This window comes from Brachyistius frenatus, unplaced genomic scaffold (assembly GCF_029030835.1).
Source record: "Brachyistius frenatus isolate BFR_SWC_R1_liver_20210118 unplaced genomic scaffold, ASM2903083v1 Contig_94, whole genome shotgun sequence".
Lineage (NCBI taxonomy): Eukaryota > Metazoa > Chordata > Actinopteri > Embiotocidae > Brachyistius > Brachyistius frenatus.
Genome location: NW_027210693.1, coordinates 985,454 through 1,057,542, shown reverse-complemented (window position 1 = coordinate 1,057,542; position 72,089 = coordinate 985,454). Strand labels below are relative to the sequence as shown.

Below are 72,089 nucleotides of genomic sequence, written 5' to 3'. Positions count from 1 at the left end.
TTTATATTTCCCCACAGAAAAAGGGAATCAGATTCAGATTCCAGTTTAACTTTTAAGGTGTAAATGCAGAGATCACAAAAAATGCATGTTTGAACAACGCCAGAGCGAAACAGTGTCCACAAACAAAGACATACACAGACGTGTGCACACAAACACACTCACGCAGGGGAACTGTCAGCCCATGTGAAAACCCTCTACGAGTTATCATGTTCTTCAGCCAAAGGGACATCCTCTCTGAAAAACCCTGCTCACAGACAGACCATTTTATTTGTCCACATAATTTTGGCTTAGCGCAGCTGACAAGTGTGATGTCCTCTTACACACAGGCTGAGGGGGGAGAAAGTGCTGACATGGACACTTGTCCCATGAATTTTGTGCAAGCGACGGGAATCTGCTGACACCGCCGAGTGTCTCAGGAAGAAATCTCAACAAAGAAGTGGAATTAAATGTCGACAACTTCTTCTGTGCTTCCAGGAGTTACACCCCGACTTAATATTTCATACCTGCTTTCATATCTTCCATATCCTTTTATTGATGCCAGACCTTACGAGAACCACGCTTCACAAAATCAAGGAACGAGTAAATCAAAGTATTCTTTCGTGGCTTCTGACCACTGGTTCCTCCTCGTTTTAAGATTGTAATGAAACCTTTAATTATTCCGAAGCAATACCGAGAAAATTTTATGATTTCAATATCCATTTGGAAGAAAAATGAACTTGTTTCTGGAACACTCAGTCAACTGAAGTTCATTTCTATTTGCTGCAGTGTTTACAAATTAGGTGAAACATCATCAATTTCTGAAGAATAATGCTTCCTTCCTTTTTCGTTTATCAAGGAAATTAAACAAAAACTGGGGGGCAAAACAATCAACTGACACCAAATTATATTTCTGGCTTCCTCAATGTCTGAGGACTTTAGAACAATTATTCTGTATTATAAAGAGCTTGTCTTCTAATATTCATTTAGTCTTTCTGCCATTATATTATTGGAATATTTGATACTAAATTGAACCGTAGGAACCTGGAAGTCGGTGTGGGACACAGTGAGGATGGCAGCATGGCAGCGCTGCATTTTAGGGGATTTTTGCAGTTACACTGACATGTTGGAGCGATGAGCAATGCTAGCTACATTAGCCAAGTTTAAATTGACCACTGACTCACCAAAGATTTGATGTTGTACTTCTTCAAAGTCAATAAAAATGATAATTTCCCAAAACTATCCTTAAAATTAGCAAAACAACCTAAAGATGTATATGTCTGTTTCTCTTTATAGGCTCTATATTTTTTTTTTAGTTTTCATAACAAAAGCCTTTTCTTAGAGGTTTCTTCGAAGTTGCTAGGTCGAATCTTGGCATTGCTGTAGCAACTCCCAGCTACCGCCGCTGAGTGAAACAACCAAGTCAAATAAAGGAACTGGCCACACAACAAAATGTGGGTCACTACGGTGCCTGGAGTCTTGGATTTGAGATTTGACCTGAAGGGAAAATTCCCCCCAATAATAAATTCGCAAATATCGGGGCTGTCATCTCAAACAGCCACAAACATTTCCAATCATCCCTGGCAGTTTTCTGTCCTCAAGTAGAAATAAAAATGATACATAACAAATAACCTTAAAAATATTTTGAATTATGAAACCTAATGGAGAGTGTTTTTTTCCCTCAAAATCCCCATACGGAGGATTTCAGAAGACCCCAGCACCGTGTTTATTGTGGTTTCCCCCTCAGGATGCTGCATGCTTTTCATTTATTTCTTGTGATTGCCTGCCATCTTCGGTGGAGAGATGTGACCTTGGAGAGATTGTGGCATCTTGTAGTACCGTGGGTGCATCACGGATATCCTCTTTATGCTCTGCATCTCCTCATGTGATGATACAACGTTACAAACATCTGATTTTAAATGGAAATATACGATATGTGATTCTCGGACTAGTTTTCTTTGTGTTCACTGACAGCTTACAATGGCGTAATAAAACAGAACTGGAGGGAAGAACTCATCTAACATGGGACTAAGACGAAGCCCTTCGAGGCTTGTTGAGAACAGGGTGTTCAGACAGTAAATCAGTCTGTCAGTCTGCTCAGTATACGTCAGTCTCTATGGTCTATGTGGAGACATATATAAACTGGGGGCTATCTGACTTTGTGACCGTTGAGCATGCTCTTATAGCACAGAATGTGTTTCGAAGGATGTCAGACTGATAAAACATTTGCTTTTGCTATGCATTGAACCTAGTAGATGAATCCTGATGTTTGTAATGAGATATAGCGCCACCAGCAGATCGAACCTTTCATTTATCCAGTGGAATATCTCAACATCAATAGTACCTGACAGGCACCGCTTTTATTTTTTTCCCACAGACAATCATGGTTCAAAGCTGATGATTTCTTCAACTGGGTTTGGTTACTCCCTCATTTTTCCTGTCGCACCGCTGTGATTTTGAGCTTTGTGGTTGTGAAAAACCTCCACAACTAATCTTTTGTCACATCCAACTCTTATCCAAGAACAGCTGCAAAAGCTCGTGACATTTCCATCAGCCTCATGTGTTTGGTGCTAATTAGAGAATATTAGCACGTCAACTGAGATGATGAGTATGTTAAAAAAATACCTGATAAACATCAGCACATTAGCTTTGTCATTATAACTATGGGAGCGGTGTTGTGTTGGTCAGAGTGACAGTAGCCCAGCATGCGGCCCAATCATTCATTTGAATATGGATAGGAGGCGTCAACGCAGGAGACGCCAGCAAACAATGACTTAGCAAAACAGTGTATGTCAATCTGCAGCTTTGATCAATGACCAAACACATTTAAGAGCACAGTACTCGTCACACGAACACCATATTTCTGCTGAGTAGCTATGGACCATGGCAAAATAACTGTAACATGAAAATGGTGCCGTGTAAATTACCATCTGTAGCGCAGTGTTTGGGCATCTGATAAGACTTTAAAGGCTTCAATCTGTGCGGCTGTAGATCTTTATTCCAATTTTTATTTCACAATGAGCCGACTCGTGTTGCAAATGTGTCACACTGACGTACAAGTATTTATGGCACCCGTCGAAGTCGTACGTGTTCTGTAGGTTAGACCTCTTGTAAGAGCAAGATGTAATCATGCTTAATACGACGTGTCTTCGGAGCTGCGTATGTAAAGGTGCGCTGGTTGGAACGCTGATAAATTTATACGGGAGAGACTGGCTGGGAATAGTACAGCCTGGATCTTTTGGGACGTCTTTACCAGGAAAGATAAATGACTAGTGACCGCACAACCAGTCAACACAGTAACGTACAATTGAGAAAATACAGCAGTGGAATGTATGTACGGGTCCAAATTAGCAACAAAGCCAAGAAGAAGGAAAATGAGAAGCTGAAGGAATAACAGGCTCTGAGACAGGAAGGAGGGAGGATGTTTTAAGGTTTCCTTGATGGTGTAAGGGCTCGAGGCTTAGGCCCTTCAAAAGGTGATCAAAAGAGATTTAAGGAATGACTTTTGATCTCTTTGGGAGATGCTCGGATATAGAAACAGCTACACAGATTCACTCACAATTTACAATATAAATATAGATATCTATATTTTTCATTATACGGATATATTTGTATTCAGAGGAGTCTGTTTCACCACATGTTCATTAAGTGAACAACAGAGGGCAGATCACCTTCTTCTAGTATGTTCCCAAAGTGGACCACATCAATTAGAAAACCTGCTCTTTGGTGCGCAAAACATTCTAGTCAAAATTTTACCTGTGTGCCATTAGTCAGTGTTGGACGCTCGGATGCTCTCAGGAAAGTCGGCCCTTCATGCACCAGCTTGAATCTCTGACAGACAAAGACAGACGATGTGAAGAGAATAGGTCGGGAGGAGCAAAGTGAAAAGCATGAAGATGAACATATCAAATGTTTCTCAGTGATTTGGGTGAGATTGTTAGCAATGCATGTTGGCTGCTTGTTTGTCTCCCTCCTGCACTCTCAACTCTCCCTGTAGTTGAGATGCTTTTAAAAAGGGGGAGGGGGCGGGGGGCTGACAGCAAAATGGATTAAATGGGGTTTGCTGACGGAATACATATCAAATATGAGGGCATGCAATTGTGGGCTGCAGCATTTGCAAGGCTTATGACTTCTGCTGAGGCTGTGGATCCATCATGCCTTGCCTGCTCTCCTCTTCTCCTTGCTATTCAGATGTGTGGAGGAAGAGAGGAGGAGAAGAGCGAGAGGCAAAAAGGAAAGAGCTCTTGATCACCTGCTTTGTCTGAAGTGAGTCACCTTGCAAATATATGAATAGCAAATGTAGGAAAAGTAATCTGGTGGCACACTGGTACATCCGCATATTTGCATACCTGCCAGCCCATGTAGTTAGCTCCTGCATTTTCAAGACTTGGCACCTCAAATACGCAAAGGTATGCATATATTTTCGACCCTTTTTCCCCACAACTGCATCTCTTTCTTTTCCTATCTCGCCCTCCTTTGTCTCCTTCTCAACCCTGTCCATCTTTTCCCCCCTCTACTATTAGCTTTTTTTTTTTCCCTCTCTCCCTTTCTCCACCCCCTCCCACCACTACCTCACTCATCCCTTTTCCCTCTGTCTCCCTCAGACATCAGGGTGTATTTCCCCCCCGGCAGGATGCATGACAGGGGAGCAGGTGGAACGGAGAGCAAATGACAAATCTCTCTCTCCCCGTCGCCTCCCTGCATCTCTCTCTCACCATCTCTCCCACTGTCCTGCCAGAGGCCCTCCTCAGCCTTCCTTCCTCCCTCCTTCCAGCACCTTCCCATCCTATCTGACCACATTGATATTCAAATATGCCCAGGCTGCATTCCACCTTCCCTCGCCGTGAAGGTCTCGCCGAACAACCAAAGGAGAGAGAAGTTGGCCGCTGGTGTTCCCACCCTGATCCTTAATCCACAGTTATAAAAAAATGACAGAGAACATGCGATTAATTGCACTATCGCAGACTCATATCCAAGACGGTAACCGTCAATCTGTGATTAGAGGAGCTTAAACAGGTCACTAAAAGGTTGTGAGACTGCTTAACTAAGAAAATATAGGAGAGAGATGTCATTTCCCTCCCTATGTCCCAAACTTCTGCTTATTATTTGCTCTCATGTCTGTCTGCATGCAGCTTCTTCTGCAGACACAATCCCCAAAGAGAAACGGCACAAGAAAGTGGAAAAAGAAATTGTCTGTCTGTTGTTGTTGTTATTGACATGGTCCCACATGACATGCGAGTGGAGCCAGCATCTCACATCTGGCCATGAGCTATCATTATCTTTGCCTTCTTCTCTCTGATGAATCTGCCCCGGCTCCTCGCTGAGGAGCTGGGCTTTATTTAATGGGCTCTTTCAGCCGTGGTTTGCTTGGCGGAAGCCTCTTACAAACCCATTTAAAGAAGGGTCTATGGATTTCATGGCTCCCCGGGCGTCTCTCCTTCTTTCAATAAGGTGAAGTCCAAGGCTTTATCCATCCGTCAATGGGCCAGGGGAACAGTGGATGCAGCAGTTTTTAATCCCAGAGATGCCACTGTCCACTGTATGCTTGGCTGTTCTCTGATAGGAGCGCCTCCGTGCGCAGCTCTCACCTGGGGACTTTTAAGTTCCTGTGGCAGAGCAGATTTATTGTTGCATAGATGGGGGATAAAGACTGGACTCTGCCCGCAGTCAGAAATATAGATAAAAAGATGGAGGGAGAGACAGAGAAAGAGGATGCGAGCAGATTCGGGTGGTTCTGGAGTCCAATAGGTTTAACATGCAAGCAAACACATGGTCTCCATGAGTATCTGTTTACTTGACTTTTTTGGATTTGAATCATCTGTCTGAAAGCATCAATTTCCTGCCAATGGTTGAACATGAAACTTGAAAAGAAAGACTTTGATTCATATAAAACTAAATAAACATACGTAAAAGACGGAACAGTGCTTTAAGCTAAATGCTAACATCAGTATGCCAACATGGTAACAATGACAATGCTGTTTCACTGGTATATTTACTAGATATGATCTGTGTTTGTTTGTCAGATAATATTCACTAAAAGCACAGAACACAAAGTGCAGCGGAGGCTGACGTGTCATTAGTTTTGAAAGTATTTTCCAAAAACTAAATTGTCCCAAATCAAATGTTACTGTGATAATCACATTAAATGAAAATGAAGTACAGTGAACCCTCGTTTTTCGCGGGGGTTACGTTCCAAATAGAAACCGTGATAGGTGAAATCCGTGAAGTAGTAACCTTTATTTTACAATTGAAATAGATAGAACTGGACATTAAATATATCTACGTAAATCCGTGAAGCAGCGAGACCGTGAAAGGTGAACCGCGTTATAGCGAGGGTTCACTGTATTATATTTCGTTCTTGGAGGGGAATTAATATCTGCACCAAATTATGTGGCAATCCATCCGAGAGTGTTTGAGATACTAAAGTGGTGGACTGATGGCTCCTCATCTTTGTTTTCCATAGAGCCACACAGCCAGCATTACTAAAAACTCTTTACAACATTAAAAGTTTGCAGACAAACTATTGCTGTGTGATTAAAGCTTGAAAAGTATTATACATTCTTTCTCTTAAACTAAAGTAGCAACAGCTGTTTTTCTGGCACTTTATAATGTTCATATTTAATTATATTTCTGTAGTTTTCCTTTGTAATGAAACCCAATGCTCATTATTACACTCTAATCTACTTCTGCTCTCAGCAACAAACATAAAAAAGCCCTTTTGTAAGGTTTGAGTGTTATTTGTTATGACCACCACATTCAACTCTCTTTCTTTCCATTAGCCACTGGCATACAAATGAAAGGCTTTGAGGCTGAGGACCGATCAATGTGTGATTCAGTTACTTAGAAGCAAATGAAATGTGGTCATTTTTTTTGCTCTTTGATAAATCACTAGCGAGAAACATACACACCTCTTTCAGAAATAAAAGTATTTTCTATTGCCAGTCTCTTGATTGTGCCCCAGAGAATTGCAGGGCAGTGGTTAATGACATTATCAGAGACAATCACTTCGCTGAGGTCAGATGATGAGGACTTGAAAGCAATAAAATACTCCACCATGAGAAACTGTCCGTCAGCCCACACACACCACAATGGCATGTCTTTTGTTCCAAAAATATATGGTAACCCACTTATTAATCTATTAAACAATATTCTGCAGAGAACAACACCTTCATATGTTGAACCGTATACGTTTTAATCAGTGGAAAACATAACAACAGAGATTACCAGTGAGATTTCTTGGTGATTTGCATATTTTTCCAAAGTTAAGTGCATATGTATATGGGCAGATGGTGGTGATGATGCTTTATTTAAAGGGCTATTTAGATGGTCAATTAAGAAACATAAAGCCCCTGACACATAAATTTTGTTAACAGTTTTAATAAAAATTATTTTCTCAAAGTTTAATTTGCTGGCATGAAATTAACCCCGAAGATACAAGATGTGTGTAAATTTGAATATGTGACAGGCGGTCTGTATCAAAGGTTGAAAGTGTTAAAGTTGGATTTTACTGTGTATGTGAATGAATGGCTTCACATTCATTACGTGCTGATTGAAGTAAGTGAAAATGCATATTTTGTCTGTTCACCGTCATCAATTGAAAAAAAGCTGTTATGCCATAAAATCTTTTTTTGTTGTTGTCTTCCAATAAAAAAATATGTAACAGTGCGTTGCTTTCCAATTTACTCTTAATAACTAAAAATGTTCTATAAATATGATTATTAGGCACATTTTGGAAGTTCATATTTTCGGGAAAACAGATGCGCTTTTCAATCCTGAAAGCAGAAATGAAATGTTCGCTCTCAGTCCCTTTTTTTTTGTTTTGTCTGTCATCACAAATTGTCATGCAGCACAAAATGTATAAAGTGCTCTCATCCAGAAGTGCAGTTTAAGTTTAGACTGCGGAAAATTGAACACAGCAGGTATATCTATTGTTCATTGTGCTCTTTTGAAGCATACTGTAAGTGCAGCGTAATCACGGCACCGCCTGTTCTCTTTTAATCCGCAGGAAAATTTTATCTTAAAAATGAATGAGGTGAAAAAAAAAATCCAAATAAAACTGCTCAGAGACACCAGAAAGACTGAAAAGTCTTTAAACCCCTTCAGACACTTCTCGTAAGACTTGTTATTACTTTTAAAGAACATCTTTCCATGTTCTCATTCTTTTCCTCCACTTCATCCTCCTGCTGACTGTCGTGTGGAGATGGACAAACACACATCCACCTTCGCTCAACTCAGGGCCTCAAATTCACCTCATTTGGATCCTTAAACTGTTGGAAGACAGTCGAACACTCGAAGGAAAGTCACGTGAGCGCAAGCAGCGCAACAAATTCTGGTAATCCTGAAATGATTGAACTTTTTGGACAAGTTAAAGGGCTTAACTAAATGAAATAGTAATTGAAACATTAATAATTCATGATCATTTCTCCATTTTAGGCACATGCCACGGCAATTTACTGGATGTACCGTCTGGGTGGAGAAGTCCTTGCAGGCAGCAGCCGAAGAGTTGATTTCCATTTTACACACTTGTTAAACTTGTGTTTTGTAATTCAAGTGAACGATCAAAGCTGCATTGTAATTTTTGAAGAAGTTATTCCTGGAAGATTGCGTAAATGCAGACAAAAAAACCCCAGATGTATAGCTATTATTATTACTATTAGACTGAGGAACAGCTTCGCCCATGAGGCTGTCAGGATGCTGAACTCTCTCCCTTTTCTCCCCCGTTGACCCATAGACTCTGAACTTTTGCACTATGGACCTGTATTTGCACCAAATTGTACTTATATATACTGCAGTTAAGCGTCACTGTGGTCGTTGTCAGTTTGATTGTTTTTATTGTTACATATTTATACTTTTCTTGTTTTATCTTTGTATTTTTCGCACTGTGGGACTTTGAGAAACAATATTTCGATGTCTCTATGTCTTGTACGTATGGTGGATTGACATTAACATTAACGTTGACTTTGACTATTTCTTTCACATAATCTCATATAAAAGTCCATTTCATTGAAGGGCCTGTCAAAATCCAGTCAAGAAGAGTTGTATTAACAACTTATTGATTATAAAAACTCAGTCAGAACTGAACGGAAACAAACAGATCATACATATGTTGTGTGTTCATTGTGTGTGTCTGTGGTTTGAGAGGCAAATGAGAGACATTCAATTTTTTTTTTAAATAAACCAACAGCATGATTATAGTTTTAGTTGAAGGTAGTTGTCGGTGCAAAGTCAAACTATCACAGCTGCAATTATTTTACCTCCTCATATTTACTCTGTCTGCTCTCCACAGACACACAGGTCAGACATTTAGTAATGTTTGCTGACCCATACAGGACTCCACTGGGTCTCACCACCAGTCTTGGGAACTTTTTCAACAGGGTGCCTTTGAGTTCTTGTACTCACATATGGGAGAGTAAGCTGTACTATATAAAAAGTCAGAATTTAAATAGCACCCCTCAAATCCCTTTCACTTCTTCATTATTATTTGCAGACAGCTACAGATTTATAATTTGCACCTACAAGAGCAAAGAGCGTACACTTCCACCAGGCCAATATTCCACTCTGCTTTGATATGCAACTCTGCAATGACACCCACTATATACTGTGTGTGTGGACATATCTGCTGTGGCAAAGCTGCAATCCTACAGGTTCCAGTTCTCCCCTATGAAACAGTCCCTGAGCGCTCCGTACAGGTGGATCCCAGAGGATTACTAACGGTCGGGAATTTTGATCTCGATCGAGCGACGACCAACAGTGACATCACCCATTGGTTCACCGTTAACTTCCCTTATGAAGCCGCAAGTTCAGATGCCTGACCGGACCACAGACCTGTCAATCAAACAGACACGCACCTAAAAACAGCTTTTTGAGGCCTATTTTGGAATAATGACGGGATTATTTTCAGATGAACCGCCAGAAAACTCATAAAAAAAGAAGGACTTCAGCTAACGACACCATCGTAACATGTGGAAACCAGCCCCTACTGGCACTCGGTCGTACTGCAGTTCATTGCACTTCCGCATTGGTCTCATTTTTCAATGATCGTGTCACGGAGTCATCATATTTTTAGAATGGCCGAGGTTTTCTCACTACTGAGCTTCATTGCCATCTACTGGACGTTGAGATGTGTAGCATTTAGTTGGCCGAATAATAATTTGTGGCTTCGCCCGTGATTTGGATCCACTCCAAATAATGATCTGTTCTTCCTTGACCCCTTGCAACACCCTTCCACTAAGTTTCATGAAAATCAGGTCGGTAGTTTTTACGTAATCCCGCAATCTGGAACCATAAACCTCCTCGGTGGCGCTAATACAATTTTTTCCAATAAAATGCCGGTACATTGATATCAATGTATCCAAAAAAAAAAGTCCGTGGTTACCTTCTAAATCTGTACAGCACACCCTCCTCTCCCGCTCTCCCACCGCGTCGACCATCTGAATCCGTGACGACAGGTCTGTTTTTAGCCGTGCCGGGCGGAGGCCTGGCACGGTGTGAGGGGGAGGCCGGACCAGTGGGGATGTCCTGCTGCAGTCTGTCCTGCACTGAACGCTGGACTCCTGGCCGTCCCATATTAATCAGATTTGCCGCAGCAGCCATATGTCCAAGCAGCGTGATAAACCCCGGCTGCTACCTGTGTGTGTGTGTGTGTGTGTGTGTGTGTGTGTGTGTGTGTGTGTGTGTGTGTGTGTGTGTGTGTGATTACATGGGTGTGTGCATTTCACACATCGTTCCTCCAGAGACATTCCTTCAAAGATTTGTTGAGACATCAAAAATATTTGGCATGATTATCTTTGGTATTTTTTTGGTGATTGAATTTTTTTTCTTTAAGATGCTCCGAGTATAAAAAAATACATTTAAAAAAAATAAACCAGGGCATCTGAGGTAATCCTGAAGGAGGAGGAAGTCCTGTTTGGGCCAAGTCATTATTTGTCACAGTGTTTGGGGAAATACATGGGGTTATGTACGTCACTGCAAAAAGAGAACTGGCACTATGGAAGTGCATTAACTAATGCTCATTCCTGTTTTCCATCTGTCACCTTATGCATAACAGCACATTATATATTTCATATTATGATTCAGCTCCCAGGATGTCCTATTTCAGACACTCTATCTCCCCGTTTCACAGCGTACAGGAGTATCAGCACCGGTGGCGCGGAGAGCATTTTGGTAATACAGTACAAAGAGTGACTGAACATCATTTCAGATCTAAAGCTTTCTATTAAATTCCACAAAAAATATGCATTCCACAATCCATAATTCATGGCTGAACCCCGCAAGAGGCAACATCAACACGTGTCAAACATGATTAACTGCGTCTGTATCGCACACAAATTTAATTCCTCTCTGTGTCTCTGCCTGTAAATCAGACAATTATTAGCGAGCCCGCTCACAAGATTCATGGCGGAGGTTTTTCATGAGTTTGAATGTCACTACTGTTATTTTAAAAAAGTTAAAAAAAAAAAAAAAAACAATGTTTCTCCAAACTTTGTTCCCCCCATGAATGGATAAAAAGTTAAAGCCCACAGAACAGTTCATGTGTTTGTTTGAATAAACAAGGCAGATGTTGGTATTGCCCTCTGCTGTCTGCGAAAGACAAGAAACAACAATGCGTCTCATTCACAACATTTAGCAGCTGCTAGGAAAGAGTTCAGAAAATGTTTCGTCTGCAAAAATTGTGGTAAAATTCTGTGAAATGAAGATTTATTTTGAACTTTATGTTGTTCCTGATTCATGTGCAAAATTGTAGGATACATATTTCAATTCACACCGGATCATCAGGGAGGCGCCTGATCGTCCCAGCAAATCCCCCACACACGTTCAGAGTCATAAGGAACTATCTTCAGCAACAAGAAGAAGAAGGAGTCCGGCAGCAGATGGCATCGCCCCCTCCCACCTCCAGCCCCCCTTTTGCTCCCTCCTCCCAGGGCCTTGATATCAACAACATGGAATCAGTCTGGGATTACATGAAAAAAACAGAAGCAATTGAGACGGCCTAAATCCACAGAAGAACCGTGACAGGTTCTCCAGGACGTTCGGAGCCACCGTACCGTAAAGAAATGAACGGATGGAGAGCTGCTGCGCCACGAGATTATTCTCAGTTTACTGGAGAATAAAAACTATTTATGGCATCACTGTAAAACATTTCTTTCACAACTGCATTATAGCTGCTAAAATTAAAGACCAACTATGGTCATTTATAGAAACGGGGTGACATCGGGCAGATGTCGGATGAAGATACATTTCATTTACAAAGGAACAACACAAGACAAAAGATTGTGTAAAAATAAATCTTAATGTATTTCGGTGCACCGTGAGCATAACTAAATAATTAAATGATAAATTCTTCTCATTAAAAGCCATCAAAGGGAGATAAACGTTCTCATATGATATCATAGTCACGCCATCATACTAGGTGGGCCCTTCTCCTCGCTACCCACCCACCCACCCACCAACCCCACGTGTGCCCCCTTCATGCCGTTCAACCCCCACCCGCACTTCACCCACCCATCCTTTACACTGACATACATCTGAGCAGGACCCTGCACCTTTTGTCTTGGGCTCCCTCTTTGTTAGCAGCTGGTGGACAGAGCAGCAGCCTGCAGCACGTCTACGCTGCAATGACAGCAAGCTGAAACACATCAGTCCTGTTTTTTTTTTTTTTTTTTTTTGTAAATTTTTCTTTTACTGAATGTAAAGAAAGCTAATGAAAGTAGAAAATAAATAAACACTATGCATTTTTGTGAATTAATTGTTTTGCTTTTATTTGAATAAAACATTTAAATGTCTGGGGGAGGGAGGGGAATCAGTGGATGGGGGAATTTTTTTTATTTGTACTTTTATTATAAATATATTTTATTATAGTAATTATATTAGAATACTGGGATCTATCTATCTATCTATCTATCTATCTATCTATCTATCTATCTATCTATCTATCTATCTATCTATCTATCTATCTATCTATCTATCTATCTATCTATCTATCTATCTATCTATCTATCTATCCATCTATGTTGTTGTCTGTGTCTGCTTGAGGTGTGAAGCAGCATCACCACCAAAGTGAACTGCAGATAACCTCATGACGTGGCAGACATAGTATGCAAGCCTATATAAAAATTGACGGTGGCTGCATGTATCTGGTGGTGGTCTGAGCCGCTGATAAAGCTTTGCAGACTATCTGAGTTCAGTCTTAGATGAAGGATGAGCTTCTCAGGCATAGACGTTGTCCATCCTGCTGATGCTCCCTCGTCTCATCGTAAACTCTTGTGCACCCTCTGGTGCTTGCTAGTCTCTCAAACTTCTTTGTGTAGCCTGCTTTGCAGATTGTCTTCCTTGTCTGTGTGGTTGCTCATTATTCAGAGACAGACGGATCTCAGGTCATCTGCAGCTGCAGCAAAGGAGAAGCAGGAAAGATGGCGATCATCCATTAGACCGACCGGGCGCACGCATGAAATACGAGGACAACTTTTGGGAGGATCGCTTGAGGAGAAGATTGTACCAGTGAGTTTTTCCCTCTTGCACTATATTTCCAGTTTCGTCAAGATTTCGGCTGGGCTTTCAAGGTCTGCGAGAACGTCGGTATGGTAGATCATGGGATATAATTTGGAGAGCGCCTCGTGAATGACCTGGAAAGAGCTGATCTCCCCCGTTTCTCCTTTTAGTCCAGGTCCAGACGACTCGGCAGAGGAAGTCGGGGCGAGATTTTTGTCGGGTGGGCTCTCTGGCTGGAACCCATGCAGCCAAAGTCAAGTGGGTCTTCTCGCTTCCCAGTTAATATCCTAACCAACCTACCGCTTCCTCGCTATGTCGCCTTTCGGTTTGTTGTCAAAGTGACACAAGGAAATGGACGCGGCGGTGTAACGAGGCTCGCCTGCGTGTTTCAAGCAGCACCGGAGCGGAGTGTTTTGTTATTCTGACATGTCTGGTCAGGGGAATTATTGGCCCCGGCTGTGCGTCCCCTCTCCGGCCGTGCGTGTTGTTGCGCGTTAGCTTCATGGAGAAGCCATTGCACGGATTGCTCTCCTCTCCCAACCAGCCTCCATTAGCGACACAGAGGAGCTGGCATAGCCGCAGGTCCAGTCACACACACACACACACACACACACACACACACACACACACACACACACACACACACACACACACACACACACACACACACACACACACACACACACACACACTCACCATGAAAGCCATGTCCAGCGTGAGGAGGCTATATGTGCTCCCCCTCCCCTGCTCCTCTCTAATTTAAAAAAGAAACCTTATCTGGTGGCTGATTTTGAGTCGCTTCTCCACAGTGTTGGAGCTTCATATCTAGATGGTCGTGAAACGAATGTAAAAGCACAGTGTGGCTTTACAGAATTATTATTTTTTTTAAATTATTCTAACGCTTTGCTTTTGTTCCTGGTGCTTATGGCGACATTGTTAGCCGCTTGTCCCCCTGCACTGTTCGGATGTTTATTCGCTGTCACTGGTCTCAAGTCAGGTATGTCATGCAAGGAGAGCTTCACCATAAAATGGAGGAAAGCAGATGAGTCTCCAAGGAGAGCCCTGGAGTCAGACAGGCAGGATCCCTCACGCCAGAACAAAGGTTGTGTTTGTAAAAAAAAAAAAAAAAAAAAAAACTGATCGGCCACCTCCTCTTCTTCCTCTTCTTCCTCTTCTGCTGCTGCTTTTTCAGCTCGGAAGTTAAAGTCAGCCAGAGGAAGCAGAAGAACTCTGAAAAGTGATCTTAGATCCTTTAATGGGGCTTTCAAGGTTAACTTATGCGTTTCAACTCTGGGAACTTACAGCTTTAATGTTCATGATTAGAAACAACCTGTCCTGTTAATATGTATTATTATTATTATTATTATTTAAAAGAAATTCATTTACAGCTGACACTTTTGTAAAATGTTACTGTGATGTCTGAGGGACACATGGATGGGATAGGAATTTTAATGCTGAATAATGCAGTGTTTTGACCATGCAGGTGGTTAATGTTCAACAGTGTCAACACACACACACACACACACACACGCACGCACACACACACTCTCTCTCTCTTCTGGTTGAGCGTGCATGTGTGTGAGGGTGAAGTAATGGCTGTTGCAGACTGCTTCTTTAAGGAAGTTCTCAAGATGTTCCTTGGTTTTTTTGTTTTTGGACGAGTTTCTGGTCCATTTGCTGTTTTCTGAGCACTTTAGTGGCTTTAAATGCAAAATAAAAGTGTTTGGTTGTTTATAATTTGTAGACTAATGGTTTACTAAGGGCGGCAGTGGAGTCTTCTGTGTACTGGGCAGCACACATGCATGTTATTGAAAGGTTATTTGGTGCTTGAAGTACTTTAAAAGTTTTTATTTTGGGGGGGGATTAGGTTGTCAGTCCTTTATTAACGGGCTCTGTGTTGTCGTGGACCTCGTGTCCACCGTCCAGCCTCAGGTGACTTTTCACACATTATATCCTAAAGGTGTCTGTTGACCGGCCTGTCAGAGAAGTGAAGGAGGTGTGTTTGCAAGCTGTAGTGTGTTTCTGTGTGTTTCATAGCTGCTGTGTGTGTGTGTGTGTGACAGAGAGGCAGTGTGTGTGTGTGTGTGTGTGTGTGTGTGAGACAGAGAGAGGCAGTGTGTGTGTGTGTGATTGTGCTACGCTCTGCAGTTCCCCTGGTCACTGTGTGAAATCTTGCTGACAAGGAGACTGTGAGCTTGACACACTGTGCTGCGACAACGCTGGGGCTGAGAAGAGCAATCAAAATGGTGGCGATGCTCCTTCTCCCTGGTGTGGCAGGGCAAACAGGTTCTCAAGGAGGAGCCGATAGAGGACGGGCGGAGAGGAATCTGCTGCGGTCGACACATTTGTCTCACAGACGGCTGCAGTGGATATTAGTCTGCTGGATGCTGGATGTTCTGCAAATGAGCTCGCTGATTTAAAACCTGCAGGTGATTGGGATGTTGTTTTTGATGAAAGCTCTTGACTCCACACAGCTCGTCTCTCTGCACTCACATTTCTTGCAGCAACTTTCTCAGGACTTCTCAACGCATTCTTGACCTATTCATGCGCCACTAGCAGTTCATCTATGAGCATCTGTCAAGGGGGCCCCGGATTCACCGAGGCCCCTGAAGTCCCCCGGTTCCCTGTGGGCCAATGTCTCTGCTGTAATTTGATAAATTGCACATCTTCATGGTAATAATATACAAAACATGCGAATTAAAAAGTGAAAATTATAGCTCTCTCAGGAGGCCCTGAGTTACGTGGTAAATTAATCGATGATAAACGATTTAATTGGAAACTATTTGAAAGTGATTAATGGTAACTCTAAACTGCAATTTAGTTATATTACATATAATATCTTTGGCTTTTAGACTGCTAACCTTTTGGACTGTTGAATATGTTACCTCGAATTGTGGGAAATTGTAATGTGACCTCACTTTTCTGATGTTTTTGAGACTAAAAGATTAATTATTGATTGATATTAAAGATTATTGTCAGTTGTAGCCCTACTAAATAGAATTTTGCAGTCAGTACTCTACTAAATGGAGCATATCTGTAAAGATTAGTGTTTTAGTGTGTTTATTACAAATGAACCTGTGATAAAGTAGTGCATGAGTAGTGCATGCGTGGGACTGCAGCTCCTGACGACGTTGACAATATGACATGAAATCTATTTTTTTATATTGTAGGTTTAATTATAATTTTATGGTCCAAATCTGTAACGAACCAAATATGAGCATTCTGCTTGAATTTTACTTCTGCATAAAACATTTAATTTATTGTTCATGCAGTTCAGCGTAAAGGTGACAGGGCAGAACCGAACTATGGCAGATAGAAAAAGAAAATTACATAACTGGATTTTTTTTTTTTTTTTGTTGCAAGGTATTTCAGGATTACGCTGAAAAAGCTTGACAGAGAGGAGAGAGGATCAAACAAGAGAGACTTCTGTGATGGTTTGAATGCTGAAAGGAAGTGGTCGTGAAGCTCATCACTCACCCTCTCTCTGTGTATCTTCCTCACTGACACACACACACACACACACACACACACACACACACACACACACACACACACACACACACACACACACACACACACACACACACACACACACACACACACACACACACACAGACACACACACACACACACACACACAGACAGACACATAGACAACCGCTGCCTCTCCTTCCCCTCCCTCCATCTCGCTCATTCACTCACTCACTTTGGGTGATGCACTTCTCCATTCTTCTCTACCTGGGGCAGTGAAGAAGGCTGGGGAGGCACACAAAAGCAAATTGAAATGCTCCAGTGAGTGCTTTCTTGACATGATGCATGGCTCACGAGATGCAGCCTGGCCCTGCTGCTACACTTGCAAGTGTGCTGAAGCAAACAAGGCCCCGGATCTAAAAACACTACAGTCATCACAGCACAGAGAAAAAAAACAAAAAACAACTTGCTACTTTTCTGTTGCATTTCACTGACCTGACCTTCATGTTTCTGGCTTCATGTGTTAAGATTGTGTGTACAGCTGCTTGAATTATTTAATGCTGTGTAACCATAGGAGGTAGAGATCTATTCGAAGCAACTAAAAGGCAACATCATGTCAGGGTTTAAGTGGAACAAGGAAGTGGCTCGGACAGAGGTGTCATTCCAGTTTTCTGTTGTTAGTTGCCACGTTACACTGCTGCAAAACTGGTTCCTCCTCTCTGCTTTTCATCAGAACATCAACAGTTCAAGGCTGCCTTTCCCCTCCTGGAACAAGACTTGTAGGTCAGTGAAGCTCACAGTTGCATCTATCTACCTTTGACATAGTCCTTTCAGTATACGTATGTTCAGGGATGAGTTTTATAGAAATCGAAGGTTTTAAGTGGCTGTTTGTCCAGCGAGATAAATTCAGCCACCTACGCTGTGTCCTCAGGTTTACAGCTTAATTTCAGGATTCATGTCCTTCTGTAATAAGACACAGTGAACCAACTCTGTTGGCCTCAAGCTGCCTGTGGTGGGGAAAAAAATCCTGAATTCTTTGGAGACGCCCGTTCCTTGGGCAGTGTGGTGCCACCGGACAAGGCCTTCATTGAGCAGGAACAGGAGTGGTCTTGTAGAAGGGATCCACACTGGCTCGGCCTCCGAAGCAACAGAGCTGTCCAAGAACGATTAAATATTTAAGAGCTTGGAAAGGAGGTCTCAGTGGTAAGTTAATATTGATGGGTCTCTCATCTTTCCCTTCTCCAACTTGTTGATCTTCCTCGAAAAAACGTCTGTTTGGTGGACCTGGTGAGGAACCTCACTTCTTCTCTTCCTAAATAAACGCAGCTTCAAAAAGTTCGTCGTTCCTCCAACATCTTTGTGAGGAAACCGGACGGAGTTTGAATTCGTGGCCTCTTATGGTCACTCTGAAATACTCTGTCCTGATGAGCCTGTAACCTCACCCACTCCCTGTAACTGTAGTAACTGCCATGTCAGGCTTACAAGGAAGTCGGCATTGCAGTGTTTTCTGGCAGATGTCCACCGAGCACCACTGACAAGAAACCTTCCAGTGCATCTTGTCTTTTCTTGCCATATTTGTTTTTGCTCTTTAATTTTGGTGAATTGGGGGGAATTGAATATGGATGAAGGCGTTTGGAGAAAGGAAAGGAAACAGGAGTGAAATCAAAGTTTTAGGTTTGATTGACATGTGACAAGGAAGGTGTGTCAGTTACATCCTATATGTTAGAAACTCAATTACACCATTTTTTGTTAGTTAGATTCTTTGAGAGCTAAACTTTGGTCTGTGTAGTTTGTTCACAGCTGTTTGAACGAGTTTTCTGAGATAATGCAGAATTCAGACAGCAGACGATTGATTTACGTCAGGAAGCGGTTTCCTTGGAGAGACGGACGACAAGGCTGCATGGAATGTAAGGTTTCCTGGAGTAATTGTCCTTGTGGAAAAAGACTTCCTGGTTTCTCTCCAAGATCTGTCCTTGGACATCCTTCACTTGCCTGACTCTTCATGTTGTTTATTTAGCCCACCAACCCGTGTGTTTCACTTTGGGGAGATCTGACTCAAGCACGTTTTTCCGTGTGTGAACATGTACAGTTTATACTTGTGTGTTGTGTGACGAGCAGCTAATATTTGTTTTGTTTTGCTGTAGCCTACTTGTGTACACTACTTAATAGAATTATTTTTTCTGAATTTTTCTCTTGACGCTCAAAAGGGAGAAACCTCCAGAGAAAACCAAATATATCTACCTATTCCTTCCCATATCAAATTGCAAAAATATTCACGCCTGAGGCTATTAATTAAATTGTGCACTTAATCATTTTTGGATGGAATATTTAATTATGTTGCTGAGGGTTGCCCCAAGTTTTGTCTTTGATGCTTTTCGGTTTAGAGGGGAAAAAAAAGATTTCATTTCTATCATAAAGCACTAAAAACATGACAAGAACATGATGGGTCACCTATATTTCTTATCTTCAGAAGATTCCACATATCTTCTTGAAAGTTTTGTACAACAGGGTGATTCAAAGCTCCGTGTTTTGAGGCACGCTGGACAGGTTGTGGACTTTGAAGAGAAGCAAAGTGATGCTGATAGGTAGCCATCTTTGCAGCGAGCAAAACCGCACATCTCACTTCTGCTTTCTGCTGACTGTCATGACAGTCTGGAGGGGAAGCTGCTCGCTCAGGTCGGTGCTCTTAAAGTTAAACACTTCCATCTGTGTAACAAGATAGCAGAGCGAGCAGAGGCAGCAGCTCCACTCAGCTGAGCAGGACAGTCAAAGACCTTGAGGAGCACAAAATGGTGGATGGCCATGCCACTGATACTCCAGCGTGATTGGCTGTGTCTCCTTGGCCACTGTGGGGCTGGCTGTGTGAAATGGAGTCCTCTGTGTAGAGCACTGGCCCAGCCTCAGCTCTGATGCAGAAGATAATTCTGTCAGCCCCGAGAGAGAGAGAGGAGAGAGCAGCCAAGTGAGGTGACTATACTAAAAGAAGGCTGAGCAGTAGACTTTCAGAGCTGGAGACATGCTTCTCTGCTTGCTTTCTGTCCTCACCCAACTACTACATTTTCTAACTGGTTTTTTTCTTTTGGTGCTTTTTGCATGAAAGGCTCATTTGGGGTTTTTGTTGACAGGAATGAAGAGAGTGACTATGTGAGGGTATTCATTATCTAACCTTCACACCCAGCAGGCTCGAGCTGAGGGATTTACCAGCCCCCTGTTTTGTTGCTTTGTGAAAATTTCATCCTTGAAGGTCACACAAATATCTCCGAGGCTCGTGATTAAAACCTAAATGCAGGACATGTAAAAGACCGTCTGCACTTTGCTTTGAATGGACTGGTGAATTTTTTTGTATTTTATTTTGCAGGGAGTTTTCACCATGACAACCTGAAGACAGTAGCCACACGGAAGATGGCCATTAATGCTCGTCTCCTCCTAATCTGCTTGGTCATTATCGTCAGTGCAAAAAGAGGCCAAACGTTGCTACCGAGTGCTCCGTGTTGCAGCCGTCCCCTTTTCAGGAGGAACAATCTGAGCCCTTTGCTAAACACAAAGCCTACCCTTGGAGCAAGGTTACTTGTGCCATGATGGCCGGCTTCTTTCTATCTCTTTTTTTTTTTGGTGCAGCTTTAGAAAGAAACATGAATTTAGTTAGTTGTCTTTGATTGAGAAATGAAATGTCTTGGTTTGTAAGGGAAGACTCTGAAGAGGAGAGTGAGCGCACTGATATTAAGTATTAAGGCCGTCTGACTCGGGTGGCTGATGTCAGGTAACCATCTGTCAGAGAGAGACAGGCTGACATGGGCGCTGTCTGACCTTGCAGTATGGATGACCCAGACATAAAATAGAAAATGATCATCTCTTCCTGGGATTAGCATCGTATTCCAACTGGCAGCCATGCGAAAGGCATTCCTGTCTCCTTCCTAGCTGGTCTGTCTCTTTTTGATGTGAGAACCTGCATTAAGGTCTCAGTCAGCAGAACACTTTGAGGTCCAGAGATCAAAAATCCTGTAATCATCCAGGGCTCTGCTTGTTGTCCTGTGCTACAGAGGTGGCACATGTTGTTATTGCGCAGCTAAGATGTCAATCTGTTTAAGAGCAGTATGACTGCATAAACATTCATTCAGTGAAACAGGAAAAAACTATTCTGCTCTGCCTCATTTTGTTCCATTAAACCTGCATTCAGTCATCCAAATAGGAGGGTGGTAAACCTACATGATCTCCTCCTTTACCCAGAATCCTTAAGGGTCGCCTGAGCCTGCTGGGATGAGTTGTTTCTTTTTTACGCCCTCTGAATGTGACACGAGTGAAGGTCAGGCAGCAGACAGATCAGCAAAGCTGGCTGGATTGCAGCGTCTGAAAGGCTCTGCACCTGTATTTACTAGTCCTCTGAGACAATCGAGGATTACTGAGCCGGTTTCCTCAATGTTTACAAAAAATCTGGACTTTTTTGGTGTTCATTCAGTTTTAGTAAACAGTTAAAAGAAACAGTTTTTTGTCTGTGCTTATAACAGCTAAACATTTGTTGTGTAAGAATGCACATGCTTCATTAATTCAGACTTGTAATTATGTTAAGATTCAATTGCCTAATTGCATTTAAAATCATAAAGTTATCTAATTTTGCTTAAATTCATTCTAATTCGATAAAAATAAAACATAATTTTGTATTAAATGTCAAGATAGTAATGGGCAGGGACAGCAAGGAGGCAGCATGACAGTTTTAAGATGTTACTGAAGAACATTTTAGATTAAGAGCAGGCATAGATTTAAAGCCTTCAAAAAAAATTCCAGAACCACAGTGAAGACAGACATCAAGGAGGGTATTATGGCACCATGAGGACCAGATCTAGATCAGGTCATCTCTCTGTGATGGATGGTCATATAAAGAGGAAGCTCTAAAGGAAAAACCAGCAAGAGGCCAACAGCAAGCTAAAAATAACCGAAGGACTGGACTGTATAGCAGTCTGTCCACAACATGCACTCAGCAAGACTTTTATTTGCTCCGCTCACTTCGGAGCTCTTCAGGGCAACAGCACCAAGACGTCTTCTCGCCAAAAAGCACATCTGAAGTCTGCATGCATGTGGTTAATTCCCATGACAGGAAATAAAACTTGTGGTTTGATTAAATATAGATAGGTTTTCATGTCAAATATAGAGACAATGACACGTATGTGCAGGTTGAAACCTTTACACAGCTGTTGGGTAGGTGGGGAGGAGAGATGTTTCAGACATATTTTTTCTGATAATGTAAACACAACTGTTGAAAATGATTGTGGCTGGAAAGTATCATCCCACATCCAGATTTCCAGAGTTCAAAAACATCTTCAGTCTGTATGAGAGCAAAAGGTGCTTCTGCTGCAATCACTGACTTAGTTATTGAAAAGGGCTTTAACCTTTACATGTTATCTTTCTGCTGGACAAACAAAGTGCCGACATTTTACAGATCTAATGCATGTGAAATAATCATAATACTCTAAAGTTCCCCATTTAATATGACCTCGTGTAACTTTAGTTTAACCATGGCAACTTGTCACAATGACAGGCTCATAGTAAATGCTAAAATGTAAAGTTGGTTAACATTTGCTGCAAGCTGCTGATAACATCAGACCAAGGAAGGCTGCAGCAGCACCAGCAGTGAGTGTTCTGCATAAAGATGCATCTTATTGGGTATGAGCTCAACATTTGATTTGTAAGAGGAAGAATGTGGTATTTCTCATTTCAGAATTTACACAGTTGTGTTTTATTGCAAAGTGTTTTGCTTGTCATCAGATGTTTGAGATGGATTCATGAGGAAGGAGGGCAAGAAGAAAATCTCTAGTCAAGGCTGTGTTAGCTGGTTAATGGTTGACCTACTTTTTTTTTTTTTTTTTTTGGTTGCCATATGCCTCCTGGAACAGATTTGTTTTCCGATTAACGTCAGCATTTTTAGTCAGGTGTCAGATAATATCTTCTGACAATGAGGATTTTAGCCAGTCTCAAAGACACTGTGGGCTTTTAGACTATTAGAGAGTTGATGAAAGGTAGGTAGGTAGGTATTTACTTTATTAATCCCCGAGGGGAAATTTTTTCACTACAGCAGCATACAGAAGCAATAAGATAATAATAGAAATAATAGAATAAAATAATAGAATAAAATAAAATATAATAATAGAAAAGCAATAAAATAGCAGTAAATAGCAGTAAAAACATATAAAATATAAAATGCACAGTATATACAGTACATTATATATCTATATATATTATATACAAACAAACCAAGAGATGTGGCCTCAGCATTGCTGTGATTAGGATACAAATATGTGTCGTCATAGCTGGTGGTTTAGCTTAAAATAGGAGTAATTATGTGGCTCAAACTGCCCTTTTTTTTTTTAAGATATAGGAATAATCTCAGACAAAACAACAACAAAAAAAGAAGTATCATCAGATTTGTGAAGTTAATTACAATAAAAACATTGTAAATTGAAACGTACACCCTACAGGGACATGTGTGGCAGCGTTGCTGCTCCACCCTGCTCTTTTCTGTAGCATTTCATGTCATCCCTCAATTCCAGCAGATGTCTGATGAATGTTATGACAAAACGTTCATACTGACCATTATTGATCTCTTACATCTCCCCTGAAAAGGCCGCGCTCATTGATCGGGCAGGTGGGATCGATGTTTCATCTCTGTGTATTCAGACTTTGCTGAAATGAGCAGCATCATGTGACCACGTCATTTAAAGGAAGCTCTGATCCCAGACAGAGGAATGAGGTCACCGTCCAGCTTACTGCTCTTATCACACAAGAACTGTTGCTATGAGACAGATATGCTCATCAAGGACACAGTTAGAGATAAACATCTGTCCCATTCAGGTGGTTGGATTGTGATATTCTGAGTTGACTCCTGTGTCGCAATCTATTGTGTTATTAACGTGCTATTATCTCAATGTATAACATTCAGGAAATGACAGACCAAAGTAACAGCCCACGCTATTTCAGTTAAGCCAAGCCATGCGAGTTTGGTTGTTATTTCCGGTTTGTATTTTTGAACATTTCTATTCTGATATGCAGCAAATGTTTTAGGATAGACAATTACTTATTTGGCTTTTCATCCAATGCCCTCATGAAACACCTGATAGGTCCTGAATTCACTCTGCAGCACGACAACGAGCCCAAACACACAACCAGTTTAACGAAACTATCTTCAGCAACATGAAGAACAAGAAGTCCTGCAACAGATGGTACTGCTCGCCCACCCCACCACACCCCACCCCCACTCCCTCCAGAGTCCAGGTCTCAACAACATTGAGTCAGTCTGAGATTACATAAAGAGACAGAGCAGAAGAAATTGAGACTTAATCCACAGAACTGATGAAGTTCTCCTGGATGCACAGAGCAGCATTTTTTCTTAGTCATCAATTCATTAACTGCATTTTTGAGCCACACTAATATATTTCACTTCAAAATATTGCAGTACACAAGGCCTGCATGCACCGTTAAAAATAGAAACCACAAAAGTGCAACGAAATTGCAGCTAGGGCTAAAAGCCAATAAATAAAACAGCAGACTTTTCCTAACTCTGTTGACGCATTCTCAAAGGAGACTCAATTACTGATTTGGCCATGTTAGATTTGATCATTGCTGTCAATAACAATCCGACGATGACGCCCGATTTAAAATCACGAGATCACCAAAGTGAGGCGCATGAATGTCATCCAATTTCATGCCAATCGTAGTTGAGACATGGTGGCTCGACACCCAAAGTCAGGAAATCACCAGAGTGAATAGGAGCCATCCTCTGGGTACCGTAGATATCTCCACCAAATTTCATGACAATCGATCCAACAGTAATTGTGCTACTTCAGTCTAGACGTCCCAACACTTTAAGATGCGAGAGGACGTGACAACAATGAGACAAAAAATGTAAATAATGTAAATCTGTAAAAAACTAAATCGGCCTTCATCATACACAGCACCTAGATACTGTCTCTCTGCTTTAGATGCTTACTAATGCAATATGAGACCACCATGCAGCATTGTGGTTGCATCTGTCAATATGTTATTCTTCAGTGAAGGGATGTGCCACAGTATTTGAATATTAAGGTCAGACAGGTCGGTCCGGCCTTTCGGTTTTGAGCCAGTGTTGTTAGCTGCTACAGTGCAGACAGATAAAAGCCTGTGAGCTAACTGAAGTGTGAAGCAGCACGCAGGCCAAAGAATCGCAACAAACCAGATCCTGTTATTTTTTTTTTGCCAGGTTGCATTTGAGGACACCATAACTAATCTGAACCAAAATAACTTTCAAAGTATCTATTAAGAAATTCTTGAGGGACCCTTTGCAGGGAATAATGCTCTGTGACATGTTCAGCCCACATGGCTTTAATGTTGTGCTCTGAGACCTTCAGGTGAGGCTAAGCCATGAAAAATCCAAGACAAGTTGATGCTGGAAATCTGCACTGTGTGTTTGAGGTTGTGTCAGTGACTGTGTGTGTGTGTGTGTGTGTGTGTGTGTGTGTGTGTGTGTGTGTGTGTGTGTGTGTGGTCTTCACTGATTATCGTGTGTGTGCAGGGCAGTGAATTTAGACACATATGGGTGCACGTTAGCTGACAGAACAAATGTTAATTATGCTTCCTGACCAGCCTTTAGCTGTGGTTTTAGGGCCTGTAGCACCGTGTATGTCGGTTCACCATAAAAATGAAATAATATAATAAATGTGTGGTCCCATCCCACTGTTAACATCGGCACTTTATTTTCTTCTACTTTATTATTATTTAAATCTCGCTGTTACAGATCAACAATATAATTCTTTTGGTATGAAGTTTCTGGTCGCCTGGCAACCATTAGTCCAACAGTCTCTTTTGACTCTGGTTTGGGTCACTACCGACTCCTGCGCCACACTGTTAGCTATTTGTGACTAGGGTGAGTTTTTAAAGCATTTTTACTTAGAAAGGCTTCTTGCCACTGCTAAAAATAAAAACATTAGATTTTAAAATTAAGTGTGACAGTAGAGATGAGTCATAAGGGCAGTGACTTGTGTCAATTGGACACGAGTGTCTTGCATACCAGAAGCTAGTTAGAGACTTAGTACTGTGACCAAGTAAGGATGGAAAAGGGAAACCTCTCAATAGTGTTTTTGTTTGTGTTGAACTGGTTCATTGGTGAGAAGAAGCATGTTTTACATGTGCTTTCCAGTAATATGGCTTTCAATTTTGTGTAATATGTTGAGTTATTCACATTTTTAGTTGTGACGGGTAACGTAGCGAGAGTTTCTGCTTGGCTGTTGGTTTAGCTTCTGAAATGTAAAGATGAGCGACTTTTCTTTGTTGTACATGATAGTAAAGTAGTTAACTTTGGATAAAGGGGTACGAATCTTTAAGATGGCCCCTTCGGTTCTGGGAAATTACAATCTTCACAAATTCTGGGGTCACCAGATTACTCAATATTGAAAATATTAGTCAGTTGTAGCCTGACATAGGATGAGATTTACACCCCAAATATTTTACAGAAAATGATCTGCATTAATAACACTGAATAATAGTTTAATGGTAGAGAGCTGTGACAAAATGGGAAAGGCACTTCTCAAAGATCAGGCTGTTTTGTGGGTTAAGATTTCCCACAGATGTGGAAGGAGTGACTCAGTCGTCCTGACCCTCCAGTCAGTGTCTGTGGTGACTCTATTTGCAACTCCGGGCAGCCTGGACGGTCGTGGCAGTCACCTAGTCTGAACTGTGCGGATGTTCCATCTGAGTCAGCTGCTTTTCAACCTGTTTTTTGGGAGGTTTGCGTGATGTTGTTCGCCTCACATATTGTCTCTTTTGCAGCGATTTCTCTTCACCAAGTTGGAATTTTCTTGATTTCAAGTGGGGATATGAAACGTTTCACTTGTTTTCCCCAAAAACTGAAATGTGTTGTTGTTCATAAAAGGAACTACTTCTGATAAGTCAATGCATTGCATGCTGTTGGTTCTTTGGGTGCTACACTTCCAACCCACCAAGGCATGGACTCTACAAGACCTGAAGGTGCCCTGTGGTATCTGGCACCGAGACGTTAGCAGCAGATCCTTTAAGTCCTGCGAGTTTGTGAGCTAAAGCGGCAGCTGATCAGACTTGTTCCAGCAAATCCCCCAGCACCCTGCTGCCTGCTCATGGTTTGTCGGACCCCCCCCAGCACCCCCCCCCACTGCTGACTGGGAGCACCCTATGAGTCTTCTTGTTTTAGAGACACTCCAACCCAGTCGTGTGGCCATAACAAGTCACTCAGATGTTCAGGTCTTTTCACCTGCCCATTTCCAGTTTTCTGTATCTAAAACACGTTGACCAGAAGAACCAACTCACTCACCATCTGATACATCCCAGACTTTGGCGTTTACTGTTGTTAAAAGATAATCAACGTTGTTTGTTTTGCTGATAAGTGGTCCAGCGATGTGGTCATAATGCTTTGGCATATAGTCAAAAGTTAGAAATCAAATAAGAAGTGTGGTCTAAAGAATATTATAAAATGGTGAGAGGTGCCTATCACAATCTCTAAAAATCCAACAGTTAAATCTTCATATTGCTCAACCAAGAGTACAAAACAGAATAAGTTTACTGTCACGTAAGAGAAAGAAAAGCAGCAAATCCTCACAATCGATAAGCAGGTATTTTTTGCATGAGATATATCTGAAACAGGTATTCAGTTATTAAAATAGTTGCTAAGTATTGTGACATCTCGCAGTGGGTTTCAATGTAATCGGATCAAAAGCTTCAGAAGTACAGAATAACTTCAACTGTTCACTGCTACATTAGCCACCAAATCAACTTTGGCCATTTGAACATGTCTCATCATCAAACTTCTAATAATAAGTACTCATTTATATTTGAATGGCGCATATTCTCCTATTTTTTCTGCTAAGATAACTGATAAATAATTTTATGACAAATGATTACTGTCTGTCTTCAAGAACCTACAATAATGTTATCGACAGGCTCTAGGTCTGTATCGCTATCACCCACCTAATGATGCAGTCACCAGGTGTAGGATGAGCAACAAAAAAATAAAAAATAAAAGCAAAAATTCTGACTTTGAAACTGAAGCCTTACATCAGTTTTTGCTGGTTTCAAAGTCTCTCGGTTTGAAAGAATGATTAAAGGTTCGGTGCCAAAATAAATACTTCTTGCTGCTGCTCGACTTGGCCTGTACTTGCATCAGCAGATGCTGGATTTCGTGGACGATGATATGAGCCTTCACATACAAAGGGTTCGCAGAGGTTTGTCATTCTGTGATAAAAAGGGTATTGTTTAAAATCAGCAGGGGGTCCTGTATTTATTTTAGGTAAAAATATTAAAGTCAAAACAAGGCGAATGGGGACCAATGTAATGTCTGAATGTCATTTTTATAAAATAGCAAGAGAACGTTTCTTTAACTTCTTTAATGCATCATGATTATGACTTAAATGTCATCTACTTCCTTCGTTAAAAACGTCTAAAGAAAATAAGTATTACCCAATTAAAACAGATGATACAAAAAAATAATGTAATGATGAACTTTTAGGGGAAAATCTATTTAAAATTAGTGTGGATGCCTTTAAATTGTTTGAAATATTTATTTTCTCTTGTTAGGAATGATAATAACAGATTTATTTCTAGAATCTCATTATTTTCCCTAAACTGTAGATTCAGGGACTCGTAGGCAGATTTGGCACATTCAGGAAAACATGTTGTGCACTTGAGTGTTTACTCAACTTAAAACAAAAAGTGTTAAAACAAGGGCGGGCGGGGAGGCTTACACACAGCATGGAAAGACAAAATCCCAGTAAAGGATCCAATAAAATAAAGCATAATTTGATATTATGAAATGAGCTGACCGATATACACCCACTACTGATAATTCAGTTAAATATCAAGTGGTGTTATTTCCATATCTGGCCCGCGACTTCTATTTAAGTGATGCCTTTCATCAACAGCTTTACTCAGGTCTGATGGGATTTCCATTGTAGTTCAGCTAAATGCATCACAAAGGCTGTCAGTTTAAGTAATGTGTATCAGTCAATAAATGTCTCCCCAGTTTTTAACCGAAATTAAAACTAAGACCAAAGGTAACGGATACGACTGGGAAAATTACATATCTTGTTAATTTTTGAATTATTGACATTTTAATTCATGAATTTAGAAAATAGAATTAAAACTAGGTCAAAGCTAATATATAGCTGGACCATGTATGAAAATGTATACCGGAGGATTTTTATTTTGAAACAGATACAGGAAGTCGTGGCATTCAGCAGGCGAAGCAGATCAATAGTGTAACTTTATAACTCACTCAGTGACAGACACTTGCTTTCATAGCGTTGACGCCGCTGTTAAAGTCCATCCAAAACCTAAACAGAAACTGTAGTATGTGCAAAACTTGTCTCAGAACTTCTTTAACTTGTTAGGCCTTAATTGACTCACTCGGACTTGTAAGGCAAGTCAGACTTTGACATTAGGAGTTAGAGCTCATGGCAATTTCAGAGCTGATAAAATAAAGTCTTTGACTTTTCAAAAGTTGTACTAGCAACTCTACAGGTTTCTGTAAGCCTCACTAAGGATCTGGAAATGAAGCTAATTGATGTCAACAAAGCAGGGAAGGGCTATATAAAAAAAAAAATAAAAAAAATATCAAAGCGTTTCCAGCTTTCAGTTTCCACCGTCTGAAATGTCATTAAGAAATGTCAGTTAAGGCGAACTCTCGAAGTTGAGACAAGATCTGAAAGACTAAGAAAACGGCAAAACCCAAAGCACAATCCCTTCTGCAAAGGATCACAAGGGAGGTTCAGCCGACACAGAAGTGGTGGGGCACCGTTCAACTCTACGTGGAGGAGTCATCAGGAAACCTTTCGTACAAACTCGTCACAAAAGTCAACAACATCCATATAAGATAGAATTTTTGGAACCAAGTGAAGAGTTGAAGTTCAAACTGAACTCTTTGGCGACAATTACAGAAAAGGACCAGCATTTGATGAAAACAACAACTTGCCAAGGTGGACACAGGAAACAGCACAAATTAAAGAATGGATACCACCTAACATCTCCAAACTCTGGATGAAAATGTAATGTTGTCTGTCAAGAAAGGACAAAGATCCAAAGCATACCTCAAACTCCACCATGACCTACTTAAGGGCCGTCACAGTCCTGACTTGAAGATCATTGGAAATCCGTGGGTAGATCTTGAACATGCTGTGCATGCAAGACAGCCTAAAAATGTCTCAGAACTTGAAGTGTTGTGCAACAAAGAGTGGGCGACAATTCCCAGAATAAAAAGACTCAGTTTGCTACAAAAAGCATTTGCAAACCATGATATCTCTCAAAGGCGTGTTACTAACCAACGACTCAGTCGGGAGCCCAAACCTTTTTTTATTTTTTTTACTTTTGGCTACCATTTTTAAAACAAATACAAATACGGTATAAATAGGTCCAAATATATGTAGGTGAAGGATTAGTTAGGAAGGATTCGATTAGTTTTGGTTTTCAGTGGTCAGATGACATTATACTATGGGATTAATATCACTATGCATCAAAAATACGGTTTTCAATCACATTGTTGTCCAGAGCTTACCAATGTTTTTTTTTTTCTAAATTCTTAATGATCTGCCTTTATTTTATCGGAGGAACTTGTGATTGTTTGTGTTGGCCAGACAAATCAAACATGTGGAAAAGTCTCCTTTAGCTTTGGGCATCCTCTTTTACATTTGATAGACCAAACAATTATTTAACTAGTTATGCGCAGACCTCCTTCAATGTGCCTGCAGCTACTTCACAATAAAAGCTTTCTGTTGCTGCCAACTCTTTAAATTTGACTCAGTTTTGTAATTCCATCGATTTATATAGATTCTATACATGATTCTCTGAGCTCTTAAAAATAATGTTTCTTCATGTCAGCAATCTTGTCATATAAAAGTTTTACATCTGACTACTCATTGGCAGATTCACTATTTATGACCAAAAGTACAATGGCTTTTTATACCCTCGAATGAATCCTTCTGTCAAAGCATCCTGTCAAATGTTAATATATTTTATGACAGTGAATGAAGGTGGAATAATGTTTCCAAAAGACAGGTGCATTGTGTGAAAGAAGTTGGGGTGGGGATGACTGACAAAAGGGAAAGGCACTGTTTTTGGCATGCCAGTAGTTAGTCATTTACACAGAGCCAGTGTGCCAGCATGAAGTAGCTGCTGGTTATGAACCTGTTTGTTGTGGTGTGCGGCGGACGTCTTGTCTCTTGTGGCTGTAATAAATGTGTGATTAACTGATCTTGTCAAAGAGCTGCAAAATTTTAATTCAAACAAAGCCAATCTTCTACCATTAAGAGATTCTGCAATCAACCAATATTTGGTTTTGATGCCAGGTCTGTCAGACGTTGAAGGCCAAGCTTTGCTGGGTTAGAAAGTTAAAAGTCTTAGCGAGGTCCTGCATATATTTCTAGTGAGCGCTTGGCATGCTTTTCTGATCAAATTATAAATGTAATCGAATAGTTTTCTAATTTTAGTTTTTGAAGTATCTGTGGTGAATATGCGTGTCGTGAGTAAATGTTGAGAGAGATTTGGCTGGTCATGTGTTTAGTTTTACCATAAATTTGCTGCCTTATGAAACATCTATTAGGCTCAATTAGATTACTGTTCAAGTAGATTTCAATTATTCGATGCACTTCTGTAAACGTTGTCCCATGTAGCTCCACAAACATCTGTATAGAGGTTCAGGTTACTTTATTTGAAGGTAGATTTGGTTTAAAGTAGACAGGGGGATCCATTGTGATCCATTCTGGGAAACCATACCAGTCCAGTACAATAGCCTCGCAACAAGTCTGTTTTGCGATTTATGCTCGACTGTTGTTGAAACCAATTCTGGAGAGGTGCTGTTCCAAGTCTTTGGTCATTGCCTTGGTCTTTATTGGAGTGGATTCTGCTGTGTGCTATTTCTACACGAGCAACTCCTATGCTCACCGGTCCAATCTGGTGTGGTGAGTTCTCCACAGCTGCTGACATCAGAGGATGGGAGTAGCCATCTTAATCTCCAACTCTGTGTCTCCTGTTTGTGCAAGAGGCCAAATTCTCCCTAGTCCTGTGACGCAACGTTTTCTGCTCCTCTGCTGACACAATGAGATCTTTCTCTACCATCTTTCCCTCTTCTTCTGGGTAAACACCTGGAGACCACAGCGGGCTAAAGAGATCTGAATTTAAAGTGTGTTGCGGTTATCTGGCGCTCTTCCCCTATCTCTCTCTTTCTCTTTAAAAAAAAAAAAAAAAAAATCTTTCTTGAAACTAAAAATGTATTGATTTTTCTCTGGTATTCTCATCTCATTTCAGAAAAAAAAAAAAATCAATTTCCATGATTCTGGCTATACCTGCTGTTACTGCCACTGTTTTCTTTTGGTCTTAAAAAGCAGGCTGTCACTTTCAGTCAATGGGTCATTAATTATTGAGGCTGTGCAGGTTGACAAGATGCACATCCTGTATTGTTTGCCACATGAATTGTCGTCTGTAGCCAGGATGGTCGCCATGTAATAATGTAACACATCCGTGGACTTTTCTCTCCCTGACGGCATGAGATGGTAGCACTAACCAACAGTTAAGGACAAAACCTCTGTACTCCTAATCAGCTTAATGCTGGCTTATTCAAAGGCCCTCTTTCAGACAGAGCAGCTGCTGTCAGCCAGTTTGAGTAGAGGGTGTGACTGCTGGCAGAGCTCATCGATGCAGAGAGACCGGTTGGTGATTAACAAATGTCAGTAGACTTTGGAATCTGGGGAGCCCAGTCGGATGGCTTTGTCCTCTGTTGCCTACCACTGAAGGTCTTCCAGGTGGCTCCGTCATGCCCTCCCTTCTCCTCCCACCCTTCCCTTCAGGCCTGCTCTACTCTTTTGCTCCTCTCTGACCCTTTTCCCCGTCATCTCCTCAGGGCTCGGAGTTGCAGAACTCTGAGATAAAGAAGTTCAGACATGCCTCGCATTTTTAGACCCCCTCGTGGAACGTCGTTGGCAGCTTCTACCGAATGCATTTGCTGTATTTATCTGGACAAAGTTGGTGCTGCTCGCTCTGACCTATTCTGTCTGTCTGTGGACACGGGGCTCTTGCGTTTTCTCTGAAAATCTTTTGATGTGAGAGATAATGTCGCTGAGAAATGAAAGGACTCGGCAAAGTCAGGCTGGCAAAGAGTGTGAGATGTTTTCTGCTGAGCTGTGTGGGCAGAGGGCTCGGGCACAGTGCTGTACATCTGGCAGATAGATTTCTGTCAGCATCTCTCCAGTGACAGGCTGCCTGCCTTTGAGGAAGAGGATCAGATCTGTGGGTCCATGTTGTGTGCTGGCTGAACACCTAAGCGCACATAGTCAGCTCCTAAAATGGCTGCCCTTGAAGCTCGGCTCAGAGGAGGATCTGAGCAGCTCAGTCGCTGTCTGTTAGAGCCCCAGCTGACTTGATGAAAGCAGTTACACAATCTCACCCATTAACTTGATGCGGCGCAGAGACTGACTGGCTGAAAAGACACAGCCAACTCTAAGGCAGATGGTGGTTGTGTAGGAGAGTTTTTTTTTTTTTTTTTTTTTCCCACCCCGGGCATTCCTCTCCCCTTCTTCTCCAAAAGGATTCTCTTGATATCCATGTCAAGGAACCTGGCATTAAGAGGCAACTTTGTTCAAAACAGCAGCGAACTGCCAAGAGACCAGGGTGGGGCCACGTGGTGAGGCTGTAACCTGACCCCGAACAACAATGGGTCCCCTGGTTGCTCAGGGACAGTTTGGCTGGCTCTCCACTGGCTGGCCAGTTGGGTGTGGGAAGCAGGGAGGGATTCCCAACTGTCTCTGGCCGGAACTCGCTCGAAAATTTCAGCGCCAGCGAGAGCAGCGGACTGAAATTGATAGCGGTGTTAAAGCAATATTTCACGGATGTCTCGGTTCGAATTAAAGCAGAAACTGTAAACATTGTAATATTGCATTTCTATTTGATAGTATGGCATAATTAGTTTAATTGGTTTTTCTAGTAAAATGAAATTATACTGGGGCTGTTTTTCAGCTTCACGTTTTCTGATAGTTTGGTTTTTCAAAATTGAACTCTTTAAACTAATGACTGAAGTTTGAAGTAGCTTTGTCTTTTTCACATCCGAAACAACGATTACGTACGAATACATTTTCTGTTATTTTTTTAATTGTGTGTTAACTATAGCACAGAGGTTTTTGTTTTAAGTAAACTTGGTGTCTTACCACGTCTGTGACATTTCAGGAATATTTCATTTGATCCTTTCTTGAACCTTTCTACGCTTCCTACGGTTGCGACGCTTGCTTGACTAGAAACTCCTCACCTGTTGATTGAGCTGGTGCCGGACTGGTTTGGTTATGTGCCTTCGCACAACAACCGTGGATATGAACAGTCGGGATCTGAGGGGGAAACCTGCTGTAAATATCATATTAAGTCAATTCAAAATGTACAGTTCTTCTTGAGACTGGGCCAGAGAGGTACTGACTCTGTTTGAGCGTCCATTTGTTGCCGGGTTTACCTTTATTTTATATTTTTCATGCACCAGCAGTTTGAACTCTGTCATTAACTTAAATTTTTTTTTGTTGAAAAACACAACAATAATTGTGCAAATGTTTGGGCACCCAGCTATGTCAGTGATTATTAAGCCTCTTTTCTCAGAGATCACTGCTTGTAAACATTTTTGCAGCCAGCTAAGAGTCACGATATAGAAATGATCAACCCTTCTTTCTTGCAGATCGCTTGATGTTCTGAGATCGACCCTTAGATTTTCAATAATCCCCAAGCATACAGTGCCGTTAGTGATTGCATCCAAAAAAATACATTTAAACATCTGTCTGTAGCACATGTTTCCAAAATGACTGTGGCTTATCCTTATGTTGACTTTAGTCAGAAGGTTGCCGATTCGGTTTTTTCTGATGCTGCCTCCATGTAGACCGTGTCTGTATGTCAACGCTGCACAGTGGGACCACTGCTCCTGTGTCAGCCTCCATGCCCAGCAGACATGCACTTATGTATCTTAATAATTATATCTATGTATGAATATATATATATCAAACTTACAGATCTTGTCTTGACTTCCACAGTTTCCCTTCGCTGCTGTTTCTTAATGATATTTCTGACAGTGGAAAGTGCAAACTGAAAGTGCTTTGATATCTTTTTATAGCCTTCCCCTCCTAAGTGGGCATCAATTGGTTTCATTTTCAGAGCCTCAATCAGTTGCTTAGGAGGTGCCCAGGGATGTTCAGTGTTATCATAAAGTTTGACTATTCGGCTATTACTATTCATAATTTTATTATCAATTATAAGACAATTCCTAATGACCAAATCAATTGAAGCCTAACAAGTCGTGAAGTACTAAGATGTTACAAAGAGAAAGTACCCAAGCATTTTGCAAATGCCACAATTACAGTTTTCCTTTTTTTTTTTCTTTGAAGTTCATACAATAAAAGGTAACAGTAAATATGTGCAAGTACAGTTGTGTGCAATGCTATGTATAGTGTGTACTGTTCTTGAAATACATTGAAGTACATCTATATTTAAAAGTGAAAATCATTTTATTTGGGGCTGGAGCAATTCTCTGGAAAATATCTCGTACCTTCCTCTGAAAGGATGACATGCACCCGTATGAAGCTCTCGCCTTAAACAAATATAATACGCAGTCAAAATAAAAACATGTTTTACTTTGATTTATTTGTTATTGTGTAAAAAAGAAAGTCTGGAAAAAAAAATCCAATTGAATGGGTTCTGATTTGACAGTCAAGGTTGTAAACAGTGTCCTTTAACTGCCTATTCAATAAACCCCGAGTTATTTAAAAAAAAAAATTGTATTTGGTTTGAGACAAAACAACAGATGATTAGAAAACCACGATGAAAGAGCTCTGAAATGATGGTCACAACATCAGCTTCCATTTTTCCGGCCAAGTTCAAACTGCAGCGAAGCCCTAAAGACACAAAGCCTTCATTTCTTAGTTGATTCGTTCAATCTTATTTCAGAGCGGTTGATACAATCTGATGGAATAGTCTGCTCTAAATACTGAGCTGTGAAGCTGCTCTCCAGCTGTTGCTTATCCCAAGGTAATAAAAATGGGACAAATCAGAGTGTAATCCCTCCTCAGTCCCTCCATTGTTCTTGGAACGATGCTATGCTAAAAAACGGGAACCTTCTTAGTATTCAGAGTAACGGCAGCATCTGCTGAATTCTCCACTGTGTCGTGTTTTGTCGGGCTTTCAATCAGAGTTTATGGACAACTCCTGTCGTTTTAGAGACTGAAAATATTGCCATATGAATGCATGACCCCTGATCTCTGTGGTTTTGACATCTAAATGAGAACAGAAATTTGTTGGCAGTTTGCATAACAAAGCCATTGTGCTTTCGTTCCTACAATGACTTCCAACAAGTTGTTATAATAACAACTCTAACAAAAAATTTGGCCTGGCTTGTTTGGGAGGTATTTCAGAGATATATTTGATTTAACTGGTAATAGTGTTGTTATAATTTAGATTTTGCTAACTTCAGCCCACTCTGCTACCATGGCATCCCTCTTCAACATCTAAGTAAATATAAAAAATTACATTCAAATAAAAAAAAATTACAAAACAATTGTGATAATGTGCTAGCTGAAGAGGTTCTCTAAAGCTTGCGCATGAGGCTCTGCTTTCGGGGATTTATCTTTGGAACACATAATCATGAAGTGTTGTATTTTTTGTGTCATCCATCTAGCGCCTGATTATTCTTTGTTCACAACAGGAATCACTATTGGTAATCATGTAAGCTCATGACTAAACTCATTCTTAAGGAAGGGCATACTTAATACACTGAATATGGAAGCATTATGGGATAATATTTGCCCTGAAATCTTGAACTGCCTTCAGTTTATAATTTTTAATATCAGAGTCTTGATGCTTAGTCCTTGAAAAATGCTGTATATCCTCATAATTTTCCTTCTCTTTCTCTTTTTCAGGTTTCCCTGATTTTCCAGGGAGTTCTCCCCCTTTTTAGTGATGGAGGTATTGCAGTGTGATGGCTGTGACTTCCGTGCCGAGTCATATGATGACTTGAAGACCCACATACAGGAAGTACACACTGTTTTCCTGCAGCCTGCAGATGCAGACGAGTCTGATTCCCTGAAAGACGAGGATGAAGACGACGAGGAAGAAGGGGAATTCGAGGATAAGGATGACAAGGATTATACGTCTCCTAAAGCTGGAATGAGTATGCCTACCACATTAATTCAGATGTCACTGTTAATTTGTTGAGGATTAGAAAACACATCTTGCATGGTTAGTTGTTTTTAAGAAAATCTTCATAGTTGGACGATCATATATTTTATTGAAGAGGATATATATGTAAAGAGTTGTGGGTGGTTTTATTAAAAGAAGCAACAGAACATCTAAGTGACAACGGCAAATACCATTTTTCTCATAAAATGTTTTTTTGTTTTTTTTGTAGGCCCCAACTCTACTGATGGTCCTAACCAAACATCACAAAAGCAAACAGCTGAAACCCATTTGCAGTTCTACCAGTGCAAGTTCTGTGTCCGTTACTTCAGATCAAAGTCATTCTTAAGAAACCACACCAAAAAGGTGCATAACGCCGTGGAGGAGGATTCAGATGCAAGCGTCTCCTCGCAGACAGCTAAACAGCCCAGCTACACTGTTATAATGCACAATGACCATGCAAAAGTGTATTCCTGTCAGTATTGCACATACAAGTCTCCACGCAAAGCGAGGATAATAAAACACCAACTAATGTATCATAACAAAGGTCCTTCAGATGGCGCTGGAGATACTCCAGAATACGTTGAAGCCGGGGAGAAATCTGACTCAGCTAGTGGGCTCATGAAGGGAACATTTGCCTGTGAATGGTGCGACTATCAAACTGACCAGAAGGACAGCTGGACGAGTCACGTGGTGAAAGAACACAGTGACAAGGTCAAGATAGTTTCCTGCATTGCAGAGCTGGAAGGGGAGGCAAGTGAAAGCTCACCCAAACCAGACTCTCCCTCCTCTTCCCACAGCCCGACTCAATCAAAGATGAACTCTGCTGATGTTTCTGAAAAGGACGAGTCTGTTGTAAAAACACCAGAAAACACTTTGGAAAAGTCAGTGGCAGAGATTTCATCCTTTCAACATGCACAGATAAGTGCAGTAACACCCAACAGCACGGGGTCCTCCATTTTGTCTAAGAGGTTTGCGTCATCAAGTGTCTCCAACAATGTCATCGACATGGATGCCACTGTACTCAATGAGGAAGACTCAAGGAGCAGCTTAGAGGATGACGATGATGAGGAAGACTTGGGTGATATAGATGATCCCAGCTATACAGGAACCCTGTCTGCAGATGCGAAGCAGTTATTAACGGATGAGGATAATAAATTACTGGAGACTAAAGGAATACCTTTCAGAAAGTACATGAACCGATTTCAGTGCCCCTTCTGCTCCTTCCTCACCATGCACCGGCGGAGCATCTCCCGCCACATTGAAAACATTCACCTGTCTGGCAAGACCACAGTGTATAAATGTGATGAATGCCCATTTATTTGCACCAGCCCTCTGAAACTAGGCACGCACAAACAGAGCCACAATTCCTCAGATTTAGACACCATGGACCTCACAAGTGAAAGTCCAGAACCTCAGAATGACAACGTCTCAGAGCCAGTAAATGGGGGTAATGTAAGCTCCAAAGTCAATGGAAAAAAGACAACCAGCACACCGAACAACCAGCAGAACCCTCATCGCTGCACACTCTGTAGCTTCTCAACCACCACTCTGAAAGGTCTGAGGGTCCACCAGCAGCACAAGCATTCCTACTGTGATGACCTAGATCCCAGTCTCTTTGAAGCCCAGCTGACTGATCAGCCAGATTCGGAAGTGGACGCTTCTCCAATCTTTCTACAAAAAACTCAGACCTCCATTTTAGGACTTTCCACCAAAAAGCCCTTAGTAACAGGGAAAAGAGCGAGGAAGTCCATTAATGACTTGCCTTTAGATTTGTCCTCGGTCAAAAAGAGAACAAGAATTGATGAAATTGCCAGTAACCTTCAAAGTAAGATAAGCCAAAGCCAACAGGACACAATCATAAATCTGGATGACATGGATGACTATGATACAGGAGAAAATCATGTCAGTGCTGATGAGGGCAGAAACGACGATAACAAAAACCCTGTCTTTGCTTACAACACACAAGAGCTTCATGTGCGAGATTCAACAATCTCTCATGAGGGAGGCAGAATAGGGAAAAGAAAAAGCAACCCGAAGTCAAAGCCGAGAAACATTCCCTTATCGCTGACTCTCTCAGATGATAGTGAAAACATCTCTGCTGATACCAGTGACAGCACCGTCCCGGAGAACATTGAATATTCGGAAGAACCTGGAACTACTCGTTTCTACTGTAAACACTGTGATTACCACAACAAATCGGCTCGTAGCGTCAGCACCCATTACCAGAGGATGCACCCTTACATCAAGTTCAGCTTTAAGTACATCCTGGACCCTGAAGACCAGAGCGCAGTCTTCCGCTGCTTAGAGTGCTACATTGAATACACAAATTACAACGATCTGCACCAACACTACATGGATCATCACCCCGAAGCGAGCAACGTACTCAACTTCAACCAACCGCACCTGTTGTACATGTGCCGCTTTTGTTCGTACACAAGCCCCAACGTCAGGAGCCTCATGCCCCATTACCAAAGAATGCATCCCACAGTGAAAATTAACAATGCCATGATTTTCTCCAGCTATATAGTTGAGCAGACCCACAAGACGAGTGAATCGCAAACTCTGAGGGAAATATTAAACTCTGGTCCCAAGAATTTTAACTCGGGCGCAGCAATGCCGAGGTCCTCCTCAAGCCCAGTGCTGAAAACTGTTTCCAAGTCCCCTGAAGCTAGTGCTGAGGCAGAGCCTCTCAAAGAAGCCATGGGTGGTAATGTGGTTGTATATGACTGTGACATGTGTTCTTTTGCTAGCCCCAACATGCACTCAGTTTTGGTCCACTACCAGAAGAAACACCCGGACCAAAAGGCGTCTTATTTCCGTATACAGAAAACCATGAAGGTCATCTCGGTGGATCAATCACAGCCTGTAGCCAACTCTTCATTCAACGCCAGCATGTCTTCGACTCCAAAACAATCAAGTGCAGCACTGTATGGATCTGATGAAGAAATGTACTACTGTAAACATTGCGTGTACAGCAACAGATCGGTGGTTGGTGTGTTGGTACATTATCAAAAGAGACACCCAGAAGTAAAAGTGACAGCGAAGTATATCAAACATGGTGCTCCCACCCCTGGTTTGATGAAATTAATGGATGAATTGCAAATTGCAGCTCCCAAACACTTTTTGAAGCAGTTTCAAAATAATGGTCATGAAGGATCTAATAACTCAAGTCCTAAACCAGGAAGTGGTGAGAAAAGTGAGGATGAGCTGTTCTTCTGTCAGCACTGTGATTACGGCAACCGCACTGTAAAAGGAGTGCTTATTCACTACCAGAAAAAGCACAGGGAAACCAAGGCCAATGCTGACCTTGTGCGTCGTCACACTGCGGTTGTCCGGAGTCAGCGTGAGCGTGCACAGATGGTCCAGTCAGGTAGCGTCTCTTCTGCCATGATCCCAGCTCCTCCAGACCCTGAAAACACTACACCACTGCGTTCCCTGAAGTGCAGACACTGTTCTTACACGTCCCCTTATGTCTACGCCCTAAAGAAGCACCTGAAGAAAGAGCACCCTACTGTGAAGGCTACAGCCATGACCATTTTACATTGGGCTTACCAAGATGGCATTCTGGAGGCTGGCTACCACTGTGAGTGGTGCATTTACTCCCATGCTGAGCCCCAGGGCCTGTTGCTCCATTACCAAAGACGTCATCCTGAGCATAATGTGGATTACACATACATGGCTAGTAAGCTGTGGGCTGGGCCTGAAACCACCCAACAGGGGGGCAATATGGAAACTAAACATTACAAATGTAAAGACTGTGCTTTCGAGGCCTGTACAATATGGGACATCACCAGTCACTATCAGGCGGTCCATCCCTGGGCTATCAAAGGGGACGAATCTGTGCTTTTGGATATTATCAAAGGGAATGGCCCAGCTGAAAAGATCCACCTGCAGGTTGCCGACGAACTCGCACCTCTAAATTGCCAGTCTGTTGAAGATGATGGAGCACTGGTCATTGCAACCCCACCACAAGAAAGCAATCCCCACCCTCCCCACCCACGCCTTTCCATCTGTAATAATGCTTATCAGTGTACTGTATGTCTGTCAGAGTACAACAGTCTCCACGGCCTCCTCACTCACTATGGAAAGAAGCACCCAGGCATGAAAGTAAAAGCCGCAGATTTTGCACAGGAGGCCGACATCAACCCCAGTTCGGTGTATAAATGTCGTCACTGTCCGTATGTAAACTCCCGCATCCATGGAGTCCTAACTCACTACCAGAAAAGACACCCATTAGTGAAAGTCACTGCGGAAGACTTTGCAGATGACATAGAGCAAATCAATGAGTTACATGAAGGAGATGACAAGTTCAAAACCCAAAGGCAGGGCTATGGAGCATACAGATGCAAAATGTGCCCCTACACACATGGGACACTGGAGAAACTCAAAATCCATTATGAGAAATACCACAATCAGTCTGCTTCTGATATGTTCACTCACTCTCTGGCGAATTTTTCTTCCAGTAAAGAAACAGAGCCAGTCGCTGAATGCAGTGCAAGTAATATATCAGGCACAGCAAACATCCAGGGAGTCAGTGAGTTGGACCTTGCCCTGGCTCAGTTACCCATCAATAAGACGGAGAAACATGCCGTGTTCAACTGTCAGCTCTGCAAATACTTCTGCTCTACCAGGAAAGGCATCGCTCGCCACTACCGTATCAAGCACAACAACGTCCGTGCTCAGCCAGAAGGGAAAAACAACGTCTTCAAATGTGCTCTATGTGCATACACAAACCCAATACGCAAAGGCCTGGCAGCCCACTACCAGAAGCGCCATGACATCGATGCTTATTATACCCATTGTCTGGCTGCTTCCAAGACTATCACCGAAAAGCCGAACAAAGTGATGGTGCCCCCGCCAATCGAAGGGGACAACTCAGAAATGAGTGAAGACTTGCGTTTGGCCGTGGAGAGACGAAGGTGTTCTCTTTGCGCCTTCCAGGCCTTCAGTAGGAAGAGCATTGTCTCACACTACATTAAACGCCACCCAGGTGTCTTCCCCAAGAAGCAGCATGCTAGCAAGCTTGGTCGCTACTTTACTGTTATTTATGCCAAAGAACCCGAGAAGTCTTCTGCCGATGAACTGGCAGAGGAAGAAAAGGAAGTTCTGGCGATTCCGCTTGAACCCGAGCAAGACGGAGATGTTGAATGGCTGCCGTTCAAGTGTCTAAAATGCTTCCGGTTGTCCTTTAGCACAGGCGCGCTGCTCTCTATGCACTACAACGACCACCACACCAATGACTTGAAGAGGGACTTTGTGGTGTCGCCTGATCCCGTGGATGAGGAGTCTGAGTTATACCAGTGTTCTCACTGTGAGCTGAAGTTCCTTTCTCTCCCTGCTCTGGCGAAACATCTACTGGATCACAACGAGGAGTTTCAGAAGAGGGCCATGAGGCAGGAGAGAAGGAGGCAGCTGCTCAGCAAACAGAGAGCCGCAGAGCTGACGGAAAGTAAACTTGAAAAGGTGAGTAGTATTCCTGACACCTTCGAAATGAAAGAATAAAACTGGTATAATAAAAAAAAAAAAAAGATCCTTTTACTATTTATGGCTATTAAGACATACTGTGATTTCTCCAAAGCCATAGTCAGAAGCCACTACTATGATTGCACAAGTGTTTCTTAACTCCTGGAAGTTGTAGGCTTTCAAGCTTTCTTTGAAAGGGAAACGTGACTTTAAAAACCTACATTCTTTCCTGTTGTACCTACGGTAGTAATACTCCGCTAAAAGTGGGGAGACGATTAATACTTTAATTATATATTTCAATTTGCCCTCACATGTAATAGTGCAATATAATGAGGTATTATAATTAGTTTCATAATAACTTCATTAAAAATACAATTGATCTGATCAGATGTATATTAGAGAACAGTAACATTCTCTAACTTTCTGGAGAAAAGATAAATTTAAGAAAATATAAAAATGTCTTTTAACTATTACAAATACATCAGCTGCTGTAGACTATTCATAGGCATTGAATAGCATACTTTACTGGCATTGTGTCATTACACAAGGCCAGTAAATCTGATCGTTAAACTCCTAAAAAAAAAAAAAGTAAATCATTGTGTTAATGATAAATAATTGTATATATGTTTTAAAAAGAAGACAAAAATTAAATAAAACTGATTTTATATGTCTTTTTTTGTGTTTAGGAATGCCCTGTGAATAAGACCCCCATCGGATTTAGGTGTAAATTCTGTGTGGAGATACACCCGACCCTCCGAGCTATCTGCAACCACCTTAGGAAGCACGTCCAGTATGGGGAGGTCAAAGAGGGACATGTCAAGGTAAGTGAAGTTGGATTTTTATTTTTTTATAAATCTCTTTGATACTGTTTTAGTAGTATTTATTTCCATTTTATTTTAATTTTTTTTCAACTGACTACTTGTTACGTTAGGTTTTAAATATGTACGGTGTGCTACATATGCCTACTGTACTAAAGTGATACCACTTTAGTACAGTAGAATATAATATCCTCTTCAACAATATTTCAAGGCCCAAGTTTTCAGTCACTGGTGTTTCTGTTTTGTCTTCTAACGCTGCAGTGATCTGTTTTTACTGAACGCGGGTTCTGTTTCCCATTTTGTTTATTACTGATAGAGGCTTTTGGGTAGAGAGTCTGTCAGCTTCCCCCAGAGAAAACAAGCAATGCTGTCCCATTGCTGTGGGGGAGTTGGAGTGGTGAGTCTTAACTTTTAGGGCAGCAGCGGGTAACCATTCGAACATTAGTATTCCACTGAGGCTGCCAGTAAGGGGAACAGGCCCAAGGATCCGACGCCTCACCCCAACGGAGGCCTGCTTCTTCCATCAGACACTCGGCCTGTCTTTATGTATCTAAGATGAGAGCGTTTGGGGCCACTGAGAGTGATACAGTGAAAATGTACCATATTCACTTTGAGAACTGAGATCTATAAAAAAAATTTAAAAAAACGCACATTTTAAAAAGGGAGTATTTCTGTTGCGACTTTTACTTTTAGGGACATTTTTTTTTGCTCATGACACTTACCCTAGCCGGGTTATGAGCTGGTCACCATTCACAGACTAAAACATCACGACTCCAACGACGTACAACACATTCCCCAGATGGAATAAACTTGTATGTTTTACACGTCGCGTGGGGTAAAAACAAATGTTGCAGTTGAGTTATAATTCAAAAACTGCAACCGTGTCTCACAGAGGTGGACGTACAGCAGGCTGACAGTGCATTCAAGGTCTGGATGGAAAGGTTTGGCCTGTGTGGATGACATCTTATTTATGGCAGAATGAAGTGCAGGGTCAGGTCCTTCCACAGAAAGAATGAGTTTCCTCGAGGCAATAAAAAAGTCATGGTGATTGTCTGTCTTACTAGTGATCGCTGCAGTAACCAGCCTGCACTCCAGCAGATGAAGGAAGTAGAAGGAGATGGAGAAATTCTGTTATGCAGTTGGTTTGTGTAATCAAAGTACTGTAATCATTTAGAATACAGTAAAAGGCTTATGGTTTAGTAGAATGAAAGGGCAAATTGAGATTGAAAAAGTGTATTGCATTCATCCTCAATCTTATATGGTAGAAAGATTTAGGTGTTGTAGATGATAAGTAATAAAACTGCCACATTCAAGTGAGTAGACTCAAATTTTCCAGTCCACTCTGTTTGGATGATGCAATCACCTCAATATCAACTGTGCATCATGTCTCTGTACCGGCCAACTAGAGCGTTTCAGGTCAGGGTGAAAGTTGACCTCAGGTTACCTTTGCCTGCATGTTAATCTTCCAATAATACAGAGAGTGAGAAAGAGAACCAGAGTGAGTGTGAGCTGTAACTAAAGCTTAACTTACAGTGATTGCACTAATACTGCATAGACAGAACCGGAGGTGTTAGCCAGATGCTTAACCGTTTCTCATGTGCTGTTAACATGATGCGACTAATCTAGGAAAAAAGGGCAACAGGTGCCAAACTGAAAGCGGTATTTAAATGAACAGCTATCTTTCGCTTTTTTATTTTCAGTGTTCTGTATCCAAATAATAAAAAGGCTTCAACAGGCACATAAAGGCTGCTGAACATCTGAGACTTGTACTCTTGGTTTTGCAGCAGGAAGTCAGTGATGTCCCCCTGACGCTGCCTTCAGAGAGCCTAACTAATGGCGACCTGGATGGGGATGAAGCAGCTGAAGCCGATGGCCTCGAGAGACCTGCGGCTGCAGCCGTGGGATCGCCCTTTTCTACCGCTTCTGCTGGTGGCGTTGCCGTGGAGACCCTGGATCCCGAAACGGATGCTGTTGAAGGAAGGGCAGCGGCCCTCGTGGCTGCAGCCAGGGCCGTGGTGTCGGAGGGCCAACTGAAGCAGCGGTTAGCCGCGGGGGGTCACCCGTGTGCCCAGTGCGACCGCGTCTTCATGTCCATGCAGGGACTGAGGTCCCATGAAAGGAGCCACTCAGCCATGGCACTGTTCAGCAGAGAGGACAAATACAGCTGCCAGTACTGCCAGTTTGTCTCCCCCTTCAGACACAAGTAAGTAGGGAGGAACGGCACCTGCAACACTGATTCTACAGTGGCTCTGTATATAATGTGGTACTTTTATAAGGAGATTAAATGGGGCAACTTTGCCCAAGGTAGCCACACATTTCCCTAAATGTTAAGTTATCTGCTAACTCTCCATTGAACATTGATATATTCTGACTGCCCAGTTCATTTCATTTTTACTCTCCATTAAGGTTAATCAGAGTTGCAATCCTTTAAGACGTTTTCCACTCTACTGAATATATTTTGCCTATATTCTACGTCTCTGTTTTCTGGTTTTAACCTTTTTTGCTGAAACCATATGAGACACATTGTGTTATTCAAAGCAGTCATTTTTAACAAACTGAATGTGTGACTGAAGGTGACCTTAAAGATTTCAGTACTGCTTGATGTGAAGCTTTCATCTGCAGCTCTTCACCTACTCACTGTGCTGTCCCTTATTTTTCCATTCTTTGTTGCAAATATTAAAAATGAGGGGGAAAATTGGCTTTTTGGCAAAATTGCTGTAAGTGCAGATGTGGTGTTGATCAACTGTGGTTGGCGCTAGCCTCGTGATAAACACGCTGTGCTCCTGTGCTATTAGTATGCTTCCAGTGTGAAGCAGAGTTACAAGACTTGGACTTTATTAATCCCACAGTGGGAAAATTCAGTTACAAGGATATGTTAGGTTTGCATTTGAAGGAACTTAACAGTAAACAGGGTGTCTGATATTAAATGAGATAAAATTACAGGTAAAACGCATTAATTCCCTGACGATATGCGAGCCCCGGTAGCGGTTCATTTTAAAAGGTCCCATATTTAAGACATTGGTTTATCTGCGGTTTTGAGCCAAACGGAGATATTTGTGGATTTAAGAACTAAAAAAACATCTCAACACAGTTTAAAACCCTCCTTTATCACGCTCTCTACCAAGAGTGTCTGAGTTTTTAAGTGATATCAGTGATCCTCTCTTCTGATTGGCTCACAGTTTTCTAATACATGCCTAGGCCAACTACAGCTTCTCTTCATTCTTGTAGTTTGCTAGCTTTTCGACAGAATGGCCGCTCTGTGTTTTCTTCTCCATAAAATGTTGGACAGTGAGTGGGGCTGTGTTGAAGGCACACATACGACATGAGCTTGTGACATCACAAACTTTAGGAAATCCAAACGGCACAGTTGCTGAATACTAGCTGCGTGTATTTCTGAGTATTTAAACTTTCACAGTATTTATATAGCACCTAGACTTCTTTATAATTAAAAAAAGAAAGAAATGGAAATGTGAATTTATACAATATGGGACCTTTAAACTTTCACCACTATATACTTTCCCAGTGTTGCACCATTTGTTCTTCAAAGTGGATGTTAAACACATTTTGTGCAGAGTGCAGTTTTACACCTTCTGTTTACCTATCAAAATCCCTTTGAATCGTCAATCTTCTCAAAGATTTCCTGCCTCCGCGGAGAGTAAGACAAACATTAGAGCGAGACACACATTTTGGTAGTGTGATTTGTTTTATCCATCACAGAGACACAGAGTGAGAGGGAAAGAGAGAGTCCTCATCTCCTCTGAGCTCCCAGGTGTAATCCCTCTGTACTGTATGTGCCCTGACCCAGAAAGAAGCCGCATTCCCATGCCACCTAGGAGGCTGGCATTAAAAACACAGCTACCGTCCCCACAGGCACTCACACACTCATTCCCACCAGGGGATTGTGGGTAGATGAGTTCACCCCACGGCTCCTTGTTCTGTAGTCATTGGAAATGTGCGGCTGTTGTTTGTGAGGTAAACACAATCGAGCGCTTTAGATGCTGCTGAAAAACCCCGCTGTTGAAATCATCAAAGTGGATGCTGCAGAGCTCTGTCTTCTTTCCTGCTCTCTATTCTTGTCACTTTTTCCTCTTTATCTGCGATCCTTTGTCCTCATTTCATCAATTTTTTTTCTTCTTTTATCCTCTTATCTCATATCCCCCCCTTCTGTTTTTTTTATTTTTTATACTTTGTCTCATCGCCAGTCTGGACAGACATGTGCAGTCTCACCACGGGCACCACAAGCCCTTCAAGTGCAAGCTCTGCCCCTTTAAATCAGCCTATGTGAGTCGCTTGAAGAGCCACCTGCATAAGGCACACACAGGTAAAAAACACACACACACACACACACACACACACACACACACACACACACACACACACACACACACACACACACACACACACACACACACACACACACACACACACACACACACACACACACACACACACACACACACACACCTTACTGCTGTATCCATGACTAACAAGGTACTCCTGGGCCCAAATAGCAACTTCCTGTTTATCACGCAGCGCTTGATTTAGTTTATCCAGCAGCAGTCGGTGGATTAGCTTGAAGAGCAGCTTCACTATTTACTGAGTACATCAGACACACAAATTAAACAGATCCTAAGGAATCTTTGAATCAAGATTTCAACACTTACAGCCCGAGTAAAGTTATTGGTAATATGTATTTGTGAGGAAAATGGTGGAAAAACCCTCAGCATGCTATAAAGGTGAAGGCATAGAGGCGTCTGTGGAGGTGAGATCCTCCACCTGTGGTTATTTTTGTTATTTAGGGAGCCAGATGGCAGACAGTGATCTGAATACATGTAAATACAAAAAAGCTCCATCTGTGCAATCGATACACATGCAAAGACACGATCTTAAAATGACAAGCTGGACAGGCCTTGACAGCATTTCAGTGCTCTAAACTGTCCAAACAAGAAACAGCAGTAAGGCTTAAGGGTTCAGCATGTAGGACTTAAGGGGATCTTTTGGGCAGAAATGGAAACTAATATTCATTTAAAAAAAATTAATTAGTGTAAAATTAAACCAAACACTGAGTCCAGAAAGGGCCTTTCATGTTATTTGCATGTTTTGTGGCCGCTATAGATCCTCCTACACACTTGGAAGGGGAGGGTGAGTCAGAGGGGTTGAGTTGGTTGTAATTTACAACCTCACCACTGGATGTCACTAAATCCTGCACATGGCTTCTTTAATGACTGCTGTGAATAAAAGATACAAACTTAATTATCAATGTCAGTTACATCTGAAAAGCTGGGTTTGATCAATTTGTAGACTTTGTGAAAACAATCATTAAAATTTTAACATAATGATTCCTTGCTTGCTGTAAAAATACTTTGTATTGATGCGTCTACTCCAAGGATAGGGAAGCATTTTTTTTTCTTATCAAACCAAATCAGATCAGATTTGGACACAACGGCTCCAACTCCTCAGGATGCTGCCGAGCAAATATATTCAACAGAGACAGGAAGCTAGAAATCCCCCACGGGCATGTTCAAACCCCCCAAACCAAAGCTTTTGCCAGAAAAACACAGCGGCACTACCAGCATTAGTGTCATATTCTGGAGAGGCATAAATCAATAAGGAAACTAGTCAGATTATTGAAATCTAAACTGCAAGTGAAAGATGTGATCAGCTGATTGTAACCTGTATGTGTGATATAAAGTACTAACATAAAAAAATGCTAGTTACATACGGCACTGAGTGTTTGTCGCACTAATGCAAAATAAAACGTAGGAACTTCCAAACATCCTAAAAGGATCCTAAAAGGAAGGAAGATTGTAACTCAGCATTTTTTTCAAAGAGGGAGGGGAACATCTGTGACTACAAGGTGACATATTTGTTATAAATTGTTTGTGCTCTAAGATACCATAATGTTTTTGTATTTTCTTAAGTAACTACAATCGTCTCTTTTTGTATGCATATAAAAGTCAAGTCGAGTAATTCTTGATTCTTAATATCCCTTCAGGTGAGCAGCACACATACAAGTGCTTGTCGTGCCCCTTCTCCTCTATGACCATCAGCCAGCTGAAGGAGCACTCCCTGCGAGACCACGGTGAGGCCCTGACCCTTCCCAAACTCCGAGCTGCTACCCAGGCTGCGCATGCCGCCCTCAGGCCCTCCCGACTGGCCACTAACACAGAGCAGACTCCCTTGGCCCCGGATGGTATGACATCATCTGTAATCTCCTTTTCTAAGATATAAAATTATTGTGATACGTTTGCCAGGCCAGATTTGGAAAATTTTGATTGAGCATTAAAGTCATAGTTTCACATTTTGGGGGAAGTACACTTGCTTTTTTCTGGTAGAGTTCGATGAGAAGATTGATATCAGTCTCATGTTTGTATACGATTATATGAAGCTACAGCCATCTGCAGCTTTTATTTCTTACCCAGTGACTTCTTGTTTCTGGTGGTTCCTTGGCAACACGCGCATCAAAGAAATAATCGGACTGTTTTTATTCTGGGTTAAAAAAAAAAAAAAAAATCTTTCTAGTTAAATTAGTGAGTTTAAGGGGTGATGGCCCAATATATGTTTCCCCCTGCTTACACTCCTTATGCTAAGCTAACTAGCTGCTGGCCTCACCTACCTGTTCACCATACAAACATGAGAGAGGTGACACATCTTTTCATCTAACTCCTAAGCAAGAAGGCAAATAGATCCAGAATATCAAACTATTCTCTTTGAATGAAATCCACCACAACAGATAACGACTCTTTTTAAAGCAACGTTTCTCAGCTCCGAGAGCTGCGAACTCATTTTATGTTTTATATCCACAGGAGATTTATATACACACATTATATATGATTTATATGTTATTAATGAAACATGAGTGGGCTAAAAAACATAATAAGCCTTATAATATCATACATAATAGACAGTTATCAGAACCTCTGGGCTAAAACATGTTTGTTGATTTTTTTTTTGAGAGAAAAAAAGTAAATAAATCAGCAGCAATGTTACTTTTCATGAACAGAAAACAAATTTAAAAATGAATATAATTTTATATTCGACTGAATATGTCATCAGATATAACTTAAGATCCTCTAAATCTGAAAGGAAGGTTTATTTTTCAACCTATTGCGAAAACATTGATTTGCTTTTGATCTGAATTTACTGTGATACTATGTTCACAGTCTGAGGGGGAGGCGTATGTGTGCACAGATTTGCATTGTTCAGATTTGACTTCCTGAAGCCTCCAGCGTTTATTATGACACTTTTCTTTACAGAATGCGTTAAGAGGGGAAAAAAACTTACCTCCAGTGCAGGTTGGTGGAGCGGTAAACTCCTTGATGTGATGCCATGCTTTAGGTGTTTTGGTGGCTTTGAGGCGGCGGCTGCTTTTAGCTCACAGACTGTTCTTGGCAGCAGCTGTCACCTTGCTGCCGGAGCTGGAGAATCTTCCCCGAAGCTGAAGCTGAAGCAGGGCAGCATTCCTCAATGCACCATCCACCGCTGTCAGCTGTGCCCCGGAAAGACAAATGAAGCAGTGAGAGAGAGCAGAGTTGACGTATTGAGTGCCTCTCTACTTTGTTAGACAGAGTTTGTGCTCTCGGCAGTGCGTTTTGAAGAGGCTTGAAGAGTTTGAAGAGATCATTGGATTGACTTTAAAAAGAGATGTTGTTTATTAAACATTTCTTAAAAATGTTACACCTGAACAAAACTTAGAAAATGAAAAAAAGTTATTTGTAATGCAACTTCATGTTTCATCAGACTTCATCTGGAGATCAATCAAGCCAGTGATTATTGAAAAACAAGGGAGATAAGACGATGACAGTCGCATAAACGATTTAATCTTCTAGGTTTTATTTTTCCATTTGAAAAATTTCAAAGTCAAGACCCATACCTAGTGGATTGCTATGAAATTTTGTACACATACATCTTCCCCAGAGGACGAACCCTTAAAGACTTTAATGAATCTTAGATTTTGCATACAGCAAAACCGTCAGGTCGAAATGTCCGTTTTTCCAGTGCTTTGGTTTATGACCAAATACCTGCAAAACAAATGACCTTCCCCAAAGCCTCAGCTGTACTTACTGACATGCTAACATGTAAGCTGGTGACATGCTGAACATAATAACATACTTTACATCAGCATGTTAGCGTTGTCATTGTGAGTGTGTTTTCATGGCGTTTAGCTCAAAGCGCTGCCGTGTCCTCACAGAGCCTCGATCAACAGGTGTTCTCCTCCATGATTCTCACTCAGGTATTCCACCTCTCACACTTACAACGTAATACAAATATGCGCCTTAATACAATATAGAAGACACAACACCACCCAACTACAGATTTTGCTCTCCATCCGCTGTCTCATCACCATGCATCTCCACAATGCAGAGAGGATATTAAAAGCATGAATCAACCGCGGCTTTGTTTGATTCATATGAATTCTTCTGCCTCTTCTGCAAAAGTCAGAAATTGGATCTCGAGAATTTTCTAAAGGAAAAGTTTAAAAGAAAAGGTTGTTTTTTTCCCCCTTTCATGCTTCCTCCCACTCTGACTGCTGAATGAGGCATTTTTCACATGGATAGATATTCTATTAGTGTCACTGTGGTTTATTTATTGATGTGTTGGAGGCTCAAAGTAGGACGAGAATATGAGCTTGCTCACTGATATTATAGACTCGAGAAAGGGAATGAGAAGGGAAAGATGTAGGGGGTAGATGATGCCAGTCACAGTTACACTTCTGGATCACTATGGGGGGAGGAGACGTTTCAACTTCTGCCAGCTGATGGCCTTTTATTAAATATTATGTAAAGTGTATGCACACTCACTGAGCACTTTATTAGGAACACCTGTACACCTATTTATTCATGAATTCATCCAACCAGATAATCGTTTGGCAGCAGTTAAAAACCTGCAGATAAATGTCAGGAGCTTCACTTAGTGTCAAACATCCGAATGGGAAAAAAAAAAAAAAAACAGGATCTCAAGTGCCTTGTGGCATGATTGTTGGTGCCAGACGGGCTGGTTTGGTGGTTTGAGAATTTTTGGAAATGCTGATCTCTTGGGATTTTCACACACAAGAGTTCACTCAGTATGATGCAAAAAAGAAAAATCTAAATAACACACATCCACTGAGCGGCAGTTCTGCAGACAGAAACGCCTCGTTGGTGAGAGAGGTCGGAGAAGAAGGGCTCGTATACCATCTCTTTACAACTGTGGTGAGCAGAAAAGCATCTCAGAAGACCTCATCAGGTTCCACGTCTGTCAGCCAAGAGGAGAAGTGTGAGGGCTGCCGTGGGCACAGAGTCACCAGAACTGGACAGTTGAAGATTTGGAACAAATGTAGAACTGATCTGATGGATCTTGATTTCTGCTGAGGCTGCAGACGGTCGGGTCAGAATTTGGCGTCAGCAGCGTGAATCCATGAACCCAGCATGCCTCGTGTCACCAGGTCAACAAGCTCCAACAAGTCATTGTATGCCACGGCCTACCCGAGTAGTTCTGCTCACCTTGTGCATCCCTTTATGGCTCACTATTTTCTTTTAATGGTAACTTGCAGAATAATAACGCAGCGTGTCACAAAGCAAAAGACACCCGTTCTGAATCTAACAGAACACCTTTGGGGAAGTGGTAGAACGGGGGATTTGTAGCATGAATGTGGAGCTGACAAAACTGCTGTCATGACTTGATGCAACTATGTCAACACGGATGATAATCTCTTATGATTTTTTCCGACATCTTGTGGAATTCTTGCCGTGAAGAACGAAGGATGTGCGTGAGGATTTGAGAGCAGAGGGAGGCTCCACTCAGTGTTAGAGATGGTGTTCCTAATAAAGTCCTCAGTGAGCTGTCTGTATTTCATGTTTGAAGAAATAACCAGACATCTTACATAAACACAAAAGAAAAAGGCAGATGAATCGATCTGGTTGAAATGTATAAAGTAGGTTAAACTCCCTCCTGCTGTGCCAGAATTTCATCAGCTTGTCAACTTCCCTGTGCAGTGAAGTCGGTGGGATAAAATCTGGAGCCTGAATTCTTTTGACATTATCAGAGAATGCTTTTTTTTGTTTTTTATATATATATATGTATATATACATATATATATATATAAAATGTATCATGAATCAGTAAACTATCATGTATCATGAATCAGTAAACTAACTGTTAACAATAGCTCGTAAATAAATGAAAATGGATTCTAGTACAAATAGATCTGATTCATGCTGGAGGAAAAGTACTTAGTTACTTGGCACCACTGGTCCACGTTCCCAAAAACATGTTATAAGTGGTCACGACTGACATGCATTAGTTTTTCCACCCACACACTATGTCGCATTGTAATGAACACCAAGGTTCTCTCAATGTCCCTGCCCCGCTCTCAGATCCATCCTACCTGGAGCCAGCAGATGTCCGTCAGCAGCTCAGTCACTACCAGCTGGCCTCCCGCAGTCAAATGTCTTCCAGCTCGATGCTGGGTGGCTTAACGGTGGCTGACGGTCGTCCGGACAGCATCCTCACGTGCGAGTTCTGCGAGTTCAGCTCCGGATACATGCAGAGTCTTCGCCGGCACTACAGGGACCGCCACGGTGGCAAGAAGCTCTTCAAGTGCAAAGACTGTTCCTTCTTCACCTGCTACAAGTAAGGAGAGAGAGAAAAAAAACAAAAAACAGGGCAAACATTTATTGCACTTTTCTATCTGGTATTTATAATTCTAAATGTTAACAAACTGTGTACACATATTAATACGACACACTCCACATTGCGAGGAGTATTCACACATGTACAAGCACCAGATTGATTTGGAGGCTGTCTGTCTGTAAATCCGCCTCAGGAATACCTTCACCATGCACGTGGAGGCCGGTCACAACAACAACGGACCCGAGGACCTCCCTAAAGACCTGCGCTGCCCTCTCTGCCTCTACCACACCAAACACAAGAGCAACATGATCGACCACATCGTTCTGCACAGAGGTACGTTTCAGACACATGGAAAACTTTACTTTTAAAAGGAATAGTTCCACATTTTCGGCATGTTATGTTACTGGAAACGAGGGGGGGGGGACCTATTTCTGTACTGTGTCTGGGCCTGGAGTCCCCACTGGTTGCCCAGCGACCTTTGTGATGTTGTCAAGATTGCAGGAAGTCACGGCGCCTGGCCAGCCGTTATGCATTATAGTGTGGCACCCTGCGCTGCATTTACTGGATTTTATTTCGATGTAAAAGCCGGTGACGATGGATCTACAGTTTGTTGATACTTCTGTAGTTCTTGTAACTTGATTTTTCATAATATTAAATGGATGAACATGAGAGTGATATCGATCTTCTCATCTCACGCTTGGCAAGAAAGCAAAAAAGCCTATTTCTTACAATGTCGATTTCTTTACTGCAAATGCTATTACAGTCAAAAGAAATGGTTGAATGATTGGATTATCAAACATGTTTCTGAACACCTGACACACCGAGCACACGTCAGATACGCATTCTGTTTTCCATCACAACAAATATCAAGCATCTACTGTTTGTTTGCATCGCTCATGTATCTTCGGCTTGTCGCAGTTTTTACGTAAATCCTCAGATTGTGATTATTTGAGCATAATTTCCATCATTTTGCATAATCGTCAGAATCGTTTCCATTCATGTCTATAAAAAAACAGCTGGGTGAAACGGACAGAAACATCTGGCTTTGACTGGCCCTCTTTTAATGACGTCATCTCATCACGATCTCTTCATGCTGTCCTTAAAGGCACGAGTGGAGAATTAGCGCCATCATCTGTTTATCTGGACTTCTAATATACAACTAAGGACATTTCAATAAGGGTTTATTGACATTAACATTATGGATTTAGTTGAAAAGCAAAACAACAGCCAGTAAATGGCTTTTCTTCACAAGCTGTATGTGTATTATTAAACTATTATAATAGTAGCTAAAATAAATGGAAAGACACAACAAAATCATGAAATGCAATTATTTGTGTAACAATATATATTCAACTATTGGAGCCATTTGTTTCTTTAAACAATAGTTGTTGTTTACTGTACATGAGAACTGAAACAGAAAGATAACACTTTAATGGAACTGAATCTGATTTTTGAGTGTTTGGAAAGTCTTTGTGTGTGTGTGTGTGTGTGTGTGTGTGTGTGTGTGTGTGTGTGTGTGTGTGTGTGTGTGTGTGTGTGTGTGTGTGTGTGTGTGTGTGTGTGAGACAAATGCCACTTGATATCTCCTGCGAGCCCCGCCATTTCCTCTTCCCATTCTGTTGTTAGCTCAAGCTGTTGTTCTTCCCCTTTGCCCTTTTCCTTCGTCCCTTTCTCCAACCTAATAATCCACTTCACTCTCTCCACTTCCTCCACCAGAGGAGCGAGTGGCTCCGCTGGAGGTCAGCCGCTCCAAGCTGTCGCGCCACCTTGAGGGCCTGGTGTTCCGTTGCCACAAGTGCACCTTCACATGCTCCAGTGACCAGGCTTTGCAGCTGCACCTGCAGAAGCACGCCGAGATCAAGCCCTACCAATGCCAGCTCTGCTATTATGACAGCAGTCAGCGAAGCCAGCTGGAGGAGCATCTACGCGTCGAGCACAAGGTCAGATGGAGTCTCGCTATGATACAGTTAAACTAAATCTTAAATTGATGTACCTTGCTTAATTGGTTTTGACAAAATAATTGAATCGTGAGTATGAACAGTGGTGTCATTAGGCAGACGGCAGACTTTATCTTATCACCAGCAGAATTGATCAGTCTTGCTACTTGTAAGAACAGGTTTGAATAATCAGTCTGATTATAACGGCTGTAGAGCTAATATCCTAAAAACATTTTAATCTCATGAAGCCAGAATTCTTCACGAAATTCGATTGCATTTAAAGCTAAACTCGATGCTGCATGTTGACAGTCAAAGGAGAAGATCAAATATAAGTGAAATGGCTCCTGAGTGATACGTTGGACTCAGATGTGTCGGTGCATACATATCAGATTGCTACAGCTTCAGTATATTCGGACCACATCCAGGAGAGGAAAGGTTTTGTTTCTCAGCCTCCCTTGATGGGGATAATTTATGAGACGATGTGTTGGAGCAGACGGTATTTTAGGAGTTTAGAGTACAATAAACTTAAAAAGGGCACCCAGTTATCGTTTCTCAATCTTTCCATCGCTACTTCCCCGACGCGCACTTGGATAACGTGCAGCCCACCCGTTTCTTAAAATAGGAGAAGGTGGCAATGCATAATCGATGAATGCATAATCAACATAGTAAATATACAGCAAAGAAAATAATGTTTTGTACTGATTGTCTGATGTAGTTAATGGAAGGAAATCACTGTGGTGAGACAAGTTTACTGGGAGGCAGGAAATAAGTTGCTGCGAGAAGATGATTGCTCCACTGCCACTGATCAGTGAACGCAGATTTCTGAATATGTTTCTGTGGGCTTGATTGCTTTAGATATTAACATCCTCTGTGGTGGAATATGTCAGCAATAGATCTTGGTGGGCGGGGTTGGGGGGGGGGGGGGAGTTGGAAACCCTGCAGTTGTTGTGAAGGAGGGACTCAGTCTGCTTCATGGCTTAAGATCAGACTCAAAATTTATAATAGTGTTTAATTTAAAAAACTAAAATTTGGTTAAATTTAAATAGAGAAACGGAAAATCACAAAAGCAGTAGCACTAAAATATACGTATTTACTTCACTACACTGCAATTCACTTTCTAAAAAAAAGAAAAATGAAGATCTAAACCGTGAAGGCTTGGTTGAACTCTGGAGAAGAAGAAAAAAAACTCCCAACATGAAAAAGAGATTTCTCCGAGATAAATATTCAGTCAAACCACACGACAACAAACTAAAAAAGTACCTCTTGTTTCTGGTCAGGTTATCCGCAACTTTGAGCTGATGGGTCGGGTCAACCTGGATCAGCTGGACATGATAAAGGAACAAAGCAGCAGCGCAGAGGAGGAAGAGGAGAGAGAAATGATGGAGATGGTAGTGGATGGAAAAGTAGCTCTCGAGGAGGAGGAGGAGGAGGAGGAGGACTACTACGATGATGAATCAATGGAAATCATGGAGGACATAGTGGAGAACCAGAGAGAGATGGACGATGAAGAGATTGAGGACAACATCAAGGAGGAAGAGGAGGAAGAGGATGAGGAGGAAGAGGAAGAAGTCAAGAGGGCGGGGGAGGAGAAGCCTGCACTTCAAGGTAACTCCAGATGATGAAACACTCATCTTAGTCAGCCGCCTTGGGTCACTAAATGTCTCATCATGAATATATTTAATATGTAGTTATGAGCAGTTCTAAACACGTAATTTGACCAACTGTTTGAACTCTGTTTCCCAGAGGTCCTTGCGTCTCCCATCAGCAGCAGCAACACCAGCTCCGGACCGAGCAGTGCGGAGAAGCGTCTGCCCTGCGAGTTCTGCGGCCGCTGCTTCACCAACAGCCTCGAATGGGAGCGACATGTTCTTCGACATGGCATGTTAGTATTTTATTTTGATCTTCTTTCTTTTATGCGCACCAGCCTGTACACTTTCTCTAAACATTCATTTTACTCCAGCTCGCTCTTAATTGTCACCGACGACCTCCTTACCTACTAAATATGGAAAATGGTGCCTTCAGGCTGCAGGGTTACAGAGTGAGCGTCTTAACGTGCCACGACAAGACGCCGTTTTTTTAACCTACAAATTTTAGAAACCCTAGTTTTGAGCAGACAATTGATATTTACAAGCAGCTGGTCAGTCCATCACCTCGGACTCTTCGGGATCTACTGTGGCGATCCAAGTGCACGGTCCAAAGCGCGTGATGTTGGTTTCCAAATTCACTTTTGCTAGTTCAGCCACGGATAATCTAAGCAATCGCTTAAGATAGCAATTCACCAACAATGCACCTGACCACACCTCCTTCTAAGACACAACATGCCCATTTGGCACTCAGATTGACGAAAGGACATTTGCTATTTGAACAACGTGGGTGCTGGACATTAAAATGACGACTGCATCAGTCAGACACGAGCAAATCCACTTTGCAGCGGGTGGAAGATATTTCTGTTTAATGACTGTACATCGGAATATTCTGTCATTAATCTTTTGTTTGTTTGTTTGTATGTTATCCCTCCTTTTTCTTCAGGACGGTGAACAACAGTCAGGCGGACACCAGCACCACTTCAGCAATAGAGACCTCAGCCCCAACTTCCACCGGCTCCTCTGCGTTCGTTGACACGAGACTGGACCTATCCGGCAACAGAACGGAGGAAGGGAACACCGCTGATCTATCACTGACAAGTCAAAGCCAGTATGTGGAAGACAAAGAAATGCTTGACACCAAAAAGGATCAACAGTTTGGTTGAACTGATTGTGGCCTCTTGGGATACTGTGCTAGAAAATGATAGCATTGATCGACGCTGAGTGGGATCGGAAAATAAGATGTCAAAGGAAACAAAATGGTTGGAACTTAAAAAAAAAAGTGACTTTTTATGAGTTGGTGCATTATTAGATTTTAGGTGTTACATATATAAGTATTAGGTTGTGCTGCATAAAATGGCTGAGCTCTTTAAATGGGCGGTCCCCTAGGACAGATCTTAATATATTGGTAACCAATAGTGAACAGAACTCTTTATTGCTGACATTCTGGTCAAATCTACAGTGAAAGATCCCACCCAGATAAAAGTAAGCTATTTATAAGAATGTTGTCCAAAATGATTAACTAAATTTAGCATTTTATTCTTTGAAGCACCTTTTACACTCCTCCCTGCTCATCAATAACAGGGCTACTGTAAATTTACCTAAAAACATACAAACAAGGTATGAAAGCATTTACGACCATGGCCCACTGTAGAGCTACATTTTCTTATTTCTTGTCGAAATTCGGGATTGTTTTTCATTTTAGCCTTGTGTTGAACGTGTGGAAGTATTTCTTGAGGAAGAGTCGCACCTTATGTATTTTAGAAAAATCACAATTCATGTTTTCTTCATTTGTAGAAATATTTGCCCTGGTGTTTGTAGCAAATTGCTATAATTTACGTCCCTTAATATTATACTACGTATAAGCCTTCAGCCTCTGGCACCCGTCGCATTTTAATGCCCAGTAATTTCAGTAATGAAATCATGGAAAGAGCGGGATTGATTTAAATCTCCGTTACCCTGGAAGATATCCTGTTGTTGGTTGTCCAGCTGAAAAGTTTCACAAGTTACCCCGTACACTCAACAGACCAACATAACGAGATATATTTTTAACGTGTCATGACCATTTCCGTTAAGGATTAACCCAGAACGTACCTACAGGTTTTAACAATAACGGTATAAAGAGACAGAAATTACACTTGTCTTTTCAATGCAAAATTTGTAATTGGGTGAGCCAGAATCCAGCTCCGTCCACTTTCATGGAGGAGGCGTAGCGGCCACGTCTCAAAGAGATCTGGATGGTATGTACCTCTGGCTGTGGTCTCGCCTGCTGGATCACAGTGTGCACAGGATTGGACCGCCCTATGTTCAGACCAAGAGCCGGCTGTGTTTTGAAACCAGTGCGCAAGTGCCTTAAAATGCAGTTCCTCTAATGGCCACTGTATGGCTCTAATTGCTTTAAAAAATATATATATTAAAAAAAAACACCCAACTTCTATATCAAAAATATTTTTTTCCACAAAAATGTATGAACTCAACAGCTGAAATCTAATGTGTGCCTTAGTGGCAATTTGGAAAGTCTTTTTTTTTTTTTTTTTTTTTAATTACGAACAGATTAGATCAAATTAAATTCCTCTTTATTAAACTTGCACAGAGCAAGTCCCACTATAATGAAATATGGTTTAACATCTAGTGCAATGATTGAGGATTAAAGCATTGGTTTAACAAAATTTGCCAAAAAAAATATCATTTCATCCATCTGTACTACTTTTTAGACATACAGGAATTAAAATTATTTGCCAATGCTTTGAGTTATTCATCTGTGATTTCTGCTGCCACCCAAATCAAATGGAAGTGAATGGAATTTCATTAGTTATACTCTCAGCATTAAAAAAAAGTACAATGGAGGAAGTTGTTTATGGTAAGAAATGCTGCTTTTAGTTGTTTTTTTGTTGTTGTTTTTTAAGTGTGTTTTTTTTATGTTGCGAGCACCACAAATGAAATTCCAGGCTAAAATGGGTATGTTTGGAGCCTTGTTTACTGGATTGGCCAACGTCTCAGTCAGCTGTGGTGATTACATTATCACCAGATTCCTCCACATTGTCCATATTTGTATTGCCTTGCATGGAACATTCAAATCTAGGCTTCAAAACATTTGGCCGATGCCACGGGCATGATCATATTTTGCCGTAATTCAAGGTCCAGTTTTGACATGAAAGGATGCACTGAATAGACAAGTGTAAGCAGAACAGACAGCCCTAAAACCAATTTATATATATATGACACTATATCAAAGAGAAGTTTTAAAAGGTGTCAAATCCCCCAACTTAAAAACCCCTTTAAATTCTCATTCTCTATCGACAGGTGTGTCATAGTCTGCATTTGTGTGCTTCTTTTTAGACAAAGTTGTTATGTTATTGTTGATATTGACAAAAGGCAGAGATTGTATTTGTTGGAAGTTGCTGCTTGAATGCCCTAAAGCCTTATAAGAAGTGAATAGCAATGAAGTCAAATTTGTGTCCAAATCTAATAAGACCAATAAGTGACATTAAACAGCCTGAAATAAAAAAAAAATTAAAAAAAAAGGCTAATAACTCCAATGTCAAATTTGTAGAGGAACACGACTAATGTAGCCTAATTGTGTTCTTGGTACCAAAATATTTACCAAGCCTGCTGTGTTTGCTGCTGTATTTGTCTTTCCTAAGCATTGAACCATTGATGGAAATGGGAAATCTGGGTTTGGACCATAGAATTTTGGAATTAGAGTTCTATGGGTGGAACCCTGATGAACTACATGTTTGCAGCCATGTATAGAAAACAAAACTACTTGTTAAGTGTTTGAACTGTGGTGTTTCAGAAAGGATAATTTAACCTTTTTTTTTTTTTTTTTTTTTTTCTTTCGGTGTTCTCATTTTTAAAAAATAAAATAAAAAAAAGAGGATAGCTAACCCTTCAGGGCTTTTGAGTCCCCAATCCAACATTATTACGCTGTTGTACAATGTCTGGTTACAATGAAAAATATCCCTTTTTTTGTACTGTAATGGGAATGAGCAGATAGGGAGCGCAGTGTGGTTGTAAAATATTGAACATAGACGACATGTATGCAGCTCTTACTTAATGGCCACGGCTTTTATTGTGAAGAAGAAAAACAAGGCGAAGAAAGAGACAAGAAAACAATAGTTCCTGAACCTAAACTGCTCGATCCTTTTCTGGGCTCGGCCAACATCTGGGTTCCTCGTCAGCCTACAGATCCTTCTGAGATCTAGCTCATTTATGACCAATCCAAAATATGATACTGTAATATCTTCTATCTGTGACAGGTGAGGGCATCTGCTCACTTTCTCCAAGTATACCTGCCCATAGTCCACCCACTCAACAGAAGGTGGGAATGTAGCGCTCCTACTCTGCTCCTCAGTCCTTGTAATACCCGAAAACCAGTTGAGTTGGTGCTGAATCTCAAAGCCCCTTTTTTTCTGTTTTACAGGACCAGCTAGTAGCTTTTGAAACTGTTTGAAAATAGTTGTTGTAGAAATAAGCTTTGTAAGGCAGCTCGTCACCCAGCTTGAAAGCCCAGAGAGAACCAGATGGTGACTGGGTGATTTGGGACAATCTGGGTTATGAAGCTGTCGACCCAAAATTGTTTGTTGTTCTGTGATCATTTTAATAGGAAATGACTATGAATCCCTCACTGTGTGCAGTCTAGAGACTGTGATATTCCCAGTTTACCCAAAGTTAAGCCCCTGCTGACAACACACTGGATACTTGTATATATGTTTAGTTTGTTTCCGATGCATTTCTCTTTTCAGACTGTTGTCTCCATAGTTTGACACTAGAAATATCTCCTTCTTGCCTTTTTCCCATATAAATCTGATTACCTGATGGTGGGTTGTGATGTTGCCTAGAATGATTGTTTACAATTTTATTCCATTTATCTCTGGATATTCTGTAAATATTGTAATTCATTGTCTTTTTTTAACTTGATAATAAAGTTATCAGATAACAGCTAACTGTGTTACTGTCCTCTTTGCATCGGCATGTCATACAGATTTAATTACACATTTACTTACTTATCACAAGATTTAGGTGATATAGACTGAACTGTGTGCTCAAATAGAATCTTTAAAATAATCATTTATATATTCTACAGACTTGATATGATTTCATATGATGCATAATATCACTTCCTTCTGTATGATATAACTCCAGCGGGGCTCTAAATCAGATAATTATGCAAAATGGGGGAAATGTCAAAGTCAGAATTCCCTGAGAAGCAAGTTAACTCGAAAGCAAATTGAGAGTAAAGTTAAAGTGAAGCATTCTTTTGAATCCAATCATCTTTAATGCCTCACTCTTAGGAAACAATTATCAAATTGAATGTGCAAGTAAAGTACTTAAATTGCAATTTATAATTCTTACAAAGAGGGGTTGCAATTTTATTTGCCTGACTTTATTATCACAAACACCCAGATAACTCTGTCTCCACTCGCCAGGTGGCAGATGGGGTAAATAATGGCAGAAGGATTTGGCAGCTGCTTAATCTTGATCATAAAATGGGACAACGATAATTTACAGTCGGTGGCGGAGACGATTTAACTCGGAGTATATTTTCATCTGAGGGCTGTGAAGAAGTGCCCAGGAGTAAATAGACAAACAGTGGAAATTAGGGGGCCAAAAAAAATATCTATACACTTCAGTACTGTGCCACTATATTTTGTGACAAAGCCTCGATTCTCGAAAAACACTGTCAATGTTTAATTAATAGTTTGCAAGCGAGGATAAAAAGTAGTGACATGATGTTGGATTTAAGGGACTGTGATAAATGCAGATCCCACTCTAGGATTTTGTAAATATGGTGGTGTATTTGAATTATTTTTATATACATTATGAGTTTTCCAAAAATAAAATTGCAATATATCACATTGCTTGCAGTATCATAATATGTCACAATATATTGAATAATATCCCCTGTAAAACAAAGCCAAAGTGGAAATATTGGACATTTATCACACATGTAAATTACTCCACCTCCAGGGATTATAAGTAATTATTATCATATGCTTTGTAGCATATCTTCATGGCTATCCACCCTAACATTTGTGCAGCATGTTTCCCATTTTCCGTGACATACAGGCTGTGATTTCCTGTGTAACATGGCCACAGAGGCCCTGGAACAACCAATAATAGTCCCTGCACCTTGTTCACAGGAAATAGCTTTGGGCTGAGGAGGCATCTCAGTGGCCTTCAGTCTGCGTCACACCAGTCCACCCATCGGTTTCTCTCTCTCTCTCTTTCTTTACTCCACATCCTGCCAGACTTCTGCTGACCAAAACCACAAAACCCTGAAAAAAATTCCAGTTGCGAGTGTCTACTTGTATTTGTATGTCGTTTTAATGTACGTGCATGTAGATGCTTGCAGCTCTTTCCATCTAAATACGACAAACAAAGCCTTCACTTTATCAACTACAACAACAACAACAACAAAAAAGCACCAGTCTCCAACTATTGTCTTCCTTCTGAAATTCTTGATATTACATGTCCTCTAGTGCCTATTTTAGAAGAGGCTGAGTCTTTATTTCACATGTCTAACATCATCTCTTAAAAATATCTTCAAGTGGCCGGGGGGGGGGGGATCAGACTGTAATCTCTGTAGCTCACCACTTCAGAGGGGGGCTGAAGGCAGACTGACGACCCCTGGAGACAGGAGCAAGAGGCACAGCCACAGCGGGGAGAGGGGAAGAGGAGAAAGGAGGACACTGCTGCTGCTGCCGCCGAGTGGAGCAACATAAGGAATGCCTGATGAGTGTGTGCTCAGGCCGGGGCGAGGCGAGGCGAGGCGAGGGGAGGGGAGGGCACCGCTCCTGTCGTAATAACTGGATGATAGAGAGACAGGGGAGGGGGGGAGACAAAATAAGAGTGAGAAGGACAGAGGAGTGGGAGATAAAGACAGACCGACTCTTACCGTGTAGTCATCGACAGTAAGAGGGAATGACAAAAATAAAATAATAAAAATAATGGAGAGGTGGTCTGAGGAAGAAACCCCGCTGAGCTGCAGGATATTATCTACTCGCACTTAACAGACCTCTTAAAAAGTCTGACATGGGGAGACGGAAGGCCAATAAAACCCTCTCTGAGCACACGAGAGCTGGATGTTAAACTTTCTCCATAAAATGTTTTTAAGGACGTGTGGGATAGTTGAAACTTTAAAAAAAAACAACCAAAAAAAACCCCAAAAAACCCAGCAGCATCATTTTAACCTCCCACCAGCTGAAAGCGCACTAAAAGAGAAATGTAGAGTACTTACCACGTGCGTAGTGCATCACTTCGTTTGAACTCCAAACACTGGTCCGCTGCACGTGTATGACGTCACTGCAGCTTTAACCCAGGTGGTTGAAACCCGTCGCAGGTGACCAGGTTGATCAATTCGGAGGTCACCTTTGTTTGCAACCACCATGACCCTTGACACGCTCTCGCGAGATTTCGCACTTAAAGAGTTTGTGCCGCAACTTGTGCAGTCATTAAAGGTCTTTTTTTTTTCTCCAAAACTATCACTGTAATTATCAAAACGATTTACATGTTTTCTATGTAGCCGAAATATTAAAAAAATAAATAATGGAATAACTAATAGTTAATAGTATTTTTTTTTATTCAAATACATATATCTTGACAGTTACTACTGACTGCTGGAATTTAAAATAGGCATGATTAGCTTTTAAAATCCAAATATGATCCAGAACTGTATATTAATCTGTCTTCAAACTATCAAACAATTCAAGGCTGCTTACATGTTAATGTGTCAGCAATGATAACCGTCTAACATGGGTCATTTGCATAGTCTGTCATTTAATTTGTATTTATTTGGTCAATTTTGCTGTCAATACTTCTTTTCATTGTAACGGTGGTGTTCGAAATTAAACAAATTAAACATTTGTGCTGTGATTGTCCACATGTCCGCTGGACTACCATGCGATGGACTGCAGTGTTTTTAGGTTTAACCGCTAGGGGCGCTGTAGTCCGACCGGGTCTGTAAACGCAGAAGAAGAGAAGCGAAAAGTCATGGCGGCTGACAGTTTGTAATGAGCCAACAAAAACAGCCAAGACTCTTTGCAAGTCGGATATACAACGTTTCAAAATCAGCCCCGGGGATCAAAAACACTCTACCGACAAAATGCTGATCACTCTGAAGACATTACAACAGCAAACGTTCAAGATCGACATCGATGAAGAGGAAACGGTGAGAGTTTAAAAAAAAAAAAGCCCCATGCATTTGTGAAGGGAGGGGGGAGGGGGGGGGGTGTGAGGAGGAGCGGGGTCCGGGTATGACCTGGAGCCGGGCACACTCTCCGACCAATTTTAACCCGAAAAAAAACCCCGATTTACACGGTCAGCGAGCCGGCGGCAGGTTTGTTTCTGAGCGGGTCGCTTTTCGGCTTTAAAACGGCTTTTACGCGAAGTTGCGCGTTTGTTTGAAACACCGGCGGAGCGGAGCGGAGCGGTGTCAGCATTTAGCCGCAGCCCGCCTGATGCCCCAGATGTGGGGCTGATAAATCGGCTTTAACGTCACGGTTTCGTGGAAGTTATTACAGATTAACGCTTTTAAAAAAAAAAATTACAAAAAAATCTCCTGTTAAATAAACGAACGTTTGGCGCCATTTTGTTGACAGCAACGGCTAATTAACGGTTGTTGTTGTTGTTGTTGTTGTTTGTAATGTAGTTATGATATCATAACGCTTCGTGCTAATCGGCTAAAATTAAACCAGCAACAACGAAACGTGGAGTTTTTTTTTTTTTTTTTTTTGGGTGAATAAAGGAAATCAAGTTGCTTTAACCGACGATGACTGAGGAGAATAAAACTTTACCCGGTTGCATTTTCTTTATGCACAACAACACTCGTTAAATTTGACTTTCAGCCAGCTCATATAAACACTCTTATTTGTGTTTAATGTTATGCATTTTATCTTTTCTCGTGCATCTCATTCCTTTTCCATCTTTCTAAATGTCCCTTTATGTCTGTTTTTATGTGAAACAACACGTAATTCTCTTGCTGTGAATCACTTTGAGCTGTATTTCTTGTATGAAAGGTGCTATACAAATAAAGTTTATTATTATTACATGCTGCTAAATACAGTCACAATAACTTAACTTAAGATCAAGGTAAACGTCATTTTCTGAACTTTGCATTTATGTGTAAAACTTTAATTTAAATGTTTGTGTTTTGCATCGTCTTTCAGGTAGTTGCCGATAATATAATATTATTTTTGGTCACTTTGTTAATGTGGGCCTTGAAACTTGGATCTGAGTTTCTTTAAGGGGTCCGGAGCTTCCTGTCTGTGTAGCTCCAGTTTTATGCAGACTTTGGACTATATCTGCACTCGTGCCGACGGTATATATAGCCGGTTAGGGCTGGGCACCCTGCTGTGACAGACAAGCTGGCTGGTTTTATTGTGAAGGGATGATGACTCTTTTCTTTTTCTTTTTTTTCCACAGGTGAAGACGTTGAAAGAAAGGATTGAACAGGACAAGGGAAAGGACCTTTTTTCAGTCGCTGGACAGAAACTGATATACGCAGGTTTGTTATGAGCGCTTAACTGTTTTAACCCCATTAAATCCTGCCATTTTTTTTAATTTATTTTTTGTATCAGTTTATGTTCTGTCTTCATAAATGTTAATAATGGCTCGGAAATTCTTGAATTAAATCGTAATGTAGCCTAAAATGGGCCGACATTAAAATAATAATAATTAAAAAAACATTCAAATATGTGTGAGTTTAATAGTAAGGTGCTAATCAGTAGCCCGCATCACAGCTCTCCTGAAGCATTTGCGAGGGGAGAACAGCTCCTAAACTTCTGTGGTATAAAAGTCGGACAGTATTTTACAGCTTCTCTTCATAAACTAGCAGAAGAAAACACGGAGCGACACTTCGAGGTGGGTCGTCCCTACAGAAACACAGCGTGCTGACGTGCAGTTTATTCCCTCGATGCTGTTGTTACCTTGTTCACAAGGCTGTTCAGTCCCACGGTCATAATGTTGCACTTTCAGCAAATGAGATAAGACTTTATTAATCCCACAGTGGGGAACCTTAGTCGTCACAGCAGCACAGATACAGAATTAGGAAAAAAAAAAAGAAGGTAAGAACGAAAAAATTACAAAGTACGAATACAATCAAAATAAGATGTAGAAACACAGAAAAACGTACACCTTGAAAACCAGACTAAGAACACGTCTGTCTGTCAAACAAATACCAGATCGCCAGATATCTGTAAAGATCGTAGGCACACGTGTTTCAATGACATGCCAACCTTCATTTCTTGAAACAAGCTTTCCAGTTATGTGTCCTTCACAGGTGCATAAGTATAAGTAACTTGAAATTTTGGTTTAAAAAAATTCCACTAATGTACATTGTGTTTGAAAAAAAAATCCAACATGGCAAACTCGAAGGGAGGCGGGATCCTTAATGAGCGCTGTGCATGAGCATATTAGACATTTAAGTTCTGCTTGACCGACTCATCTTTTCTCAGATGCAAAACAAAGGCAGCGCTTCAAAGTGTGAGAAGAAGAACCAGATGTTCTGACAAAAGTGGACATTTTTTTATCAGCTCAACAAGCTTCTCTTCAGTGACACAATATGATGTTATCTGTTGTTGAATCTCATGCTGTGAAGGTCACGGAGGATAACGCCGGTAAGAGACTTTTCTGTTTGTGTTTCTTCACAGGTAAGATCCTCAACGATGACTCGGTCCTCAAAGAATACAAAATCGATGAGAAGAACTTTGTGGTCGTCATGGTGACAAAGGTTTGTGAATGAAGGTTTTCTCTGTCAAGCAAATCTGATGTTTTTGTAGAGCTTCATGTCTTTGAATGTTATAAGTGCGAGTTAATATCGAACTGTGATTTGGTTTCGTAACCTTCTCTCTCTAATGCTGACCGTCCGTCCGTCCGTCTGTCTGTCAGGGCTGTTCAACAGTAGAAGGAGTAGCTCACTGTGGTGACTGCTGACTCACGGTGGTGTCAGCAGGTCACGTCTAGCTCCAGTTCCCTCTTCTATAGTCCTCTACATGACGGATTACTTGTTCCAAGTGAACAAAAGATAATGGGACCGTTTTCTTTCTTGCCAACTATTTCATACCAATCATTTCTCCTCAAAAGTGTCTTCTGTACAATACAATATTTTTTTACTTCTGTTGCAAGGCAGCGACCAGCATAATGTGGTTTTGTATTTAATATGAGACGACCTATTGTTGCTTTAAAACGTATTTTTCTTACCCTGACGATGGACACAGGTTCTCTTCATCCGGTAGAAATCTGTCTGCTGTAACGGAAAGAAAAGATAGAATTCAAAATATTACAGGGCACGATAGAAAATCATGATCAGGCCATACTCACTTAATGCAGAGCTGGTCAGGGGCCAAACATTTAAACTGGACATGATGCTGCATCGGAGAAAATACATATATTCAAATGAGATTCTGATTCTTTTGATGCACAATATTCAATTCTTTTAACTCGAATGCTGTCAGAATATATGGAAGAGATTTCTAGCAGGTTTTGAAGTTTAAAATCAATCATTTAAACTTCTATTTGTAAACTTATTATAACCAAGGCATCTTTTAGGCAAAGACAACCCAAATAAAATACAGCCCAACATTTCTACAGCTACTTTGAGGTATAATTAATGATCCATTGGTGAAGTTAACGAGATTTTAAAGGTTGAAAACTGTTTTGCAGGCTAAAACAGCCGGCGCTGCCCCCCAGCCTTCCCCGGCCGCCTCCGCTTCCACCCCAACCCCCACCACCACCACTACAACACCTGCAGCACCCCCCGCCTCATCGTCCAGTTCAGACAAACCAGCAGAGAACTCTACAGGCGACAAACCGGAGGAGAAACCGTCTACGACAGCTGAACCTGCTTCTTCCCCCGTCGGGTAAAGATGGGAAGATGTTTGTGTTCTTTTCTTTCATAAATGTTGTGTTGGCCGTGTCTCAGCAAAGGTCCGTTTCTCTTGCAGAAGCTCTGAGGCTTCAACGAACACAAACTTAATCGATGAAGCCGTTTCGACTCTCGGTAAGGCTGCTTTTGCAAAGCTCATTATTGAGTCACTTATTATGGTTGTTGGATCTCAGAGAAAAAGTAAGTATGAGTCAGATATAAGAATTTTGCCACAAAAATTGCATCATTTGCTTGACCTTTGCAAATGATGACTTCTGCATAATTATGTCTTGGATGCATTAGTCTGTGGGCTCTTGTGTGAGCAGAGGTTGTTGATTAATTTTGGCCAAATTTCATTTCTGCTGGCTATCCATATAATAATCAATAAGCAACCGGATACCACGGCTCAGCCAAAACCTAATCCCACGGTGCTCCACGACCACGTACTCTGAACTTTAATATTGCTTTGCGAAGAGCAAATCCAGCAGGTCTTAATTATTATTGCTCATACAGCCATCGGTGTAATCAGAATTTGTGACGAGGTCTTTATTTTTATGAGACACAATAGTAAAAGAGTTCAAATCTTAACTTAAGCTGCACGACTGAAATGCATTTGACTCTTTTTGGTGTTTAAATGTTCGGCCCTTCTCCACAGTGACGGGTCCATCGTACGACGCCATGGTGAACGAGATGATGCTCATGGGCTACGAGAGGGAGCGGGTGGTGGCAGCTCTGAGGGCGAGCTTCAACAACCCGGACAGAGCTGTGGAATACCTGCTCACCGTAAGAAAACGTGTCTCTGGCCACCGCAAACACGCACAACCTGACACGGGACGGCACGCTGGGTGTTCAGAAAGCTTAGCGTCCCTCAGGTCATGGTTTTAGTTCACTGACTATTTCAGCATGGTCATGCAAATATTCCACCCACAACCACTTTTGCAACAGCTGCCAAGTTGCATCCTGAATAATAATTTAAATGTGCACATGCCATTATGTCATCGTCACACTTTTAAACTGAAGTGGACCACACGTAGTTCTAAATCTTAAAATCTTCAGTGTTTTGGTCCCGGCTTGTTCGGTATTTCTGGCATTTTAATTGGTGTACGTCGTGGATTTTCCTGCAGGGCATCCCAGGCAGAGATCAGGGCCATGCAACAGGACCTGATGCGGTGGTGCCTCCAGTCAGCGGAGCTCCAGCTGCACCTGCTGCCGGCATCAGCATCCCCGCCATCACTGGGTCTTCATCACCGAGTGCCGGCGGAGGTACGCGGCCTGCACTGTTCTGCATGTTACAGCAGCCTCAATGAGAAAATGTTTGTCTCTATTATTATCCTTCCTGTTGCTGTGCGTCTCGCTTCTTGCTGCTCACGCTGGTCTGACTCATGCTTTCAGGCAATCCCTTGAGTTTTCTAAGGAATCAGCCGCAATTCCACGTGATGCGACAGCTGATCCAGCAGAACGCCGCCCTGCTTCCTGCTCTGCTGCAGGAGATCGGGAGGGAAAACCCCGAGCTGTTGCAGGTGAAGTAGTGACTGAACTCCTTTTAAAGTGTGGATGTGAAAGAGCCTTTGGCATGGTTTCATATTAAATACGATTATGGTTGAAATACTGGGAGTCCCAATGCACTTAAAGGGACATTATCACCTATTTTACATTTTACTTGTGATGTTTTTCTGGCGCTGTGAAGGAAGATTTCCAAAAGTAGAAAAAAATAATCCTGAAGATGCCACGAGGGTTAACACGATGTCTGGTTGGGAATTTAAACTGTGAACAGAAAATGTGCATTGATTGTCGCAGTCGCCGACATCCAACAAGTTTTACTTTAAGGTAAAACAAATCTGCAAATTGAGGAAACTATCTACTATTAAGTATGACTTGGTAAGACATGCGTCAGGAAACAACTGTACAGTCAGAGCAGAGGAGTGTTCAACACAACATTTCCCCCCCAAAAAACAAATCACAAGAGACTAGATACTGACAGTTAATTAGTGTGTGATATGCGTGAGCGTTTCTATCCCTTTAATACTTCATGTTTAGGTTTTTATTTTACTTCACTGAGAAACTGAATATACAGTTTTGTTTTAATGTAAAATTTTGCGCCGCACTTCAGTGTTGTCAGTGCTTCCAACTGTCCATTTACCGCTGTAGGAGATCAGCAGCCACCAGGAGCAGTTCATCCAGATGCTGAACGAACCCAATCCGGACGCGGCGCCAGGAAGTGTCGGAGGTGGGGCCGGAGGAACCGGAGGAACCGGAGGAACCGGGGGAACCGGGGGAACCGGAGGAGCTGGAGGGATGGGAGGTGATACACCTGGCGGGAGTCACATGAGCTACATCCAGGTCACGCCACAGGAGAAAGAGGCCATTGAGAGGGTGAGTTAGGAGCACAAGTCCGTCACAGAGCTTTTACCATCAGTCCACAGTTCAGCGCTGGAGAATTATGGAAAATCTATTTCTCTGATGAGTTTGTTTCTTTCTCCACAAAGTATTGTAGAAAGGTGAACATGAAGCAATTTTTTTTTTCTTACATATTCTTACATTTCCTTGAAGTATAGCTTGACTGGTTCTCAACTCTTTTCTGTCTCTTTAATTCCAGCTAAAAGCCTTAGGATTTCCAGAGGGACTTGTTATACAAGCCTACTTTGCTTGTGAGAAGAACGAGAACATGGCTGCCAACTTCCTTTTACAACAGAACTTTGACGAC

General features: G+C 41.5%; 2 protein-coding genes across 4 annotated transcripts in view; both read left to right on the top strand.

The window, feature by feature from the left end:
* The first annotated feature begins 13,178 nt into the window (after positions 1-13,178).
* On the top strand, positions 13,179-60,736 carry znf462 (zinc finger protein 462). Of its 2 annotated transcripts, none has more exons than XM_069710840.1 (13): positions 13,179-13,473; positions 36,852-37,102; positions 37,340-42,573; positions 43,260-43,394; positions 45,176-45,594; positions 47,594-47,712; positions 49,387-49,584; positions 53,747-54,002; positions 54,196-54,335; positions 55,719-55,942; positions 57,217-57,544; positions 57,683-57,821; positions 58,469-60,736. In XM_069710840.1, exons 2-13 carry the CDS (start codon positions 36,892-36,894, stop codon positions 58,686-58,688), a joined length of 7,623 nt encoding a protein of 2,540 aa, XP_069566941.1. In that variant the 5' UTR covers positions 13,179-13,473; positions 36,852-36,891; the 3' UTR covers positions 58,689-60,736. The 2 variants fall into 2 exon arrangements, with proteins under 2 accessions (XP_069566941.1, XP_069566942.1); XM_069710841.1 differs by having other exon boundaries at positions 13,179-13,722.
* Positions 60,737-65,496: 4,760 nt separating this feature from the next.
* rad23b (RAD23 homolog B, nucleotide excision repair protein) overlaps positions 65,497-72,089 on the top strand; it is a 7,081-nt gene continuing 488 nt past the window's right edge. The window contains exons 1-10 of one of the 2 annotated variants that reach the window (XM_069710722.1): positions 65,497-65,692; positions 66,946-67,027; positions 68,172-68,251; positions 69,184-69,380; positions 69,465-69,520; positions 70,041-70,168; positions 70,510-70,648; positions 70,778-70,905; positions 71,534-71,758; positions 71,982-72,089. The exon at positions 71,982-72,089 is cut by the window's right edge and continues 488 nt beyond it. In XM_069710722.1, the coding sequence (XP_069566823.1) occupies positions 65,627-65,692; positions 66,946-67,027; positions 68,172-68,251; positions 69,184-69,380; positions 69,465-69,520; positions 70,041-70,168; positions 70,510-70,648; positions 70,778-70,905; positions 71,534-71,758; positions 71,982-72,089 (1,209 nt within the window). In that variant the 5' untranslated portion in view covers positions 65,497-65,626. Of the gene's footprint in view, positions 65,693-65,773; positions 65,861-66,945; positions 67,028-68,171; positions 68,252-69,183; positions 69,381-69,464; positions 69,521-70,040; positions 70,169-70,509; positions 70,649-70,777; positions 70,906-71,533; positions 71,759-71,981 lie in introns of those variants that run through there. The other variant, XM_069710723.1, reaches the window with a different exon arrangement.

Coding starts and splice junctions, on each gene's coding strand:
- znf462 (XM_069710840.1), top strand. CDS start 36,892: ATGGAGGTATTGCAGTGTGATGGCTGTGACTTCCGTGCCGAGTCATAT. Junction 43,395..45,175: donor TCAAAGAGGGACATGTCAAG/GTAAGTGAAGTT, acceptor TTGGTTTTGCAG/CAGGAAGTCAGTGATGTCCC. Junction 54,003..54,195: donor TCCTTCTTCACCTGCTACAA/GTAAGGAGAGAG, acceptor AATCCGCCTCAG/GAATACCTTCACCATGCACG.